At 30.4% G+C, this 72,089-nt stretch overlaps 4 protein-coding genes across 4 annotated transcripts; 2 read left to right on the forward strand and 2 right to left on the reverse strand.

The window, feature by feature from the left end:
• Nucleotides 1–1,347: 1,347 nt before the first annotated feature.
• NEUTE1DRAFT_35094 (uncharacterized protein) lies at nt 1,348–1,524 on the forward strand (the record flags this gene model as incomplete). The annotated part of the gene is made up of 1 exon (XM_009848785.1): nt 1,348–1,524. One exon carries the CDS (start codon nt 1,348–1,350, stop codon nt 1,522–1,524), a length of 177 nt encoding a protein of 58 aa, XP_009847087.1.
• A 2,629-nt stretch (nt 1,525–4,153) lies between these two features.
• On the reverse strand, nt 4,154–9,006 carry NEUTE1DRAFT_36522 (uncharacterized protein; the record flags this gene model as incomplete). The annotated part of the gene is made up of 2 exons (XM_009848855.1): nt 4,154–4,233; nt 8,907–9,006. Coding segments are annotated over 2 exons (180 nt in total), but the record flags the coding sequence as incomplete, so codon positions are not given.
• A 15,595-nt stretch (nt 9,007–24,601) lies between these two features.
• On the forward strand, nt 24,602–26,101 carry NEUTE1DRAFT_107957 (uncharacterized protein; the record flags this gene model as incomplete). The annotated part of the gene is made up of 8 exons (XM_009850227.1): nt 24,602–24,627; nt 24,687–24,852; nt 24,963–25,046; nt 25,213; nt 25,336–25,410; nt 25,731–25,736; nt 26,021–26,031; nt 26,096–26,101. The coding sequence occupies 8 exons, from the start codon at nt 24,602–24,604 to the stop codon at nt 26,099–26,101; spliced, it is 375 nt and encodes a 124-aa protein (XP_009848529.1).
• A 23,175-nt stretch (nt 26,102–49,276) lies between these two features.
• NEUTE1DRAFT_107958 (uncharacterized protein) lies at nt 49,277–52,997 on the reverse strand (the record flags this gene model as incomplete). Its single annotated transcript, XM_009850228.1, has 19 exons — nt 49,277–49,281; nt 49,313–49,343; nt 49,408–49,425; nt 49,508–49,515; nt 49,619–49,671; nt 49,702–49,715; nt 49,883–49,894; nt 49,960–50,009; nt 50,339–50,347; nt 50,494–50,506; nt 50,715–50,719; nt 50,888–50,967; nt 51,411–51,428; nt 51,800–51,834; nt 51,950–52,077; nt 52,171–52,178; nt 52,753–52,775; nt 52,926–52,927; nt 52,979–52,997. 19 exons carry the CDS (start codon nt 52,995–52,997, stop codon nt 49,277–49,279), a joined length of 531 nt encoding a protein of 176 aa, XP_009848530.1.
• Between the last annotated feature and the right edge of the window lie 19,092 nt (nt 52,998–72,089).

The raw sequence follows: 72,089 nt of genomic DNA on the forward strand, positions 1-72,089 counted from the left end.
AGAGTCTAGTGGATTATAAATATTCTAGACCTTTTTAATAAAGCGTTCTACTAATTCTTTTACTATTAGGCCGATAGGAAGAATATAGTACCTTATTTTAGTAAGGCGGTCGATAATAATAGTAATATATTTAAATTCCTATCTATAGTATATATAAGGGGTTAGTAGTGTAATGTAATCCATCGAAATATCTTTCTATAGTGAAAATAGTATTGCTAGCGGTTTTAAGAAATTATGGGGGGCGTATTGCGATGGTTTGGATTTGGTGTATATTAGGCAAGCTTTGTAATAGGATTTCATAGTAGTATATATCCCTAGCTAAACAAGGATTATGATAATAATAAATAGGTCTTTTCGTAGCTTGGATGTCCGGCCGACGGCGAATTGTAGATTCGGCGGAGGAATAGAAGGTAAAGTTTTATATTAGTAGGGTCGACGAAGATAGTACTATGGAAGTATATTCGTCTTTAGATTGTTCGGTATTTAGTAAAGGGAATTTTCTTTATATAATTTGTAACTTCTTTGGACTATATTTAACAATTAGGGACCAATAGGTAGGCAATAACGTTTTGGAGGATAATCGATTTTATATAGCCTTTAGCTATTAAATTGACCATTAATTTTGTGTTTAGAATTTTTTATGTGAAAATATATTCGGTATTGATATGGATTTCCTTACTTTTGTCCTTTAGAATGAAAATTCCGTTAAAGAAGATGTTATAGTCGAGTCAAATTTCATTCCTAGTTAGTAGCCGCTCGTCGGCCTTATTTTTAGATAAGTTTTTTAGTTTCCTACTTAGTACGTCGGGGTGTACCTATAACAATCTAGGGCGATATTTAATAGTAAAGACAAAACGAGAGAGAAATTGAAACTATTGTATATATTGGGGGTTGAATTATTCATTTATTATGAAGGTCTTTAAATTTTTGTAGTTAGTAAGGACTTTAAAAGGTTTTTGAGTTCCTTCTAATTCGGGGCGCTATTCTTCGAAGGCTTTGATATTAGTTAATAATGAGTAAACCTCGGCGCACCCTCCCCAAAACCTACGCCCACCCAAAAACCCCATTTGCAACTGTTATGGAAATTATCGTATTTTAGCCGTGTTTTTGCTCGTTTTAGATGTCTGCTACCTTGGTCAGATTTGCCAATAGGGTCACAACTATATAAAACCCCAAGTGATTCTGTAACCCCCAGTCACCCTAATGCTATTTGCATACAATTAAAATCGATTGATTTGAACGAGATTATATACGTTGAGGGTGATGTATTGAGGTGGTGTGGTATGCAACGTGCAATTAGCTGGCGGTCTGAATGGGGTGTAAATGGTTGTGTGAAAAAGCGCGAAAATGACCAAATTGGAGGGAATGTTGTGTGCATTCAAAAGACGAAATTTCGCTGGCAAAAACGGTATTTACAATGTCAGGTGTCATCAGCTGCACGGTCCCACATTTCCTGGCTTTTGGGTGCGCGTAGGTTATAGGGTGGGTGCGCCGAGGTTTACTCTTAATAATTCTTTATTATAAATATTATAATTGTATTCAGCCGAAGAATACCTCTGGCTGAAATAAGTAACCGGGTATAAAATTCCTTTCTCGTTGTACTAAGATAGAATACTACTATAAGTCTAATTAGAGATATTTATTTCGACGACGGTCTATTTAAATTAGTTATAGATTCGAAGTATTAGGTTGCTATTGAAAGCCTTTTTAAAAATTTTAAACGATCTTTGGTAGTAGTCGGTCTATTTATTACTCAGCCGATCTTTTTATTAATTCGTACAATGGATTAGCAATAATTGAGAAATGTTTAATAAATTGTCAGTAGAAGTTAGCGAAGTTTAGGAAACGTTACAGTGCTTTTTTTAGTTTTTGGAGCTTCCTGGGTTTTGATAGCGGATACTTTGTTGGAATCTATTTCGAGCCCTCCCGGGGTAATAATTAGATGAAGATATTTTGTTTTTATAATATGAATTCGTATTTATTGATACTAATTTATAGCCCTACTCAAATCATTTATTATAGGACCTCCTTAATATGGCTTTTATAATTTTCTTTGTTATTTAAATAGATTAGAATATTATTAAAATATATTATTATATATACGTTAAGGATATTGTATAGAACGTTATTAATATGATTCTAGAAGGTTCTTAGGGTGCTTTAGAGGCCGAATAGGTAGATGATAGATTCGTAGAGACCGAAACGGGTAATAAAAGTAGTAAACTATCTATATCCTTCCTTTATACGGATCCTATTGAATATAGCGATTACGTTAAGCTTAGTAAAAATCTTTATACGGTAAATAGATTTGAAGGTCTCTTTAATTGATAGTAGTAGGTAATACGTTTTTAGTGTTATATTATTTATATTATAGCAATTAATATAAATATAAACGCTACTACCGGGCTTTTTTATTTAAAGGATAGAGGATACAGCTATAGATTGCAATAGGCGGATGAAATTCTTCCTTAAATTTTTACTAATCTACTATTTAATAATAATAGTTTCGATTGGGGATATATAGTATGGTCGCGCGTTGGGGGGGGTTCTTCCCGGCTGGAGTTTGATTTTGTAGTCGTATAAATGGTTGGGCGGAATTTCTTTAATTAACGACGGGAGGAAAGTTGCTACCTCGTTGATATATTGTTATCCCTCCGACTTCTTTAAGATAGCAATAATCTCGTCCTTTATTTTTAATTAGATCGTCGGGCTTATCAAGGAATTTCTTTATATCTTTACTAGCAATTTTGGTTAGGTATATACGCTAGATTATTTCTTTATAAAGTAGGGCGTTTTTATTGAGGTTTCCGGTGAGGTAAATTGTTTTGGCGAGAATTATAGTATTCTAAAATTCACTCAATATGTAAGCGCTAGTTAAGTTGTTAATAAATTTATAGAGGAGTGGGGGGAGATTTTTCTTATACTATTGACTATTACCCTTTAAAATATTGGCGATTATCTCCTCGGTTAAGTTTATATCTTGGATTTCTGTTACGGTAATTAACCTTTCAATTTCGGTATAGCTTGTAGTATACGGTTATAATTGTTAGGATTTATAGACCAAATCAAAAATTACTACGTTAAATATTCTAATATTATTGGATTTAATAGAAAAGGTATCATTGAAGTTACGGTAATAGTGGGTTTAGGGGTGTTTTATATTTGTAGAAATGCGTTATCTATTGAAGCGGATATGAGGGCTGTAGGATACTAGGTTCTTAGTTTTAATAAGAAGTGCGATTATACTTAAAATATTAATTTTAGACCCGGCCCTATTAGTTATTAGTATTTTAATGGGGGCGGAAATAGGTCGGTAACCGGTCTTAAGAATTCTTACTACGGGAATTAGTAGTACCGGTACTATTTGAATAAAATTAGTAATTCTATTATTTAATATTAATGTTAGTTATATTAGGGTTGTTTTAGTAGGACTAGCAGTTTTATTACGTAGTACCGGTACTAGTAGCATTGAAATTACTTTAGTAGGGGGAGTAATTCAATTTTATGGGGCGGGTTAAGGAATTGGAGTAGCCCTGCTACGGATAGCCGCAATTAAAACCCGGTTGATAAGGGTTCTTAGGGCTATTAATTAGTTTTTAGAAAAGTCGGTAGGTAGGTAGCGGCCTTTATGGACGGGGTTAGTAAAATATATTCTATATTAGTCGTAATTAATTTCGGATTTGTAGTATTGTATCTACGGGAATTTTAGAATAATCGAATATTTCTTCGAGATATTATAGACTAGGAAGGTAATTATTTTTTTATAATGCTCGATATAGAGTTTGGCTATTACTCCTTCGGAAACAATACTTTTAATTACTCTGTTGGCGAAGATAAACTTCTTTGCGTAGCGGAGGCGAAAATAGGGAAAGTTATATTTAATAGTGAAAGAGCGATTGATAAAAGTAAATATGGAGTAGCCGGTATTAATAAGGGAAATATAATAATTTTTATGCGATTTAATTATAATATAAAATAATAAGAATATTAAATTTAGGGAAGTAGAACTATTTAACGATTGCATTCTAACCTCCTCTAAACCCTTTAATTTCGGGGAGTTTAAAATTTGTTTCTACAATAATAATTGAAAAGGCTTTTATGCGCAATTGGGTACAAAAGTTAAGTATTTTCCGGCTTATTGTAGTATTCTCTATTAGCGGTAGTGGTAGTAGCGGAGGTTATAGCGGGAGTAGTAGAAGTAGTAGTAAATATAGCTTCGGTATTGCGGACTTCCTCTTTATTGCGGTAGCCTTTACCCCGGCCTTTACTCTTATTCTTTTTGCTTTTATTATATTAGGGGCTTTAGGCACTATAATTAATAGAGGTATAATAATTACGAATAATATAGTTATTGTTGCCATAATAATAGTATTTATTATTATAGGTGCGTTGGCTAAGGACCTTTTTATGGATAAAGATAGTAAGGTTAATAGTATTAAGGTCTATTTTATTACTACTTTGGTTAAATAGGATATTGTTACTATTATAGGAGTTGGAGGCGCTGTTCGTATTAGTATTGGTGTTGCTAGAGTTTTTACCGGCGGCGGGGGCGCTGTTGCTAAGAAGACGAATATTTTTTATAGTAGTAGTCGGTATCCTCTAAATTACCGGCGATAGTACGGTAGATTGCGAACTACTTCTTAAAGTCGTTGGCCTTGGGAAGGTTGTAATACACAAGGGCATTACGGAGGCGCTTATTACTCTTATTGTATAAGTAGTAGACCTTTATAGAATTATTGAGGCTGGAGAGGTTTATAAACTTAGTAAACTCCAACTCAAACCCCGCAAAAGATATATTCTTTATAAAGAACACTTCGAAGCGATAGCCGGCATCTATCTTTAGATTAATGTTCTGGAAGCGAATAATTAAATATTTTATAAATCCAGTACCGGTTTTCTAATATTATCAATCTATTTTTCTTCCGTTTTGAATAATATTTAAATTATCTTAAATACCGCATAAGATCTTAGGACAGTAGTAGTATAGTAGTACGAATGATTTTGATATCCTTATTAATATAAGGGAGGGGGTTATACTTCTATTATGATAGAATATAGAAATACTATACTTGAAAGATATTTATATCTACAAGTAGCGTTAACGTTCTTCTTACCAGTAAGAATCGGCGGGTTTTCTACAATCTACCTTAAAGATAATATTTTACTAGTACTAATACTAATTATTTTAGTATAGTTATTGAGTAGGGACTGAATATTGGTACTATAAGACTTAAAGGCGGTATAATTTACGTTGAGGTTATTATATTTCTTCTAGAGGTTATTAAATTCGGCCTTTATGTTAAAATAATTCAAGTTCTTTTAATCGAAGTTATTTTAGGCTTTAGTAGCTACCTTACGGATAATTTTTAATTCGTTCTTATTACGTTTAAGGTCAATAGCAATATCCTTGTATTGAGCGAGGTTGTTATAGGAAAGGCGATTGAGTGGGGCGATGATCGAGTGGAAGGCGGGGTTTTAAGTAAGAATATTAAACATATTGAGGTGGGCGCGAGGGATAGCCTTCTCCTCTTTATTATTATTAATACTAATAAGGAGATTATTAATTACTAGGGAGGGAAGTAGTTCAATAATTGTAATTTAATAAACAGTAACGTTGGTAGTATTAACAACTTTATTGAATACTTCGGAAATATTATTTAAATTAAACGGGATACTCCTAGGAGGGGTACTAAGATTAAAAGAATCGTTAGTACACCTAGCGGGAGAGAAGGACGCGTAGTTGCTACTCTCGGCGCAAAATATAAAAAAGGTAATTGTGCAAGGCGGCTTCTTATTACTTAAATAAAAAGTGCCTACCCTTATTCACTAAATAAAGGGAGTAAGATTATAATTATTATAACTACGATTGTCGATGTTTGGGGTATTAGATTCGGCGATTCGACGGGTAAGGCGATTCCTATATATATACTAACTAAAAATTAGTTGCGTAATAAAAAGAGAATAGGTTTACGTGGTAAATATAATAGTTAAAAGGTGTAATTAACTATTATAGGCAAAAGGTAGAAAGTAGATGTGAATATGCGTAATTGTACGAAGGAGAAAGGAAGAGAAGTGTATAGCCGAGTGCCCGGAAGGCTGGCTTTATGAGGGCGGTTATTAGCGGGTCTATAGATCCGCGGTAGGTAGCGCTCTAACCAATTAGCTGCCGGTAATAATAATAGCGGGTAGTAATAATAGTATACAGTAGTCTTAGAAGCTGCTATACGCTGGCACCAGGCACAAGGCACACAGGTTAACCTTGTGATAAGTTTATATAAACTACTTTAATAGGGATGCGTTAGATAATTCAAGCCCGCCGGTCGACTTGCCGTTAAAAATATTAAAGAAGCCTCGAAAATTATTTTATAAATATAGTACTATTCTTAATAACCCAATAGTAGAAAGACCCTTCTTAATTAGATGTACTTTATAGAAGGTTCCCAAACGGCTACCGTATAATAGACAGATTATACTATTAGTATATACTACACTACTTCGAATTTATTTTGAGCTTGAAATCTACAGGCGGGAAATCTTCGAATAATATTAGAATAGAGTTAATAATCCAGGGATTAATGCCTTGAACTACCCGGTACTTATATTTATTAGTAGATTCAATATTTATTATAATATACGCCGTTTAATTATAGGCACATACTAATCGCCGGCACGTCTATCGTATAACGGCGGTAAACGAGTTAAAAATACCAATATTTTCCCTATAGTTCTTAGGCCCTATATAGCCAATTTCGATACCGTAATTAATACTATCGGATATCTAATACTATTGGAAAAGGGTATAATAATAGAAATCTACAGCAAGCCAATAATCGTATTAGTATTTACCATATATTATACTAGGGATATACCTTAATAAAATAAGAATTTAGGTACTACTGGCCCTATTAGTCTAAAATTCTATCGCTTTTGTTTTATTGGACTAAACTACGTAATTAATAAATAGGAGGTCGTAAATAAATATAGTTTATATATAAACCGATTCTATTACTAATATTTGTAAATAAAATACGAGATTAAAGTTAATATTCGCAAAAAAGGGGATAAAAAGGCGTACTGTATTCAATGGGGAGTTAGCGAAAATCGCCCGGCATTATTCGACTTAACGCTATCCTTCGATATTATTATAATTAGAGTACCCAATCTAGTATATTCCGAATTCAAGGGTAAATTCAATTATATATATCGAGGCTATCTACTATATAATTAGGCTAACTTATTTTATCTACTTAGGTATAGTTACTTATATCTACGAAATGTTTATTAGTGCTTTTTTAATACTAAGAGCCGTACTGGAATATAGTCGAATCTTGCAAGTATAGTTATTTCCCCTAGGTTGGCTAGTACTACTATTACTAATTTTATACTTTAAAAGTTATAAATTGATTTACCACGGTCGATAATCTATTATAACACCTATACTTTTTAAAGCTTAGTTTAAAAAGGACTATATTAACCCATATGTATAGGATGCCTAGAAGGATATACTAGTATAGTATAGTAATTACGAAAATCTATCTAACAAATTATTAGTTAGTTTAGTGCCTAGAGCGCTAGTAACTATAGCCATTAGTAATTCGGTGTTAAAAAATATTAGAAATACTACTTCAATATATAATAATATAAATTAATATATTATTCATAGTCAGTAATTGTATAGGATGATGTATTATATTGTAGTAGAGGGTATAATTAAAAGTTCTTTGACAAATACGTTTAAAAACAGGGTTCGAGTAATAGACTTACTTTTTTAAGTATTATTTAAACGGTTATTTATATTAGTTGGGTATGCCTCTCAATCTTAATGGTCGGCGCTAGATATTATTACGATCGATAATATAGTTAATGATTTGGAAATGTAAGACGATATTACTCTAATCGCCGAAGTAGCTACCGAAGCTACCGAACTCCCTAGGCGTGTATAGGAATATATAAAGAAGGTATTCCGACCTAATATATATTTAAGTATCTATCATATAGATATCTTCGAAGAGTATGGTCCACTAGGGTTATTAAATGTATTGACGGAGGAGAAATACCATAAGTAAGTACACTAACAATTACCTCTAAAACCGATGTATACTTTTTGGTACGAAATCTCGGCCCGGCGCGGGCCGCCGCCCCATATAATTAATATCGTAAACTTCCCTTGGGTATATAAAAGGCGGGCTAGCGACGGTAGACTATAAAGTTATTAAATTGAACTAATAACCTTAATAGACGGTTGAAAAAGATAGTAGAGACTATTAATAGCCGAAATATTGAAAAATAGATCCTACAATATAAGTGCATTATCTGTATTATCTATTTCGTACTCCTGAACGCCTACACCCTATCTAATCCTAACCTAGCAAAATAAATAAATACTATTACCTGCCAAACGCCCAATGTATTTTAAAAATTACTATATTAAGAAAATCAAATTCACTTTAGTCTTATAAAAGAAAATAAAATACTCGATATTAATTTATTTATAAATGATACTTATTTGTAACCCTTAATTATTAGCAAATTTAAAGAAATGGCTATGCAACGAACCCGCTATCTAATTTCTACTATTAATACGGCTATTAGTTTACCTCATATACTACTAATAATAATAAAATCAATATTAAATGTATTTCGTCGAGCGCTTTCCGAGGTTCATAGTCTAGATTACGCAATGCTATATATTGTAGTCTTTCTTCCTAATATTATTAATTATAGTGAGAAGGTGCTTTTTTAGACGAATAAATCCGACCTATACCTGTATAAACCCCTTATATTATTGGCCTTAATTCTTCGGGTCTACCTACGCTCTTACTACCCCTTTTTTATTCCGCCCCTTTTCTGCCTATTATTATATGGGAAAACCTCCCGAGACGCACCAAAATCCTACATGTACGCACCCCCACCCAGAAAAATGGGGCGGTTCAGCTGATGACATCTGATATTGAAATTCCTGTTTTTACCCGCAAAATTTCGTCTTTCAAATGCACGCGAAATCCCCTATAATATAGTAATTTCTTGCGCTCTTTTTCACACGGCCATTTGTATAATGATTTGCACCAACACTCTACACTACACGCAATTACACTAACTACACCCAGTATACTACAATTATAATACTATACTCTTCATACCCTTAATACTCTTAATGTACGTAAAATCGTCGTATTCAATTAATTTCTAACCTAACCGATTACTCTAAATGCCCTCTATCAAGCGCCCTTGTTGTATATCGGACTCCTCAATCGATATTTTTACTTCTAGTACTTCTATCGATCCTAATATAATATAGATTATACTAACAAACAATCCCCTCTTTTTAATAAAGGTAGACGATTAAGTTATTTATAGAGCTAGGCTCCTTCTACCGTCGCTATCGCTTTGGTATTGTAAGCTAGCGTACCTAGGAATTCAAAAAGTTAGGGTACGAGTAAAACGGTTCGGTTATTAAAATTATATATTATTACAATTATACCGACCCCCGCGTTCCCTCCGTATAGAATCCCAATTTAAAGCGACGCTCTATATTACGAAAGATTGCCCGCCACTATCAGTTTAGGGTAATACTTTAAATTAAGAAGAGTACAGGCTAGGAATAGATTGCCCGAGCAATAGATTTAACGCACAAAGGCTACGCTCCGTTACGTATACTAGAAGGCTATATTATTTTTTGTCAAAATGTATTCAATCATGAAGTTAATCCTAAAACTAACGCTTTCCTAGGTAACCTTCTCCTATCATACGACTTTATAATTAGGATTATCCTTATTACTATAAAAGAAAAGCATCTTAAGATACCCTAGACTTTTAAGGACCTTAATAATATACGTTAGGTCGTACGTCGTTAGTTAAGGGGAGCGTATAATAATACCCAGTTATTTTTTAAATAGTTATACGATGATTACAATAGCAAAATTCTTATATACAAATACAAACACTTTAAGGAAGGGGATAATAATATACTATACTATACCTTTTAAGTTACTAACCGTTAACGTCGGATATAAAGAATGTTCTTTATACTATTTTAATCAATATAATATATAAGACCAACTACTACTATTTCCCCCTTATATAGGGTATAATTCTTACGCTTAAAAGGACTTCTATCCTAATTTTATAAGTACTATTCAATAACGAGAGGGAGGAGGGGTATACCTTCTTAGCCTAGTATATTAAAGAAGCGGCCAACGAGTTCGAAATCCCTTATCCTATAATAGTTGTTACTAATAGTAACGTCCAATTTACTAACGCTATCAATTAGACCTTCCCTACTATATAGTAATAGCGTTGTATATAGTATATTAACTATAATATTATTGATTACCTTAAGGAAGACTAGGTATACTTGCTCCTGCCGTCGAATTCAAGCCTAGAAGTATAAGACTAATGTAATAAAGAGGATTTTGAGGAATTGAAACGCTTCAACGCCCGTGTTTTTATAATAATTAATGCTAAGGTAGGCCTCGATCCCTTACTAATTAAGGTTGCGTATAGAAGGGTAGTACTATTCTTTATATAATAGTATATAATTTATTCCTCTAATACAATAGAGTTTGAGTATGCTTAGTTTATTTTATAATACTAATTTACTAATCAGGAGGATATTGTCGTATAGATTAGGGAATTACTATTACTCTACAAAAAGGAGTAGGTAGGTTATTATATCAGGAATTTCTTTAATTAGGGATAGTGGACTATATTATTAAACGAGGTTAATAATAGGTTATTTAAGAGCTATAGTCCTTCAGCTCGCGGCGGTTTGATTAAAGTATATAAAATTTATTTCTAGTATATTAACTACTGTTACAAAATATATGGGGACCTAATAACCAAATCTGATTCTCGTATACGTATAAAGTAGAGTAACTATAAGTAGATGGGTAAATACCCATATAGATTATTTGTATAGGCACTTAATCTTTTAAATCGTTAATATTAAAAATTTATTACTATATTACCCTCCAAGCAATTAAAGCTCCCTAGCACCCCTCTTAAACTTTGTTCAAATAGCTTCAAATCCTAGTACGGGCTCCCTTATACCTATAAAATAGAAGTATTACTAAAAGAGGGTAAAACCGCTCTAGTTATTAAAGACGGCTACTACCTATTCTAGTACTTATATTAATAATGTATAAATTACTTTTATTAATCTACTCTCCGAATATATCCTATACTAATTCCCTTATTAGGATATAATAAATAATAATAATATTCTTTTGCCCTAACTATATAACTATAGCGCTTTATTAGTATAAGGTCCTTCTCCAGTTCTCTAGAGGGGAAAACTATACGGCGTTAAGCGCTACCGGATAAAAACCCCCAATTTTATTTCGGTCGTAACTTGCCCACACCACTCCTACTTTACTTATAACTATAATAATTCTTACCTATTACTACAGTAAATTAATTTCGTTTCTTCCTTCGCTGCGTTATTCTGATACTAGAATAATAAGAATAATAAAGATATAATTAAGGACGTCGCCTTCTTTCACCGCTTTTCCATTTTAATTTTTATTACCCCTTCCTCCGCTTTCCTCCTACTTCTCCGTCCTATTTTTCCGTCTATATCCCTACCCCTCCGCTTTATTACTCCTATTTATATTTATTTCTATCCTATTATTTTATTTCCTAACCTTCGGTTCTACCTTTACTTATAGTAGTATAAAGGCCTTCTTTTCTATTTATATAATCCTCCTTATAATGTCCCATCCTAATTCCCTCCTACCTTTTTCCCTCCCTATAATAATATTATTCAAAATAGCTTCCTTTAATTATAATTGTCCTAACCCGATCGATTTTACTTCCGACCCTAAAGTCTCCTCCCCGGAAGTATTTCCGGGCTCTATAGTTTTTTTTAATTTTATAGCCCCGGTTTATTTATAGCCTATAATATTTTTCTATATCCTTCGTAGTAATCCGGATCTCTAAATCCCCTAAAATTAGTATATTTATCCTTTCTCTTATTCCTAATCCTTATATAAACCCGTATAGTAGTATTTATAAAATCCCCTACTTCTATTATACTTTAAATTCCATTATAGTTATGAAATCTAATTGAAAACCTATTAGTCCTAATATTTTTCGTAAGATTATTACTAATAAGACTTACTTCATTTCGGCTTCCTATAAACTCTATATCCTTCTCTTTCTTACCCTTCTTTTTCAATTAATGTTCTATTTTTAATTACTAACTTCTAAATTACAACTTTTATTTATACTATTAGTAAATGAGTTAACCTCCCCGCACGCACCAAAAACCTTGAGGTACGCACCTCCACTCAAAAACTGGGGCGGTTCAGCTGATGACACTTGACATTGAAATTTCCGTTTTTACCCATTAAATTTCGGATTTCTGATACACGTCAACATTCCCCTAAGTTGGTCGTTTCTTTCCCGCTCTTTCAACACGGCGGCCAATTAAACTACCCAATTGCCAGTTGTACTACCCAGTTGCACTACCGAGTAGATTGGTGCTTTTAAATTAGCGCTATCAAATTTGCTTACCTATCTACTGTAGACCAAGGTCTCCAGTGCATAACCTGGGTTGACCCACCTCGAGACATTTCAAATCGCGAATATCACGGCCAAAAGAACATATTTTTCATGTCAGCTGCTAGGTCCCACAAAGTGCGTACCTCAAGGTTTTTAGTGCGTGCGGGGAGGTTAACTCTAGTAAATATATATTAAATATTCCTATTAGTCTTTATAACGTTCGTCATGTTATTTAATCCGTAATTATTATTATAATATCAAATAGCCCAGCTAAATATCGTTGGAAATTAAAAGCCTTCGTTCGTACTATTTAATTATTTATTAAATATATATACGGTCGTTTGGTGTAAGACAATCTCCTGAATAATATTATTAACTTTCCTTATATTTTATATTATAATATTATTATTTTTTAATTAAAAGGGATATTATATATTGTATAGCAAGGATATTTTTTATAATTATACTCCCTCTAGCCTTAATATTAGTAGTATAATAAATCCAGTTTATATTATTTTTAATCTTAATAGTAGTATAATTACTCCTACGAATATTATATTCAATTTTTATAGTAGTAGTATAATTACTCCTATTCGTACAATCTCTAATCTTAGTAGTAGTAGTACTACCCCTAGTAGCCCTATAACTATTAATACCCTTAGCCGCCCTATTATAAATGATAATTAGATTTAGTAGCGATATAACGTTATTATAAATTAAATTCGTATAATAGAGCTTTTTGAAGAGCCTTTTAGGCGTAATTAGGCGTTAAATAGAGGGTGCTTCGGTTTTTACTATAGCTATAGTATAAATAGTATTCATAGTTAGTATAATCGTTTCCTCTCCGTCCCTTTATTCTTTTATTCTAATATTATTAATAATTTATTCCTTTCTTAAGAGTACTTTGCGAATTCTTTATACTACTCCTCCTCTAATTTAATTGCTAAATAGTATTTTTTTAATTTACTTAATTTTAACGCCTATAATAAAATCCTCTTATTTTTAACTCCGTCGTTTAAGTAATTCTAAAGTTCTTCTTTCGTTAATAGCTAGTTTTTAATATTTGATTAAAAAAGCCTTCTGTATTAAGGTAGTTTAAAATAATATAAATAAAGATCTCTTTCTTTAATTTATAAGTATAGATAGGCGTTTAGACGCTTAATACTTTTCTCTAAAAGAGAAAAGCCCGGAATCTTATAACCTCTGTTCTAATTTAAACTAGGACAGAACTCTTCGCTTTAATTAGAAAGTATAATTCATTATTATTTTCCTCCGATATTCGAATTCTCCTCTTTTTCTTTTCTTTCTTCGTATTAACTATATATTGTTAAATAGCTTTGCTACTAAATTTAAGGGTAAAGTTAATAATAATAAATTTATACTATTAATTTAATTTAATTATTATTACTGCTAATTAGTAAGTATAGTACAATACTTATTCTCTATTTATTATATCCCTTAACCATTCTTCCCTATTAATAGCCGTAGGTTCTAGGATTTATAATAGTAGTAATAGGGACCCTAATTCCGGAGGGGGGGGGCAAACTATAATCGTTAATAGCTTTTCTATTAGTATTTATACTTTAATTTACCTAATTTCAATTATACTACTCTTTAATTTATTAGCGGGTAACCGACCTCTAGCTTATTATATCCGAATATAATTAATTACTTAAATTATTATTGCCTAAACGAATCTTATTTAGTTTATATAAGCGAGCCTTTCTTCGAAGGTTTGGACTCTTTTATTTAAATAGAAGTCGAGCGATAAATAAAAGGTTTCTATCTTTAAATTCCGTATTAATATAATCTTATACGCCCTAGCGATAATATTTAAATATTTAGTTTAGTATTTCGCTAGCCCGGTTACAATCCCTTATAATTTCCTATAGATTTCAGTTAATTAGTAGAATACTAAGGCTCCGTATATGATAATACTATAAATATACGTACTATATATTTCCCTTGCCTAAATCAAGGAGTAACCCTATATTTCTATTATTAACCTTATAAATATATTTGTTTAAATTTTTATTTTTTACTTTACCGCTTCTACGTAAGCCTAATAATTAAATTTATAGTCTAATTAGACCTTTAGGAATTCTATCAATTCTATCGGTCAAAATACTACGTCCCCGAATTAGAGAATTTCCGTCCTTAGTACCCTTATCTGTATAAAATATATTAATTCTATTTTATTCGCTTCAAATTCTATAGCTCTTATTCTAACCTATTCTAAATATATTTACTATACTATTTATAAGGTGTAGTAATCTTCTTCGGTAGTATAGGCTATTACAATAATATTAGTATCGTTTATAAAATTAAATATAATTATATTTAGGATTATTATTAATTTTCAGTACAATAAGGTTGTCACAGGCATTGCTGCTATGTTCCTGTATATAGAAGGGTGCTGCACTGCAGTGGTGTAGCCAGCCGTACAGCTGTCTAAATACAGTACAGCAGTCACGTGCACACGTACTGTGGTCCGTGTACCCGGATCTATAGCGTACCCTATATAGTTCTCGTACGCGTATAGAATTCTCTTCCTATTCCTCGTATAACAATTAAAGTCTTAGCTTAGTGCTTATTCGCGCCCTGTAATACTTTATTGTACTTAATTATCGCATTCAACGCGTAATAAATAATTTCAGAAAGATTAAAGGTAGTAAGAAACTACCGCAATAAACTAATCTTCGTAAAATTATACCCAACCAACTAATATAATCGCTAATAATTAATTAAAGATATATCCGACACTGGTCGATACGAAGCGAGAATTTCATTCAAGTACTACGAATAGTATTTATATTACAAGCGCAATCGTTGTAGTAAAGCGACATCTTCTTATTTTTTTCGCTGGTTAGAATTATAATTAAATATTTAATTTCAGTAATTAGACCTCATAAAATTAAATTAACTTATACGAAGTATTCCTAATACTATTAAAAGACTTCGATTAATTCTAATATATTTGCAAAAAGGAAGTAACTAGCTTCTTAATCCCTAAGGACTTCGCTAAGAAGGCTCAAGACTCTAAAAAAATTATAAAATTATTTTATTACTTCAACGCCAAGCTTAAGGATCTCAATAATAAAATCAACGCTATTACCAAAGTAAAGGACAAATTAATAGTGGCTTTTAAGAAGGAGGTAAAGGGATTTAAAACCCGTATTACTATACTCGAGAACCTTAAAGCTTAGTAGGCTATTTAAATTAACTGATAATAGTAAAAATACAATAATATTATTAAAAAGTATATAGTCCTATAGAAGAATATCTTTTCCTTATAATTGGATAACGACTCCTTACATACTATCGTTAGCCAAAAGGAGCGCAACGTTACTACAACGGAATAGCAATATACTAATCTACTAACTGCATTCTAATCTTAGAATGATACCTTTAAGGAATTAAACGCTAACCTCAAAGAAGCCTTCGCCCAAAATAATTGGGCAAGAATCCTACGTGAAGAATTAGAGTATATTAAAAAGAAACTTAAGAACGCTCAAATTAGTATATAATTCGGTATCGACCTGAATACTACTACCGAAGCACCCCCTAAAAAGAACCCTACCTACTTTATTCGGGTAGACGAAGAAGCCGAAGCGGATATTTATAGTAATAATAGAAGATCTAATAGTAACAATATTAATTATACTAATAATAGTAGTATAGGAGGAATAATTACTAATAGTATTGGCGCTAGTAGGTTTAGCATTAACGGTATAGGAGGAGCCAGCGAATTTACCGGCTAGAAGCCCGGAATAAGCGGAGGATTTAGTAGAAGATTCGGTAGAGGATTCGGCGGACCCGGAAGTCCTAGAAAATTCGGCCCCGGCGGTCCTAAAAGTCTAAATAGAAGTAAAAATATAAGCGGTTACTTTATAAGCCCTAAAGGATATTACTACTTTATTCCTACTCTAATTACTAATACTTACGTTTATTATTACAATTTAATTAAAAACCCCAAATAATTTACGGGCGAAAAGAAGGACGTCTTTAAGCGCTACAATTAATTTATTACCTAATTTACAACTATCCGTACTTACTAGGAGGTCGACGGCTACAATTTTATAGACGAAAAGACTAAGCTCCTACACGCAATAAGTTACTTAGGTAGTAAGGCTAGAATTATTATTACGGAGAATATAAGGAAGATTTTAAATAACCCTTACTACTCAGCTATTTAGGATTGGCCTACCGGATAGGGATTTCTAAATTATCTAGCTTCTTATCTCTAATAAAGCGATATCGTCGCCGTTTCTAAAAAAGCTATAGCCTAATTGAAGTAAGGTATAGGCGCTAATAGTAAATTCGCTAACTTTACCGACTTCGAAGTATAGTTTACTATACTAACGGATAAATACAATTATAATACGGCTATAAAGGTTCGTATACTGAAGGATAAAGTTAATAAAGACCTCTATACTATAATATTCTACTAATATAATACCCCCGGCCGTAATAATTAGGAGGGGTAGGCGAAGCTATATCGTAGCTTGTCTAAATTGCTTAATAATACTACTTTCTATAATAATAATAGCTAGACTAACGGTAGCGGTAATAACGGTAGTAATAGTAGTAACAATAAATAGAGGGACCCCGAGGCTATAGAAATCGACCGTGTTAAAATAAACGAAATCGACCCGGAAGTTATTTAAGCCCGCTTTATAATTAAATAATATATCAAATATAGTAAAACCGGCTACTAAGCTCGCAAATGCTGTAGCTAGATCAATTACGGCGGTAGACTTAAGGTTACTAGTAATACTAATTCTAATACTAATAGAGGCAACGGAACCTAGGGTAGAAGCTCTAATAGGTAGAATGTTAGAACTATAGTAGACTTAATAGCTCCCCCGAAGGATACGGCCGATACGGCAATTCCCGAGACTAACGCTACCTAGTAGTAGGGAAATAGCGAACCCTCGGATTAAAGCGTATTCGAGGGCCCAAAGGGGACTAAGGGGTTAGGAGAGAGGATATTACGAATAATACTATTGCGAATATAAGTATTCAATGGGTTCTTACTTATTAGAAAGGCGAGCCTTTATCTATAGAAAGTTTGAATATTTATAAATAGAATATTACCCTCTTATCCACCTACCTTTAATATCCCTAATACAACGGTAAAATTAATTGTATATTATTAATTAACTTTAATAATATAAGGAAGGCTTTTATTAATAGAACTTTCGTAAATAAAGTATATTTTGAGATATATTAATCTAATAAAGCTAAACCTCTATATTTAGTAAACGGCGGGTTTAGAGAATAAATTAAATACTATATAGAAATGATAATGCGGATTGGTTACTATAAAGAAACGGTTAAACTCTTTGTAGTAGATTTGGTATAAGAATACCCTATTATTCTTAGGTGGCTATAATTATAATTCTATAACCTAGACGTTAATTAAGTAACTAATAAAGTTATAAAGAATAAAGGATATATAAGGAGCTGTATCGATACTATAGAAATTATTAAGACGATAGCGACACCAGTACCTCCAACTCTAGAGCCGGTACCGGACTCACCCCTGGATGAGGAAAAAAGAGTAGCTAAAGCATTTGAAAAAGGTTATGCGCATTCCCTTTGCAAAATACTACCTCGTCAACGATAGAGCTATATTCAAGGACTATATTATCGTACTACCTAATAACGAAAAGACCCAATTGGACTTAATTTATAGGACTTATACTTCTATACTAGGAGAGTACCCGGGCTGGGATAAAATTCTCAATATAATAAACCGTATATATTAGTAGCTTGGTTTAACTAAAGTAATTAATACGTACTATAAAGGGTATTTTTTATATTGAAAACTAAACTATTATAGATAGCGCCGGTAGGGTTCTTAAAGCTACTACCGCTTCCTAACGCCCTATAGTAGGATATTTTAATAAATTATATAGCCCTACTATCTAAATCGATGAGGAATAGTAAGGGACTAGTATATTAGTACATCACCGTAGTAATTAACCGACTAACAAAAATAAAATACTTTATCCCCTATAAAGGCTTATTAATAAAAGAATTAATAGGAAAATTCATCGATTATATCTATATATTATACAGCCTACCGGACACTATAATCTCAAATAAAAGTATACAATTTATATCTATATTCTAAAAATAATTATCCAATAGGTTAAGCATTAAACTAAAACTATCCACCCTATACTATAAAGAGACTAATAGCTAAATAAAGAGAATTAATACTAAAATAGAATAATATTTCTAAACCTTCGTTAATTAGGCCTAGGATAATTAAATAAATTAACTTATACTAACCGAATTCTAAGGTAATAATTTCTAATCCGCAACTACGGGAATATTACTATTCTTCGCTAATTACGGATTTTACCCTCGGATAGGGATAGAACCTATAAAACCGCTACTACCCAATATAACCCCAGAATAATAATAGTAAATATTCAAGGCAAATATAATCGTAGAATATTTTAGAATACTTTAGGATAAATTAATCGTTTTATTAAAGGAAGCTTAAGATCAATACAAAATAGCAACTAATATAAGGAGGACGGATACTTTAAAGTATAAACTAAGCAGTATAGTAATACTCAATATAGAAAATTACGCTACGGGCCGACTAATAGCAAAATTATCGCTAAGGTTCAAGGGCCCCTTTAGAGTAATAAAAGCGGATTCCCACTCCCTCGAATTATCTTTATTAACTAATATAAAGGTTATCTATATTATTAATATTTTAAGGGTAAAGCCTTATAAGGAAGGCTTACTAAGTCAATTAGAATTAATTACAAATATTAGAATAGATAAAGGAATAATAGTAATTCGAACCGACAATTTTATAGAAGAAAGGCGATAGGAATTCGAATCTCTTCTAAATTATTAGAAGGTTAGGACTAATTAATATTACTAAGTAAAGTAAATTTATTACCCACCTAACTAATAACTAGCCGTAAATTTAAAAAATTATAGTAAATCAATATAGGAATTTTATAATAACCGCCCAAAATTAGGCCTCCCCCACCCGATTTTTAGAAAAGGATTTAAGGTATAGTAGAAGTCTAAGAATCTCGCTAACCCCGATTAACCCCAACTAAAATTAGGGTTACTATTATTAGTACTAGAGTAATCCCTAGATAAGTAAATTAAGTAAAGTTTACAATTAAATATAAGGTAAGCGGAGAGTTAAATAAAAAAAAGGAGTTTAATTCGACTTATTCCGTATACCCTAATCGAATACCTCCTAATATACTCTTTTATAAAATAACTATTAATAATACCGAGAAATAGTACGTTTTATAGCGGTCATACGTCTCTTATTCCCCCGGACGGCCTATACTCATACTAAATACCTATAACGGACAAAATTAAAAGATAAGGAGGATCTAAGAAATATTAATAATATATATTTAAGTATTTATACGAAAAATAGTTACTAATAGGGAATTAAATGTACGAACTTTCGAATTTATACTAATAGCGGCTATAAACGTTTTATATAAACTACTATACTATAGGCGTCCTTATAATACCCCCGGGGTGGGGGGGGGGTTAATAATAGTAAAGGTGGTTAAAATTCTCTATATATATTAATTAAATTAATTTACAATATACAAATAGGTTATTAAGGATAATAATAGCTCTTTCGACGGAAGGGTTAAATTTAGTAATATTTTAATTAGTACTCTACCTTTAAGCGGGAATTGAATCCGGGAGAGTATTAAGTAACTTCCCGTTTTAGTAAGACTTTTTACCGGCACTTAATCAGACGTAGCCGTAGGAAAATTAGGAGAGGCCCACTTTAGTAGTAATAATAATAGATTTTTGAGTAGGAACTTCGTTTTGAAAAGGGGGTAGTATTATAGGCATTACTACTATATTCCTATATATAAAAGGGTACTATACTACAATAGTATAACTAGCCGTACAATTGTCTAAGTATAATACAGTAGTTACGTACATACGTACTATAGTCCGTATACCCGGATCTACAGCATGCCCTATATAGTTCTCGTACGCGCACAGGATTCTCTTCCTGTTCCTCGCACAACAATCAAAGTCTTAGCTTAGTACTTGCTCGCGCCCCGTGACAAAGGTAATAAAGAGAATAAAAAGGATAGGTAAAAGGGGGGAGCCTTAAAGTACGCCTACTATAATAGTATAAGGGCGAAATATTTTGATGTTAAAAAAGAGAACACTTTTCCTATTAGTAACGAAGTTCGTTACTTACTTAACAATTTATATTGGAAATTATATTTCCTATAAAGTATATAAAAGCTACTCATAGTTAATTCTATTAAATGCACCCTTTAAATCGAAGAGTATAAAGGATATTACAGCCCCGAATTTCTAAACCGTATAGACCGTATTAATAATTACCCGGACTATAAATTTTATCGAACGGCCTATTCGGTTACCTATTTAACCCACCGGTAAAAAATTGAATTCTTTAATTATCTATATAAATTTCTGAATTATAAGGGCTTCGAAGATTTTTTTAACGTTATTAAACAATAATATAAGTCTCTATATACCCGCTAATTTTTATTAGGTAGTACTTTTCCTAGGCTTTTTAAGGATAATTATTCTTATATTCTTAAATTATTAAAGAAAGTATCCGAATTGGAGGCAAGGGGTTACTAAATATATTATTATTTATTAGAATAATTATCCGTACAATTTTAAAAATCTATTTTAATATTAATTAATACTTAGGGCCTTATTAAACGCTATTTAGAAAAGGATATTTTGAATATCCTCCTTAATAATTAGTTCGGCAATAATTATCGGATTAATGCTATTTACTAATTTAATCCAATCCAATAAATATTTTATTAGAATATCTACCTTTAGAAAGAAGTAATCAGTAAGGATTTCGGCCTTACTATTATAATCTTCGATTTTTATTACCCCTTTACTAATTCGGAGGGCTAATAATTTAAGTAGGTTTATTAAATAATAATTTTAACATTAAACCTATTTTTCTAAAGGCTAGAATTAACTCGGGTTCTTTAAGATTTTAATAACGCCTTCGTACTATATAGTCCGCTATACTTTCGAAATAATCTTTTTCTTTTTTATTATTATTTTAACGAACTTCCTCTATTTCGATTGTATTTAGTATTTAAATTATATTTAATACTTCTACTATATTTCCTTTATAGCTATTTTATATCTTAATATTTATCAATTCGTTTTTCTCCTCCAACCTTTCTTCCAATATAGGATAAATTCTTTTATAATACTAGTAAATTCTTTATTCAATTTATAAAAATTTTATTCGAATTTTCCTATAATATCGATCCTTTCCGGGACCGAAATCCGTCTTTCCGCCGCTTCCTTCACTTTTACTATATTTATAAAATTCTAATTATAACTTCCTTCCTCTTTTACCCTCCTATTTTTCCTTTTTATTTAAAGTTAAATTTCCTAAAAGTAATAGTCTAAACCGATTTATTCGTACTACTTCGCACCCTAATACTCAGCTTTGACCCTAAATAATAATTATATATATTCAACTATTCTATTTCTCTTTCCTTATATTATATTATTAAACCTTCTTAATTTATTATAGGGGGTAAATAGACCGAGCCTCCAATATTATACCTATATAAAGAAGCGTATGGTCCTTAAAATAATCATATTCTCTAAATTCTAATTGGGATAGTAGAAGTTAAAGTCCTTAATAGTAATAATTTAATTTCTTACTAGGGGCCCGGCCTTAAAGAATTTAAAGAGTAGGAATCTTTACTAATATTTCAATATTTTTTATATTAGAATAGGTAAATAAATAGAATAAATAATCGGAGGATCCCTTAAATTTTTAAATTTTATTATAGTCTAATCCCCTTTAGCTTAAAAATCGAGGTCCTTTACATTCTATTTCTTATCTATATATGTTATAGCCCTTCCGTTCTTCAAATAATTAATTTCGAAATACCTCCCGCCCTTAGGACAATAAATATCCCTATATAAATTTCTACCCGGCTCCTAAATCGTTATAATATCATAAGTTCCCTATTATTCAAATAGAAATATCCCTCTTTTATACGACTTCCCTATATTCTAATAAAGTATTTTTAATTAGATTATTAATTATTTTAAAATAGGCTTCCTATAAATTCCTTAATAGAGGATATAAGTATTACTTCCTTTAAAGGAATTATACTTATATAAATACTATTACTACTATATATCTAACTCTATATATTCCAGGAGTATAGGTAATATATATGTATAAAGTTCTATTAGGCTAAGGGTTTCAATTGGAGGGTCAGGCCAATAATTTTTTTTAGCCGCCCTCTCTTTATACTTCCTCTAATTTATTTCTCTAAAATAGTAATAATACGGGAGCTAGAAGGAGCGTCCGGTAAATTACCCTTATTCATAATCTCTATTACTAGCTCTAATACCTTTCTAGCCGGGTTTTTACGAAGGGGGGCGAACGTTCGTAGCCTTTCAGCGTATATAATAAACGCTTTTATAATAACCTTCTAAAAAAGGGGGCAATCCTTATAATTATAAATAAATATCCCTTCTTTTTATACAATCTATAATAAACGAGTAACTTATCTTTATATAATAGGCAATTTACTTTACTAAAGTAATTTCTTTCGTATTTAACTTTACTATATTGGATATAAATATTTTCTTAGCAATAGAATTTTATTATATATTCAATTCCCTAATATATAAAGTACTATTAAACGTTGCTCGAAATTTCGGACGGTTTATAAAAATATATATACTACCGTCCTAAAGGAAGAAATCATCCTAAAGGAAGCTCGCCGCCTTTGAAATAGTAAATTTTATTAGGAATAAATTTCTATTTTCTCCGTCTCTTCTTTTCTAAGGCCGAACTCTTATAATAATTACTTTATTATTCGTATTCCTCGCTATATTTATTAATACCTGCGATATAGTATAATTATTAGTACTATTATAAATTATACCCTGGACTAATATATTTATAATATTTATAATAATAAAAGCCTCCTTACTAAACACTTTTATACCTTATACCTAATTTTACTAATATTAATTGTATATAGATATATTAAAAATAATTATTCAATTTCAAAATATTAGTATTTTAATTGCCGCTTTAATTATTAAGTTTAATTTCTTCTGGCCTAGGGTCGTTATTACGGCCGTCTTCGTATCTTCGTTCGAATTATCTATAAATTTAGTAATAATAATTACTCCCTTAATAGTAAACTACCGTTCGAAATTAGAAGGGATAAACTTTTTAATAGTAGTAGTAAATAATTATTAGAGGGTAGTATTGATTCTACTTGGGATAATTTTCGCTATAATATCGGCCTATTATTTCAATACCTCCTAAATACCTTTTTTTTATCTCCTTCAAAATATCCTTCTTCAAATTATTAAAATCCTTCTTAGTAATAAATTAGTCGGTCCTAACCTTATTAATTTTAAATTGTATAGACCTGTTATTTCTAATATAAGCCTATATAAATTCGAAAAATAATTTTCGAACCCAACGTCAGTTCTTAATTAAAATAATATTATAATTTTCAAATTTATTCGCTCTAATAATAAATTTCTTCAATATTTTATTATCTTCCTCTAATTTATCCAAAGTCTTTGTAATAAATATAATTTCGGGGCCCTTATATATAGAAATTTCTATAAGCGGGTTATAAATACTATTTTCGAACCTATAAATACCACTATTTATAACTATCGGTAACGATAATATAACGCTGCTACTACATTTATTGTAGGATATTGTGAGGGAGGTAAATGACCCTCCTAAGTCGATTGCTGTTATTAGTTTTCGTTTTGGAGCACTCCTCGACCAGAAATCGGCGTTTCCGGTTTCGGCGTCGTTTTTCGAATACAATAAATAGATATTTTAGATTTAAGCCAATTTCGAGAGTAGTTCCTAAAGGCCGCCTATATAAATAGGGGGGTCTATTTAGTAGCGAACCTATATTCGTTATACTACTACCAGAAAGTAAGGCTACCTTACGCCTAATTATATCAAAGGGTAAATTAAAGAATAGTATATAAGCTTCCGTACGCTATTACTATTCCTAGTACGAAAAGGGCGCTAGTATTAAAGGAATAGATATTAGTAATGCCCGCGTTCGTGTTTAGAGTAAGGTATGTAAATATATCGAGGTAGTAAACGATAATAGGGATAAGGATAACGAATTAGGTAGATATTGGGAGGCGAGGGTAAGAGAGGAGAGGGTAAAGGAGGAGAGGGTAAGGGAGGAGGCTATCGAGTTATTATCCACCTCCTCTATATTCTCTAAGCTCTCTAAGTTCTCTAAACTCTCTAAACTCCCCGAGTTACTCCTAAATATAAGTTCTGAATTATTAAATGTAAGTATTTAGAGTAGAGTAGAGAATAATACAACCCCTTAATACTACGAGAGCATTACCGGATTGGCGTTGTTAGATTTGCTAGTAAGACTGTATAGGGCATTTAGTAGTTTGACCCAGCTCATAATATGAGAAATCACGATTTTTACACTCAAAACGGTATATTTTACATGACAGCCGCCACCTGGGTTGAGGTGCGTACCTCAAGGATTTTGGTACGTCTCGGGAAGTTTTCCCTATTATATATAGAAGATGCTAGGCTAGAATACGGCAGATATATTATATACCCGTCGGTATAATATGCTATTATATTCCGCTTATATTATAGTACGTAATACTATATTATTATTACAACGATAGTGTAAGAATCCAAACTATATACAGCCCCGAAGAAACTCTACAACAAATTCTATAATAATATCCGAACCTCAATTCAAGGGGCTATAGTATAATAATTTTACTAACTTTATATATATTCTATAGGGCCTATAAGCGCTACATGTCATGGGGCTAGCGGCCAGGATCAAAAACTCGGCTTTGCTAAGTCTGCTAAGGCGGGTCGGCCGTATCGATAAGGATGCGAGCCTCCTGATTGGTCGGATCCACATGTTTGCCTGGCCCGTGCGCCCGACCATAAAACCTTCTTTCAACTGCACCCTTTTGGTGCAGTCTTCCCTTTTGCTCTCTTCGTCAAATATAGCATTTCAACCACACACGACTACTCGCTGTACAATACTCTAGCAGACCCGTTACACTACACCTTTAGCGTTAGCAATTATATCTACTATAAGAATGGGGACTTAGGCCGTATCGATTATATTTTTATATACGAGATGACTTATAAGTATAAACGCTATATCTTTCTTATACAAATAAAGGTAGTTGTAAGCAATATTATTATATCGTTCGACCATAAAATGATTAAGGATACTAGCAAGCCCATTATCATTGGCCTTCCAACTATTCGAATTAATTGTATATATATCGTCGATATTTCGAAGCTTAAGGACTGCTATAAGCCCTGCTACTAATTGAAATAAGCCTTGATAAATTGGGATATTATTTTAATATATTTGTAATTTAGTAGCAATTATTAATCCTATTCCGAGTTATTTACCTAACTACTATAATCATTTGTAATTGAATATAATATACGCATCCTATATAGTACAAGAAAAGGTGCGTACAATTATATAGTATACTACTCTATAGGTTTAATTCCTACTAATATTCCGTTTAATAGGTATAAGATAATATATATTAATATCGTTTTATTTCTTTATTACCTTATTCAATCAAATACCTAGAAGTCTACCCATTATACTAGTCTATACATTATGATATCTAGCCGGTATATTTCTCTTTGCTCGTATATAGAATAGTATATAGACTATTCTTCCGAACTTCTCCTAGCTATTAGAAGTCTAATACTAGGCGGTATTATTTATATTTATTTATCGTATTATATCATATCGCTATCCAGTTAATCTATTACTTAGTATTTATTACGTTTATATTATCGTATTACAGCATTATATATTATTGTACTTTCCTAACCGGCGCTACGCGCCAGGCGCCAGTATAGTACTAGGAATGCCGGGACTGCCGGGTACAAGTATAGGTACCGGAGTATAGTACTAAAACTACTAGGTACAGGTACAAGTGCCGGGGTACAGTACTAGGACTACCGGGTGCAGGTACAAGTACCGGGGTAGGTATAGGCCGTACGCTAGGTAGACGGCAGGCAACTAGTATATTATATTATAATATACAATTAAAATTTTTAATATACATCTAACAGTCGACGGGAAGTAACAATACGCAACTAACTTATATATACAAGTCAATCGCAACTCCCTAACTAAATTTACAGTCGCCCTTCATAGACAAATATAATTAAGTAAGAATTCCCTTTACACCTACCAAATATAACCTAAACATACCGTTCGCAAATAGGAGTCTACGAATTACAATGGGAGAACTATATTTCGCCGCAGCCTAGGAAAATACAAATATAATCATTCGGGAACTATATTACAACATAAAGCAGTCCTAAGGTAAACTAAATAAATTTAACTAGAATCGCTATGTTTATACTATGAATAGGTTATAAAATTAGGGTAAATAATAAACTAATTTAGATAAATTTCAGAAAAGTAGGGTATTAAATCTTTGAAAGCATATCCAGCGAAACGGCTTACAATATAGAGAAATTTGACGCGGTCGGTAAAATAATAATTAACATTAATCTCGAATTCATTTTGAATTGAATCGTACTAAGCCTCGAAAAATATATTATTTTCCTTATCTTAATTATAGAATTTAAGCGGATCAATCTATTTAGTAGAAAGGCGAATATAACGGAGGGGGACAATTATAATTTTATTATTATTATTATTAATAAGTAGGGTTATTATAAAGTAAATAATTAATTTATGGAGGGGGGCTACGCCCGGGTTCTTTTCAATACTAAGGAGGACCGTTTCTTTCATTATAGCAATTATTTAATTTATAAATTAGTAAATACTTTTTAAGATATATAATTTAATAATTATCTCTTTTAAAATTTAAATTTCTTTTTTATCTACTAAATAGTCTTTTAGAGATTAGACTATCTAGGGATAAGTATTTAAACAATTAGAAAAAATTTCTTCTAATTTAAGGATTTAATTATAAACAATATAAAACTAAGTATTTAAGAATAAAGTAATTTATTATAATAATATTCTTTTACCCTAACTATATAACTATAGCGCCTTATTAGTATAGGGTTCTTCTCCAGTTCTCTAGAGGGGAAAACCGTATAGCATTAAGCGCCGCCGAATAAAAACCCCTAACTTTATTTCAATTATAATTCACTTACGCTATTCCTACTTTACTTATAGTTATAACGGTTCTTACCTACTATTATAGTAAATTAATTTCGTTTCTTTCTTTACTATATTACTCTAATATTAGAATAATAAAAATAATAGGGATATAGTTAGGGACGTTACCTTTCTTCGCTACTCCTCTTTTTTTACCTTTACTATTCCTTCCTCCGCTTTCCTCCCGTTTCTCCGTCCTAATTTCCCATCTATATCCCTACCCCTCCGCTTTATTATTCCTATTTATATTTACCCCTACCCCGTCCCTTTACTTTCTAACCCTTAATTCTACCTTTATTTTTAATAGTATAAAGGCCTTCCTTTCCATTTATATAATCCTCCCTACGGCGTCCCTTCTTAACTTCTTCCTACCTTCTTTTCTTCTTATAATAATATCGTCCAAAATAATTTCCTTTAATTACAACCGTCCTAACCCGATCGATTTTATTTCTAACCCTAAGGTCTCCTCCTTAAAAGTATTTCTAAATTCTATAATTTCTCTTAATTATATAGCCCTCATTTATTTAAAGCCTATAATATTTTTTAATATTCTTTATAATAATTTAAATCTCTAAATCCCCTAGAACTAATATATTTATCCCTTCTATTATTTCTAATCCTTATACTAATTTATATAGTATTATTTATTAAATCCCCTACCTTTACTATATTTTAAATTTTATTATAGTCCTAAAATCTAATAAAAGATTTATTAATCCTAACGCTTTTTGTGAAATTATTACCAGTAAGACCTATTTCGTTTCGGCTTTTTATAAGCCTTATATTCTTTTTTTACTCGCGCTTCTTTTTTAATTAACGTTTTATTCCTAATTACCGACCTTTAAATTTTATTTTATATTTATATTACTAGTACATATATATTAAATATTCCTATTAGATTTTATAACGCCCGTAATATTATTTAGTCTATAATTATTATTATCATATTAAGTAGCCTGGTTGAATATTATTAGAAATTGTATATTTTTATTTATATTGTTAATAATATTCTTTTACCCTTACTATAAAACTATAGCGCCTTATTAGTATAGGGTCCTTCTCTAATTCTCTAAAGGGGAAAACCGTACGGCGTTAAGCGCCGCCAAATGAAAACCCTTAGCTTTATTTCGGCTATAGCTTACCTACGCCGCTCTTACTTTGCTTATAATTATAACAATTCTTACTTATTACTATAGTAAATTAATTTCGTCTCTTCCTTTGTTATATTATCCTAATATTAAAATAATAAGAATAATAGGGATATAGTTAAGGACGCCGCCTCCCTTCGCCACTTCTCTATTATAATTTCTACTACCCCTTCCTCCGCCTTCCTTCTATTTTTTTATCCTATCTTCCCGTCTACGTCCCTACCCCTCCGTTTCGTTACTCCTATTTATATTTATTTCCGCCCTATCTATTTATTTTTTAATTTTCGGTTTTACTCTTATTTTTAGTAATATAAGGGCCTTCCCCTCTATTTATATAATCCTCCCTATAGCGCCCCTTCCTAATTTCCTTCTACTTCCCTTCTTTTTTATTATAATATCCTTTAAAATAATTTCCTTTAATTATAACCGTCCTAGCCTAATCGATTTTACTTCCGACCCTAAGGTCTCCTCTCCGGAGGTATTTCCGGGCTCTATAATTTTTCTTAATTTCATAACCCTAATTTATTTAGAATTTACAATATTTTTTCGAATCCTTTATAGTAATCCGGACTTCTAAATCCCTTAGAACGAGTATATTTATCCTTTTTATCGCTCCCCTTCCTTATACTAATTCCTATAATATTATTTATAAAATCCCTTACTTTTATTATACTTTAGATTTCGCTACGGTCCTGAGATTTAATAAACGTTCTACCGGTCCCAACGCTTTTCATAGGATTATTACTAGTAAAACCTACTTCGTTTCGGCTTCCTATAAACTCCGTACACCTCTCCTTCTTACCTTTATTCTTTAATTAATATTTTATTCCTAATTACTAGCCTTTAAACTGTAACCTATACTTATACTATTAATAAATATATATTAAATATCCCTATTAGCCTCTATAATACGTATAATATTAATTAATCTATAACCGTTATTACATTATTAAATAGCCTGGCTAAATATTATTAAAAATTAAACGCTTTTATTCGTACTATTTAACAATTTACTAAGCGTATATATAATTATTTAGCGCAAAATAGTCTCCCGAATAATATTATTAACCTTCCCTACGCTCTATACTAAAACGCTACTAACTTCTAGCGGAAGGGTTACTATATACTATACGCAAAGGATATCCTCTATAGTCGTACTCCCTCCGGCCCTAGTATTAGTAGCGCAATAAATCCAGTTTGCATTTCTTCTAGTTCCAGCAGTAGCGCGATCACTCCCGCGCGCATTATATCCAGTCCTAGTAATAGTGGCGCGGCCACTCCTGCTCGTGCGGTCTCCGGTTCTGGTGGTGGTGGTTTTTATTAATATTATTTAATAGTTTATTAAGTATATATATAATTATTTAGTATAAAATGGTCTTCCGAATAATATTACTAGCCTTCCTTACGCTTTATATTATAATACTACTATTTTTTAATAGAAAGGATACTATACGTTATATGTAAAAGATATCTTCTATAATTATACTCCCTCCAGCCTTAGTATTAGCGGCGCAATAAACCCGGTTCGTATTACTTTTAATTCTAATAGTAGTACAATTATTCCCGTATATATTATATTTTATCTTAATAATAGTAGTATAATTACTCCTATTTATATAGTCTCCGGTTTTAGTAGTAATAATATTATAATATTATTGCGAATTAGATTTATATAATAAAGCTTTTCGAAGAGTTTTTTAAGCGTAATTAGGCGTCAAAAAGATAGTACTTCGACTTTTATTATAATTATAATATAAATAATATTTATAATTAACACAATTATTTCTTCCCCGTCCCTTTATTTTCTTATTTCAATATCGTTAATAATTTATTCCCTTCTTAGGAATACTTCGTAAATTCTTTATACTATTCCTCCTCTAATTCGATTATTAGACGGTACTCCTTTGATTTACCTAACCTTAGCGCTTATAATAGAATCCTCTCGGCTTCAATTCTATTACTTAAATAATCCTAAAACTCTTCTTTTATTAATATCTAATTTTTAATATTTAATTAGAAGAGGCATTCTATATTAAAGTAATTTAAAATAATATAGGCGAAGGTCTTTTTTTTTAATTTAAAGGTATAATCGGACGTTCAAATACTTAGTACCTTTCTCCGGAAGAGAAAGGCCGGAATTTTATAATTTCTATTTTAATTTAGATTAGGAGGGAGTTCTACATTTTAATTAGCGGGTATAATTCGTTATTATTTTCGTCTAACGTTCGAATTCTCCTCTTTTTCTTTTTTTTCTTCGTATTAACTATATATCATTAAATAGTTTCGCTATTAAATTTAGGGGTAAGGTCGGTAATAGTAGATTTGTATTATTAATTTAATTTAATTATTATTACTACTAATTAATAACTATAGTATAATACTTATTCTCTATTTATTATATTCTTTGATTGTTCTTTATAGTTCATAATTATAGGTTTTAAAATTTATAATAGTAGTAATAACGTCCCTAATTCCAGAGGGGACCGGCTGCGATGGTTAAAAATCTTTCTATTAATACTTATACTTTAACTTATTTAATTCTAGCAATACTATTCTCTAATTTATTAGCGGGTAGCCGACTTCTAATTTATTATATCCGAATATAATTAATTATTTAAATTACCGTTCTTCAAATGAATTTTATTACGTCTATACGGGCAAACCTTTCTTTAAAGGTTTAGACTCTTTTATTAAAATAAAAGTCGAATAGTAAATAAAAGGTTTCTATTTCTAAATTTTATACTAGAATAGTTTTATACGCCATAATAATAACTTTTAAGTATTTAATTTGATATTTTGCTAGCCTAATTACGATCCCTCGTAATTTCCTATAAATTTCGGTTAATTAATAGAATATTAAGGCCCTATATATAATAGTACTATAGATATATTTAATATATATTTCCTTATCCGAATAAAAGAACAACCCTACGTTTTTATTATTAATTTTATAAATATATTGATTTAAATCTTCATTTTTTATTTTACTGCTTTTATATATATTTAATAATTAAATTTATAATCTAATTAAACCCTTAGGAATCTTATTAATTCTATTGGTTAAAATATTATATCCCTAAATTAGAGAATTTCCGTCTTTAGTACCTTTATTTATATAAAATATATTAATTCCGTTTTATTCGCTTCGAACTTTATATTTTTCGCTGTAGCCTATTTTAAATATATTTCCTATACTACTTATAAGGTCCGGTAGTTTTCTTTAATAGTATAAATCATTATAATAATATTAGTATTATTTGTAAAGCTAATTATAATTGTATTTAGGATTATTATTAATTTCTAATATAATACGGTAACAAAGAGAATAAAAAGGATAGGTAAGAGGGGGGAGCCCTAAAGTATATTTACTATAATAGTATAGGGCGAAATATTTTATTATCAAAGAAAAGAGCGCTTCTTCTATTAGTAATAAAGTTTATTATTTATTTAATAATCTATATTGGGAATTATTTTGTCATAGAGTATATAGAAGTTACTTATAGTTAATTTTATTAAATACGCCCTTTAAATTGAGGAGCATAAGGGATATTATAGCCCCGAATTTCTAGGCTATATAAATTATATTAGTAACTACCTAAATTATAAACTTTATCAATCGGTTTATTTAGTTATTTATCTAACCCTCCGACAGGAGGTTAAACTCTTTAATTAATTATATAAATCTCTTAGTTATAAGGGCTTTAAAGGTTTTCATTAATATTATTAAATAGTAATATAAATCTCTATACGTATATTAATTTTTTTTAGGTAGCGCCTTTTTGAAACTTTTTAGGGATAATTACTCTTATATTTTTAAATCATTATAGGAAATATTTAAATCGGAGGCTAATAGTTATTAAATATATTATTGCTTATTAGAATATTTATTCGTACAATTTCAAAAATTTATTTGAATACTAATCGACGCCTAGGGTTTTATTAATACTATTTAGGAGAGGACGTTTTAAATATCTTCCATAATAATTAATTTACTAATAATTATCGGATTGACGCTATTTATTAAGTCTATTCAATTTGGTAAATATTCTATTAGAATATTTACCTTTAGGAAGAAACAATCGGTAAAAATTTCGGCCTTACTATTATAATTTTCGATTTTTATTACCCTTTTACAAATTCGGAGGGTTAATAATTTAGGTAGGTTTATTAAATAATAATTTTAAGTCCGGGCTTATTTCTCTAGAAGTTAGAATTAATTCCGGTTCTTTGAAGCTTCGGCGACGCCTTTGTATTATATAGTCTACTATATTTTTAAAATAATCTTCTTCTTTTTTATTATTATTTCAACGAACTCCCTCTAATTAAATAGTATTTAATATTTAAATTATATCTAATACTTCTACTATATTTCCTTTATAACTATTTTATATTCTAATATTTATTAAATTATTCTCCTCTTCCGATTTTTCTTCTAATATAGGACGAATTCCTCCGTAATACTAGTAAATTCTCTATCGAATTTATAAAAACCTTATTCGAGCTCCTCTATTGTATTAATCCTTTCCGGGACTATAATCCGTTTTTCTATTACTTCCTTTACTTTTACTATATTTAAACTCTAATTATAACGACCTTCCTCTTCTACCCTCCTATTTTTTCTTCTTATTTAAATTTAAACTCCCTAAGGGTAATAATTTAAATTAATTTATTCGTACTATTATATTCCCTAATATTCGGCCTTAATCCTAGGTCATAATTATATATAATTAATTATTCTAGTTCTTTCTCCTTATATTATATTACTAAACTTTATTAATTTACTACGGAGGGTAAATAAATTAACCTTCTAACGTTATATTTATATAAAAAGGTATATAGCCTTTAGGCTAATCCTATTCTTTAAATCCTAATTAGGATAATAGAATTTAAAGTCCCCGACGGTAACGATTTAATTTCCTATTAAATAAGGGCTTAGCTTTAAACAATTCGAAGAGTAGGGATCCTTATTAATATTCTAATATTCTTTATATTAGGATAGGTAAATAAATAGAATAGATAATCGTAGGATCCCTTAGGTTTTTAAATATTATTATAGTCCAATCCTTTCCAATCTCGATGTCGAAATCCTTTAGGTTCTATTTTTTATTTATATATATTACCGCCCTTCCGTTTTCTAAATAACTAACTCTAAAATACTTCCCGCCCCTAGGATAATAAATATCCCTATTTAAATTTCTACCCGGCTCCTAAATCGCTATAATATTATAAGTCTCCTTTTATTCAAATAGAAGCTTCCCTCTTTTATATAATATCCTTATATTTTGATAGAATATTTTTAATTAAATTATTAATCACCCTAAAATAGGCTTCTTATAAATCCTTTAACGGAAAATCAGGGTATTACTTCTCTTAAGGCAATTATAACTGTATAAATACTATTACTATTATATATTTAATTCCCTATATTCTAAGAGTATAAGTAATATATATTTATTAGGCCTTATTAGGTTAAAAGTTTCGGTCGGGGGGTCGGGCCGACGATTTTTCTCGGCCGCCCTCTCTTTATACTTCTTCTAATTTATTTCTCTAGGGTAATAATAATATAAAAACTAGGAGGGGTATTTAGTAGGTTACCTTCCTTTATAATCTCTATTACCGGCTCTAATACCTTTCCGGCCGGGTTCTTACGAGGGGGGGTAAATATCCGTAGCCTTTCAGCGTACGCAATAAACGCCTTTATAATAATTTTCCGGAGAAGGGGGTACTCTTTATAATTATAAATAAAGTATCCCTTCTTCTTATATAATTTATAATAGACGAATAATTTATTTTTATTTGATAAATAATTCACTTCATTAAAACTATCTCTTTTATATTTAATTTTACTATATTAGGTATGAATATCTTCCTAGCGTTAGAATTTTACTATATATCCAATGCTTTAATATTTAAAATATTATTGGACGTTATTCGAAGTCTAAAATAGTTTATAAGGGTATACGCCGCTATCCTAGAGGAAGAAATTATCTTAAAGGAAGTTCGCTGCTTTTAAAATAGTAATTTTTACTAGGAATAAACCTTTATTCTCTCCCTCCCTTCTTTTCTAAGGCTGAATTTTTATGGTAGTTACTTCCCTATTCTTATCCTTTGCTGTATTTATTAATACCTCTAATATAATATAAATATTAATACTATTTTAGAATACCCTCTGGACTAATATATTTATAGTATTTATAATAACGAAGGCCTCCTTACTAAAGACCTTCGTAGCTTATATTTAGTTTTACTAGTATTAATTGCGTATAGATTTATTAAAGATAATTATATAATCTTTAGATATTAGTATTTTAATAACTATTCTAACTATTAAATTTAGTTTCTTCCAGCTCAGTCGCTATAGCCGTCTTTATATCTTCGTTTAAATAATTTATAAACTTAGCGGTAATAATTACTCCTTAAATAAATTACCGTTCGAAATTAGAGAGAATAAACTTTCTAATAATGATAATAAATAATTATTAATGGGTAGTACTAATCTTACTTAGAATAACTTTTGCTATAATATCGGTCTATCGTTTTAGTACCTCCTAAGTACCTTTCTTAATCTCCTTTAAAATATCCTTCTTTAAATTATTAAAACCCTTTTTAATAATAAATTAGTCAGTTCTAACTTTATTAACTTTAGGTTATATAGATTTACTTTTTCTCATACGAATTTACGCGAATTCGAAAAATAATTTTTAAACCTAATATCGGTCCTCGGTTGTAACGATATTGTAGTCTATAGATTTATTCGCTCTAATAATAAACTTCTTCAATATTTTATTATTTTTCTCTATTTTATCCGAGGTCTTTGCAATAAATATAGTTTCGGGATTATTATATATAGAAATTTCTACGAGCGGGTTGTAGGTGCTGTTTTCGAACCTATGAATATTATTATTTATAGCTATTAGTAACGACGATATAATACTGTCGTTGTATTCGTTGTAGGATATTGTAAGGGACGTAAACGACCCTCCTAAATCGATTACTGTTATTAATTTTCGTTTTGGAGTACTCTTCGACCAGAAATTGGCGTTTCTGGTTTCGGCGTCGTTTAGTAATTTATTATAGTTCCGATACTTATTCCTTTAAAATTATAATAATAATAATATTCTTTAACCCTAATTATATAATTATAGCGCCTTATTAATATAGGGCCCTTCTCCAATTCTCTAGAAGGGAAAATTATATAGCGTTAAACGCCGCCGAATGAAAACCCCTAATTTTATTTTAATTGTAATTTACCTATACCGCTCCTACTTTATTTATAATTATAAAAATTCTTACATACTACTGTAACTAACTAATTTTATCTCTTCCTTCGCTATATTATTCTAATACTAAAATAATAAAAGTAATAGGAATATAATTAGGGACGTCGCTTTCCTTCACCGCTTCTTTATTTCAACCTTTATTACCCCTTCCTCTACTTTCCTCCTACTTTTCTATCCTATTTTCCTATCTATATCCCTATTCCTCCGCCTTATCCCCTATTTATATTTACTTCTACCCTATCTCTTTACTTCCTACCCTTTAATTCTACCTATATTTATAATAATATAAAAGCCTTTTCCTCTAATTATATAATCCTTCCTACAGCGCCCCTTCCTAACTTTCTCCTATTTTCCTTTTTCCCTATTATAACATTCTTTAAAATAATTTCCTCTAATTATAACCGTCCTAACCCAATCAACTTCACCTCCAATCCTAAAGTCTCCTCCCCAATAGCATTTCCAGGCTTTATAACTTCTCCTAATTTTATAGCCCCAATTTACTTAAAACCCGTAATATTTTCTTATATCCTTCGTAAGAATCCGGATCTCCAAATCCCCTAAAACTAATATACTTATCCTTTCTAATATTCTTAATCCTTATACTAATTCGTATAATATTATTTATAAAATCCCTTACTTCTATTATACTTTGAATTTTACTACAATCTTAAAATCTAATTAGAAACCTACCGGTCCCAACGTTTTTTGTAAAATTATTACTAATAAAACCTACCTTATTTCAACTTCCTATAAATTCTATATCCTTCTCTTTCTCGCCCTTCTTTTCTAATTAGCATTTTATTCCTAATTACCAACCTCCAAACTACAACCTATATTTATACTATTAGCAAATATATATTAAACATTCCTAGTAATCTTTATAACATCCGCAATACTATTTAATCTATAATTATTACCGTAAATTAAATAACCTAACCAAATATTATTAAAAATTAAATACCTTCGTTTATAATATTTAATAATTTACTAAGTATATATATAATCGTTTGGTATAAAATAATTTCCTAAATAATATTACTAGCCTTCTCCGTACTCTATACTATAATACTACTATGTTCCAATAGATAGAATATTATATATTATATATAAAGAATATCCTCTATAATCGTACTCCCTCCGGCCCTAATATTAATAGTACAATAAACCCAATTTATATTACTTTTAATTCTAATAGTAGTATAATTACTCCTATACGTATTATATCCAGTCTTAATAATAGTAGTACAACTACTCCTACTTATACAATCTCCGGCTCTAATAATAATAATACTACCCTTAATAACCCTACAACTATTAATACTCCCGGCCGCCCCATTATAAATAATACTTGAATTCAATAGTATTATAATATTACTATAAACTAAACTTATATTATAGAATTTCTTAAAGGGAAAGCCTCCTCGCACCCTGTCGAATCCTACACGTACCCTCCCCTACATAATAACAGCTGACATATAATACCGGCCATTTAAGCTAGTAATCTAGGGATTTCTAATGTTTTGAATATAGCGTTGGAAATCCTAGTCTTTAAGATAGCTACATTCTACCTATAACTTCGTTAATTAAATAATTTAGAGTTAATTCACCGATACGTACTAAAAACTTATAGGTACGTACTTTTGGGATTTAATAGTTAATATGTAGATTATTTTGATCTTTAGCGGGTAAGCAGATCCGATAGTACTAATCTAATAATACTAATTTAGTAATACTTTTATAGAATTAAGGGGTTTCCCTATTCTACCCTAGTTTTAATATTTATATTTAATAGTTTAGAGTAGTAGTGTACTAGTACAAAGTATTGGTATAAAGTATCAGTATAAAATATTAGTATAAAGTATTAGTATAATTGGCCGTGTAAAAGATAGGGAGAAGAAATGATTACTAAAGTTAGAGGGGATATTGCGTGTATTGAAAAGACGAAATTTTGCGGGTAAAAACGGGAATTTTATTGTTAGGTGTTATTAATTAAACTGCCCTATGTTTTTGGTGGGGGTACGTATTTATAAGTTTTTGGTACGTATCGGTAAGTTAATTTATAATTTAGTAATACTTTTATAGTATTAAAGCTTTTATATTATAATGTATAGTTTAAATACTCTGAATGTTTAATAATTTAGAGACTTTGTTAGACGAAGGTAATAAAAATATTTCAATAGGCGCTTTACTTTTGACCTTCTCCTTCTACTATACCTCCCGAATTCTTTTTATTTAGTATTTAGTTAACTTTGTATGCTCCTCCTCCTCCTCCTCCTTATTATTAATTACTTTAATACAATTATATACTTCGTGTTAGGATACCAAAGGACCACCGCCTCGGGCACCGGGAACCGGCCGGTATAGGCACGGAAGGAGACTCGGGACCGCTAGGGATAGAATACTATAACGCTATGATACTAACGCTCTCTATCGTCTTACTAGGCTTTTACTTAAAAGTATTAGGACAACCGATACCTCCCTTCGCTTTATTAACCTCTAGTTCGGGAGTATTAGGATATTCGATAAGATAGGGTTACGAAGGGGATATTCCGGCGCTATATCGTGGCGGTACGCTAGTTTGGAGCTCTATAACTACTAGCTACGTCGGAGTAGAGTTTGTACAAATATAAAAATAGTCCGAATAGGCGTCCTTTATTATAGTCTGTAACTATTAATATATTTTTGAATTGACCTTTAATTTGATATCCTTTACGTATAGCCACGACTGTAGTCACCTCAACCTACCTTTCCCTTACATCCTAATAATTAGATAGGGGAAACGAAAGTTTATATATTATTAGCGAAAATGTTAAGACGGATAAACATCCTCCTTATTTATTAAAATACTACCTTCCCTATTTTTATTAAAGATTCTCTCTATTTTATATATATAAGGGAGGCTATATTAGGTATATAAATTATTAATATATAGTTTTAGCGGAGTATTATATGAACTTTTAGCGGTAGGGAGGTACGTATTGAAGTTTTAGTACTATTATTTAATTATATTTAACGCCTAAACAATTAATTCTAATAGGGTTATTTCTATTTATTTATTACCTATTTATTTAACCCGTTTATAAAAAGTAAAGGTACTAAACTTCTCCTTAAAGTATTTATACCGGGTAATTATATAAGTAATATAAGTATTATAGAAAATCAATAAGATTGCTGCATATAAAGAAATTATATAATTTTTAGGAATGATTATTAAATTTATTTGGCAATATAGTATATTAATTATAATTAAGATAATTTTTCGTATAGTACCTGTTATAGCATGGCTGGACGAGAGCCTAGAGCACTGGCCTCTGGGCACTATAATACATCGGATGGAATGAGGCTCATATTCTTATCGATAAGATTTACGGATCGGGAAGGCGGCGACGAATGGCAGATCTGGCTGATATGCCTAGATTAGTAATGCTATCGTTTGTTTATCTCCTTTTCCTTCTTTATACTTAATATTACTTTAATTTGTGGCTTCTAATTTTATTATTTTATTACTCGTAGGATCACGCTTTTATATAATATTAAGTGTCATCCTTTGACCGGGGATGGTATTAAAATATCCTACTGTAAATCAGCGAGCACCGAGCAGCTAATCTATTTAATTGGATTACGGTTAGTTATTATAATCTTTGGATAAGAAGGATTATTAAGTCTTACGATAGACGTTCTACCGCGGTAAACGGAGTGAGTACTTTAATCCCCCCCAGCGCCCGCCCTTCGGATTAAGTTAATTATATAATATCTAACATTGGCGCCCCAAACTTATTACTATTCGTTATATTACTAGTTTTATTAACTTCGTTGTCTCCTTTACTATAAGACGACAGATTGTATTACGAATAAGAAACGGATCTGTTCGATCAAATTTAGAATAATAAGGGGTTTAGCCCTATTATTAAATTATTTAACCTATTTATATAATTAAGCGGTTGTACTGATACTTCGAGCCCGGATCCTTTTAATATAGATTCTAACTCCTACCCGGACGCGGCGTTTACTCCGGGACCTAATGCCTTTTACAATCCTTAGGGTCCCTAGACTCTTATAAAGTCTACTTCTTACCGGGCCCCTAAAATAGAAGACGATTTATTCGAATATACTTTAAGTAAGGTTCACGAATTAATATCCCCTTAGAATATATTCCGTAAGGTTTAAAAGAAATTAAAGGGAAAGGGTAAAATTGTACCGGACTTAGTAAAAAAGGGATTTAGTACTAGTAAACCGTCGAAAATCCCTCGGTTTGTAAAGGCTTTTTACAATTTAAGCGCCAATTAAAGCTTTCGGCTAACGGTCCTAGACCCGGACCGTTTATACTATATATTTAATACGAAGGTCTAATAATATACTTAGAACCCCTACCCAACAATCTTAATAAAAGAAGAGATAGAAATTACCCTTATAAATGCCGGGGCCTTAATTAAGGATTGTAATATATAAACTACTATATTAGATTTAAGGAATTATTATTTATAAGGCCTATACCCCTATACTAAATTCCCTCGCTTTATACTTAATTGTAAAGAGTTAGTAGAGGAAGTTAGGATCCAGACCGATGCAATCGACGAGGTATAGAAGGACGAAAAGAACGAAAATATTGTTCTTTTCTAACCAATTGCGCGTTCGGCCGAGACAAACCCCAACTTCGGTATATATAAATTTAATATCGTATATTAGTTTTTCAATAAAAAACTATTCTATTAGGCTTATAAATTCGAACCTTTAATTATTTAGGAAAAGTTTTATATAAAGGTAATACTAAACAAAATAGCTAACAATTTGTTATACAATTTCCTAACCCTTTTCGAATAGGCTTATTAGGATATAGTTTATTTAGATTCCTAAGTACTTTACTTTTCAAATTAAACCTATTAATTTAATTAAGAGAACAAATATCTTAGCCGAGAATCCTTTAAATTGGGTATAGTGTTAACGGATACTAGGCGCTAATTTAAATAATTAAAAGAGAAACGACCCGTTAGCAATATTAATAAAATTCCCCCGCAATTTAAAACCTAGTTCAAAATACTAGAGAAGTAAAATTGGCTCCTTACTTAAACGATCCGTTGGTTTACTATATTGCCCCTACTATTAGGAACCGGCGACGAAGGGTAAATCATAATTTAGAAACGTAATATCGAGAAGCAGAGTGTAAAGTTTAAAGTTAAAACGGTTAGGTACATAAAAAGAAGTAGCGGTAGCTACCCGGAAGCTAAAATATATTCTATCTCCTACTATTTTAAAATAATCGAACTAATATATATCTATACCTATAACGACCCGCCTAACGGCGGTAATAATCCGTTGGATAATAATAATCCGTTAAACGGAGGAGGGGACTCCGATAGCCAACTACTAATATAACTCCTACCTATACTGTTAATTCGGAGTACTAATAAATTCTCTCTAATTAATCCAGTTATACCTATGCCGAAAAGAGAAAAGAGGTCTATAAAAGTACCTAATATAAATAAGTTTAATAATAATCCTTAGGCTAATAAGGTATCTTTCGACGTTTAGATCTTGTAAATGAGAAATAAATTGAGAGTAAATGCGGATTATTTCTAAAATAAAAAAGCTAAGATTAGCGAAGTATTATTGAGATTGGGAGGTTCCGTAGCTAAGGGTATTCTTCCTTACCTTAATAGAACTTACCCCGAGGCTATATAGACTGTAAATAAACTATTAGATTATTTATAGAGTAATTACTATAATTATAACGCTTAGGAAAAGGCTATATAGGATTTTAAGAAGTTGAGGATAAAACCTTCCAATAGGTTCTAGGTTTTTAAGGTAGTATTCGTACGCCTAGCCGGTTAATACTATATTCTTTACGAACATTAGAAAAGTAATATAAAGTATAAAGTCCCTAAAGAATTATGTATATTAGCCGAAACTATATATCTAAAAAATAATACTACTTTCGAAAATTACTTTCGACTATTATAAGAATTAGATCCTAGCATTAAGTAAGAGGATTGGAGGAAACTAGCCAAAGCTCCTCCTCCCTTTAAGAAATTTCGAAAATATATTCCTATTAATATACTTAAATATTAACGACCTACTTTCGAAGAGATAAAGAAGTTAACGGCGGAGAACCGGTATTTTAATTACTATAAAGTAGATTACTACTTAGATACGTATTTAGAAAAAGTTAAAATTAGAAGTAAGATAAATATATTAGAAACTGGATTTAATATAATAGCGGACTATACTTAAAGCGGTAATTACAGATAGGAAGACGCTACTACTACGCCCAAGGGTTCGGGATTAAGGACGAATTTTAAAGTAGAAAAGTTAAGTAGTAACCGCGGGAGCGGGGAAAATACTTCGGGATTAGACTTGGATTTAGAAAATTAAACGCCTAAGGAGAAAATTCTACTCTAGCGGAGGTTTCTATTAGTAGTATAAATAAGAGGGAATAATAAATTAGTAATAAATATCCAAATTTCAATTTAAAGGGCTATTTAGGAAGCGGCCACTCCTTCCTAGTATTTTATATTATAGTTTATAATAGATTATCTACTATTATACAACGTACACTGGTAGAAATAGGAGCTGATATTTATATTATTATAAATTATTTATTTGTAAGTAAATTAAAGAAAAGATTATATTTAGAAAAATATAACGACTTTAATCCGAGGTATATAACCCCTTATAAAAAGGTAAAGCTAGATTCAATTAAATTAGTTATGCGGGGATACCTTTAGATTAATAGGGTGACTTTCCTAAACCGATAGATTATTATCCTTCCTAATTTAAAAATGAATATAATTTTAGGAAGGATGTAATTAGCTAAAAATAACGTTTTAATAAATTGTAGAAGAAATGAATTAGTATATTACTTATATACTATATTGGTATATAATGTTAAAGATATTAAAGTCGGAGACTTAGGTATTAAAATCGAGGACCCGTCCTTCTAAAGAAACGTAGAGCGAAGGGAACGATTAATAGAGGCTAAGGATAAAACAAGGAAAAACAGTAACTAATGCTTAAAGCTCATTAATAATTGTATTATCGAATTGAAAGAGGTAGTAAGGTTTACAGTATTAAGCAATATAGAGAAGGCAATTCTAAACCCCTTAATAGAACCTATAGAAGAGGAGCGTTTAGATTAGAAGCTAATAGACCTAATTCAAATATAACCAATTCGATCGTTATCCTACAATAGACGAAAAAGGGCCCTAGCAAGGATAGAAAAGAGCTTATATAACGAAGATTAATAAGAAACCCCCCGTCTAAAGAAAAATAAGAGAAAGGATAAAATATAATAAGATCCCTTTCCTTTAAAGGACGCTCAAAGGTTATATTGGTTAACGAAGAAATAGAATTGGATAAAAGAACGCCCTATAGATTTAACTATTATTTGCGCTAATATATTTAACTTCTATATAAAAAAGAAGAAGGCCCCGGTTTATTTAATAAATCTATACGAAATTGAGGGTCTAATAAATATTAAGAAACGAGAGCTTAGAAATACCGGAGGCTTTAAGGAAGATAAAGAAGAGGATACATAGTTTATTCTTAAAAAAGTTCTATTTTATTACTATAACTATTTAAATGTTTTTAGTAAAGCTAAATCTAATATACTCCTTAGTTTTAAACTGGGTATTAATTATTGAATTAATTTTAAAGAGGGCTATCGGCCTAAAGAGTTAGGGGTTAACTCTTTTGACCGAATAATATTAGTAGAATTTAAAAAATATAAAAAGTATATCTCCGAAAACTTTGAAAAAGGATTTATAAAAGCTAGTTTAGTACTTTAGGTAGCCCTAGTACTATTTATACCAAAGGGAAATAGCGGATTACACTTCTATATAAATTATTAAAAGTTCAACGCTATCTCAAAGAAGGATCGATACCTATTGCATTTAATTAATAAGACGTTAGCGAGAATTAATTAAGCTAAAATTTTTATAAATAGCAATATTCGATAAACCTTCTATCGAATTAGGATATTTCCTAAGTATAAAGATTTAATAACCTTTAGAACTAGCTTTAGGGTATATAAATATAAGGTATTACCCTTTAGTCTATATAGAGGACTATCTTCGTTCTAACGATTTATTAATAACATATTAATAAGATACTAAGATTTTTATAACGTATATATTAATAATATCCTAATTTTTTCAAATATAGTATCCGAGTATGGAAAGTACGTACGGGAAGTATTATTGAGACTACAGAAGGCGGGTCTCTAAGCGGATATTAAGAAATGCGAATCCGAAGTAACGAAAACTAAATTTCTAGGGTTTCTTATTAGTACAAAAGGGATTTTAATCGATTTAGAGAAGGTCGAAGCGGTTAAGGAATAGAAGACGTTTAGATATTTAAAAGGAGTATAAGCCTTTCAAGGTTTTGTAACTTCTATTGAAAATTCGTTAAAGATTTCGGCTGTATTATACAACTACTAAACTTATTAACGAGAAAAAATAGAATATTTATTTGGGATAAAGAGTACTAACGAGTATTCGAGGAATTAAAAAGACGTTTATTCGAAGCGTCCGTTTTAGTCTATTTTTCATTCGAAACGGAAATATAACTAGAAATAAACGTGTTTAATAGAGTATATAGGGGTATACTTTCGTAATAGTAGGAGGAAGACTATAAATAATACCCGGTAGCCTTTTATATAAAGATTATAGCCCTTACCGAATTTTAATTACCCTATATATAATTAGGAGCTATTAATTATTATAAAAGCTATTAAAATCTAGAAACTAAAATTAAAAAGGAGAAAGTTCGAAATATTTACTAATTACCAAACTCTAGAATATTTCTATACCAAACGTCTTTTAAATTCTAAATAGGTTAATTAATTTAGAAAACTCTCGGAATACTAATTTAGGATAATATACCGGCCGGGAAAGGATAATTAGGCAGCCGACGCTTTATTAAGAAAGACGGAAATATTAAAAATAATAGTATAGAAGCGAAATAATTAACGGATAATAAAAATATTAAAACTAAAAGGTAGATACCTAATATTTACTAGTAATAAGAAGGATACCGACGCTTCGGAATTAAATACAATTTTTATTACGGAGATAGAAGAACTCGGAAAAGAGGGCCAATTCGAAGAGGAGTAGGAGATAAATACTATAATATTACCCGAGGGATTCGAAATAGTAGATCAATTTCTGAAGTCCAATAGGGAAGTAACGTTATTATCAGTATATAGGGCTAAAGCGATAGCCGAAGAAAACGAATATTTTCGATTCAATAATAGACTTCTAACTTATTACAGCGAATAAGTAATTCCCGAAGATAATAATTTATATACGGCCGTACTAAAGGTATTTCACAAGAGCCTTTTAACGGCCTACCCGGAATGTAATAAAACTAGAAAATTGGTTACCCGCTAGTATTAATAGCCGGGGATATTAAAAAATATAAATCGATTCGTAAATAATTATTGGACCTATAGGTTATTAAAAGTACTACGCGATAAAATTCCGGGTCTATTAGACCCTCTACCCTTCAATAAAGATTATAAAGCGTAGTACTCCTTAGTAATCGATTTTAAATTTATACCGAAAGATAAGCGGGAGTATAATGATATATTGGTACTGATAGACCGCTTCTTAAAATTAGTATAGTATATACTATAAAAAAATATAGTAATAGGCGCGGAAGTAATGAAATTGTATTATAAGGGACCGTATTGTATTTTTGGATTATTAAAGTAAGTAATTAGCGATAGAAGCCCTTAATTTATATTAGAATTTACCTAAGAATTACCGCGCCTCTTCGGTATCAAGTAGAAACTAAGTAGTACGGGGTATTTATAAACGGCCGGTTAAATAGAAATTATAAACTAATATATTAATTAAAAACTCCAACCGTACGTATCCTATAATTAAAATAATTAGTCGGACTTCCTCCTAACGTTGGATATAATATAGGGCTATCTACCCTACGAGAATTTAGATAGATTATTACTATACGAGGCCGTATTCGAATATATTATAAGTCTACTATTTGATTGGTAGGAAGTAGCAAAGTAAGAAGGTATGGACGAATAAAACGCTTCGCTGAAGGAGCGCTTATTACGCGGAAAAGCGGTAAAAATAGCAAAGATACTAAAAAAAGCGAATATATTAGTAAGAGCTACAATATAAAGGGCGTAAGAACGATAAACTACCTAAACTAATCGATACTACCGATAGCTAGACTTCGGTAAGGGGAATAGGGTCTTTATTATTAGAAAGAATTAGTTTATAAACCGCCCGAGCGATAAGTTACATTTCCCCCTAACGTATATTCCTTATACTATTTAGTATATAGTCGGGTATTCGTACGAATATGATATACCGAAATTATAGAAAGGATTACGCGTATACTATACGGACAAATTATATAAAGACCCCGCCAACCCGCTATCAGAATAGGCTAATAGTAACCCGGTAGGGGAATTACGACCGTCGGAAGAAGATAGCGGAGAAGTAGAGGAATAGAAGGTAGAGAGGATCCTATCATTGAAGGTCAATAGAGGAAAATTTTAATACTAAGTACAATAGAAGGGGTAAGATCCTAACCCTAAATAGTAGGATGCGGAAGGATTTAAAAATATAATAGTAAGATTAAAAGAATATTACGACGGGAATCCAGATAAACTAGGACTACTGAAGAGGTTAGGGGTTTGGGTAAAAGTAGTAGAGAATAGCCAGGTTGCTAAGAAATATAAAGATAATAATTTACCGGCGGACAGTTCGAAGAAAGGGAAAATATATAAGATGAGGACTTAATAAGGTAATAGGGGAGGATAAAATACTAATAGGCTACGGAATAGTATATAGCGTAGTAGCGTATTGTAATAGCCTACGATATTATATTATATTAGCTTAGTGTATTTATCCTCTACCTAGGATGTAGTCCGTTGGAATCCGACGGAGGGATGTTTTTTTCAATATTTTACGTATTTTATACCGCAATAACTAGATTGAAGAATAAGGTCGCAATACTTAGTATAGAATTATTTAACTAGGGGAGGAATTTTATTGTAATACAATAGATTGGACCACCCATTGCGATGGGCTTACAAGATGGTAGCTTTTATATACTCGTCAAGTCTATAAAATCGACCATCTGACTAGCGGGCGGGCTACTAGCTAGGGATAGCGATTCGTATATAAATAGCGACTCGTACCGGAAACTGGGGGTACCTCCCTACACCGCTATTTTACTAGTAAATAAAAGTAGATCTAATTAATAGTATATTTTTTTAGTTGTATGCAGCCCAATTCCCCGCACTGCCCAATACTCTGAATATGTACTACCTATTTGCACTCATTTGCACCCAAACCGATTATTATATCTATATTTACGTACAATCGGTCTTAATTATACTCAACCCCCCTTATTCAATCCCTCTAACTCCCTACTATATTACTTCCCTCTATCTTACTATTGGACTACTTTCCCGCCGCTATATCCTCTATCTATTGCGCTATACTTCGTCGACCTTATAAACCCGCCGGCGGCTCCTTATACCGTATATTAACGCCTATAAACTTAACTTCTAATATTAAAGATATTATTAACAATACTTAGAAAACGTTACCAATAGAAGGGAGAGTCTAAGCCGCTATAAAGGTATTCCGAAATAATAAATTTAAGACTATAGCAAATATAGCGAAAGTATTTCGAACTCTATACAAATGAATTATTAGCCGCTATAAGGGATTATATTCTATAGCCGGGAACGGGGGTCCTAATAAACTATTAACTAGAGAGGAGGATTTGGCATTACAAATTTAGGTTAACGTATAGATATCCGTTAATTAGTATTATCATTACTTAAATACTTTAAGAATTAAGCTAATTAATCAAGTATTGAGATTATACTAGTACGGCTAGTATCTATAGTAACTATTATTATCAAATTCAATTATAATAATAGTAGTAGAAAACCTATACCTAGAGCTATAATTTATTAGGCACAATAACATTTATAATGAGAAGACTTCTATAGTATACGTACGAAATCTGTAGCATAGGTACGTAAGGCTTCATAGACCAAGGTAAATATAGAAGAGGTCTTTTATTTCTTCTATAATACTATTACTAAATACAACGTTAAACTAAACAATATATAGAATAAGGACGAATCTAGTTTTAGGGTCGGTATAATAAATAAGGCCTATTATATATAAATTTGTAGTAAAATAACCGAAGTACAATCTATTAACCCTAAGTAAAGGATTCTTATTACTATCTTTAAAACTATTTCTATATCTAGCCGGACTATCCCTCCCTTCGTTTTACTTCCCGGCGTTAATATTATATACAAATATATTAATAACTCCCTTAACTACGGGACAATCATTACTACCTCTCTACGAAGTTATATAGATAATTAGTATATATTTAATTAATTTAAATACTAGGAGGAGTACTCTCGTCCCCTCAATAAAGAGGAGAGGCGAGTCTTGATATTAGATAACTACAATAGTTACTATACTATTAAATTCTATAAGCAATATAGGAGGAATAATACTATACTCTTTTTCTTACGCCCCCATTCAATATACTTCCTTTAACCTTTCAATATTAGGATCTTTTAAATCTATAAACACTTTCATCAAATTGATATACGTGAAAAGCTCGCCTTTAATAATATTAACTATAATAAGCTAGACTTTCTTAATAATTAAAAAATAGTACGTAAGAAGGTAAGAAAAACTAAGAACGTCTATTCTATTTAAGAGCGTACTAATTTGAATCCTTTAAACCCTAATCTTATACTTTCAAACCTTTACAATCCATTAACCTCGTCAACAAATAACAGATATATCAAATAAAAACGAAAGTATATTACTCGTCTTATTAAGTAGGGGCTTATTAATCTTAGGATAAAAATAGAGAAAATATAACGTCGTATACTAGGAGAACTATTAAATAAGGCTATTATACTAAGCAATCCCCCTATTATAAATATTATTACTATAGTAAGCAAGCTTCCTACTATATTAAAGCCTTCTATACCAAAATAAAAGGATCGCCCTTAAATAGACTAGAGTAGTATAATTACACTAGCGCTCAACCTTCCTTCTATTGAAGAGTATAATAATTATATCAATCAACGAATTTTATTTATAATTAAGGGTAATTACGCTATATTATTAATAGTTTTATACGTACTTACTAAGCGAAATAAAGCTAGCAATACCTTTAATCTAGTAATTGTAAGAGAGGTTAAATTTAAGCGTAAACGCAAAGAGGAAGCGATTAAAAAAATACTACGTAACTCTCATAATACTAATTACTTATTAAAGCACAACAATACTATTATTATTAGAAACGGCCGTTTATACGCTACAATAGATAAATACTGATATACTATACTTACTAAGAAAGAAAATAAGCGTATTTATAATCGCGAACTTCAATAAGAAGAAAGTACATTAAGGGTATAGATTAATAGTTTTATTACAATACAAAAAGTACTTACTTGCGGAACCCCCAGAGCCGGATACCATCAGCTTACCGTCAGCCGACCGTAAGCTACACCCATTACTGTACAGTCCAGCTTACCGTACATAAACCGTCTATAGATCTGTACAGTAAGTTGATCTCCTACGGTAAATTGATATTGTACCTTCCCAGATACTAAATGAGTATAGAGACTCACATATAGAAAAATTAAGAAGGGAAGTCGCGAATGAGGTATATGAGCTGTATTTATCTACGAATCTACCTACTGCCTGCCGCCTACCCTACCGCCTACCTACGCACGGTCAAGTACCTAGCCTAGCGCCCGACCCTAATACTTATACCTACGCCTACACCTACACCTCCCGGCCCAATACCCGCGCTACCGGGCGGGCGGCGCCACACGCCGGCTTAGGCAGTAATATATTTAAGTAGTACAATAAATTAAATTTATAATACAGTTAAATTATACAATACAATACGATACTCTAATTTTAATAGAGGGATTTGTACATTAACTTAAAGCAATACAATTAAACAATACAATAAACGAAATACAATAACGAAATATAATAACCTAGTTTAGAAATCTCTAAATTCAGCGCTTGTACATTAATTTGAGTAATCCAATTAAATAATACAATAAACAAGATACAATACCCTAGTCTAGAACTCTATAATTAATATATCTATTCAAGGGTTAGTATATATATAGATAGACTTCCAACATATAAATTACTATTAGTCACTATATACCATTTACTTATATTACAATTAGACAATACGAAGGAATTTAATTATTAGCAGAAAGGGCACTATATATTGAATAAGTAATACATATTGATCGTTTCTATTACTAAATACTATAAAGTATTAATATCAATTAATATCTACCACCACCTCTAAACTATAATTGTAAAGTAATTAAGTATACTATAATATCTAACCTAATAAATAGACTATAAATCTTCTTAATATTAGTATACCGAATATAAAATAACGAAGATAATGGCCTACTATAACTACATTTATATAATATCCTAATCCATTAAGACCCAGCGAGGTTAATAGCCGCCGTATTATTCGTAAACTTTCGAAATATCTATAATATATACCCTATCTATAAGCATCGTAAGCAAACTAATTATTAGAGGCTAGCCTATATCTCCGACAAGCGGCAATTCAAATACTAGATTAATATAAGTAGTAGGTTTTATTCTAGTCAATACAAGGAAGATACGGCGTTTATTATACTACTTTTACTCGTATATAAAGATATAGTCGATACGGCCGATATTATCGTCGCCGGCGCCGGGGCGGCGGTATCTAACGTAGTTACCGATACCGAAAGTATAATATCGAAGGGTACTATATGAATACAAGCTAGATATTAGCCTTTATTAGCCATTTTTCCCGATTTCGGTTTATAATAAGCATTTAAGCGTATTCCTAAGGATAATTTTAGTAATATTAGTAATTGGGCGTATTTATAAAGTATATATATCTATACCAATTTATCAACATATACCGACTTTATACCGACTTTATACCAGCCGTATATGTGCGTTACATTGAGTATAGTATTTAAACTCCTATATTAATATCCTAATGTAAATACTATTAATAATTATTCCAATATCTAACAGCTAGCGCTCGGGGAGCTCGGTATTTCGGTATAGAGGTATAAGTAGGGGAATAGGTATAGGCCTATAGGATAGGAGATCTATTAGGGTAATACGTAATAGAGGAATAATACGTACTTATTTATAAATAATACCCTATTACTATACTATATACTACCCGCCACAAACCTTAGAATACTAGGGATACTATGATTAAATTATATACTCTAGATAAGGTACGATAGAATAGATTAGATATTAAAGTAGCGCACAATGATAGATAAAACTTAGCGATAGGGTAGTAAATTCGCCATATATCCTTTAATTTGCCAATAATAGTAGGCCGAATATATATATCGTTAGTAGAATTTAAAATATCAAATTCCGCTTCCTTACAGATTAGCTTAATTATTTTTATACTAAGCTGTTTCTCGTCTTTATAAATTAAACTATCGAATAGATTGGGGGCTTCCCTAATAATATAGTTAATTTAAACTATCAATTTAGTATCGTTGGAAAACGAATTGAGTAGTACAAATCGGATAGTGTAAATAATACGCTCTTATTCAAGGATCTACCATTCAACATCTCGGCTGTTAATCGTCTCTATTATCTTTTTGAATCGTTTATTATTCAATTCAATTATATTTAGTTATATAATTAATTTAACATCCGCCATCATCTTAGCACTAATAATATATATCAAATTCGTAGCTTATATTACGTACTAATACCCTAGTGCCTGTGCCTATGCCTGTGCCTGTGCCTGTGCCTGTGCCTGTGCCTGTGCCTGTGCCTGTGCCTGTGCCTGTGCCTGTGCCTGTGCCTGTGCCTGTGCCTGTGCCTGTGCCTATGCCTGTGCCTAACGGGCGCTAAGACTTTAATTTAGGGGTAACTATAGGTATATATTATAGGATTTGAATTTCAGAATTATAGGATTTGAACTTACTTATAATACTTTTCTTCAATTAATATATTAAGAAGACTAGGGGGGCCGTAGTATCCTTAAAGATTAGTATAATATACGCCTCAATATATATTAGGATGTGGCGCTTTTTTAATATATTTCCGGGCATATTTAAGAAGGGTAGTTACTTCTATAATAACCGTAGCTACTACACCCCCTTCTTTGTCTTTAACCATAATATTATTAGTATCTTCATTATTAAGGCCGCTCGCTACTACTATACTCGTAGTACCCGATATTAATAATCACCGAAATAATAATTAGGAAGGTAATTAATTTAGCCGGGTATAGGATCTAAATATATTTATCGACCTCGGATTATTGGCGGTAGCCTCTATTATAGTATAGTACAATTTTGTATACCAATTTCTAGCAGCTAGAATATAATAGTCTATTTTACTATATTCGGAAATGGTATTCTTAATATTCATTAATATACAATTACTCTAAGTTATAGCGGCTAATACTCTAGTAAAACCAAGGAGTAATCGAATATCTGTTGTATTATCCTCGTTATCTCCATAGTCTGGTTATATAACGGATTTCCAGGCTTCCTATACATACGGTTCGATATACTCTTTACGAAGCTATGCTACAAATAGTAGTAGTATTATAATAGACTAATTAGTATAATCGGTTGAAATATAATTTAAAAGGTAGGAAATAGGTAAAGGCAACAAAGACCAACCGGAAGGAAATAGCTAATACTATATAGTACAGCTATATTCGGTTCGTACCTCTAATATTAGGAAGATATTTAAAAGTATTTTATAGGTTTCAACTATAATACCCTTATATTCGAAATACATTAGGTTAAGGGGGCGGGTTAAAATAATATCCAAAGCTAGTATTAGGTCGAATAATATAGGGCGACTTAGACTAATACCCCATTAAATTCAATATATAACCTAATAGCCTTTAATAATTATATTAATATCGACTTTGTATCGTATTTATATATACTAATAATAATGCTAATTGATTTCGAACCGGAAACCTTCCAAAATATTTTACTTATTAATAATATAATCGGGGCTAATATAGTAAAAACAATAGAATCTATAGCCAGCCATGCTAACTACACCCGTATTCTAGTTTTATTAAAGCATATCACCCGTATAGCAAAATATAAATACCAATACTAATATTAGCTGTCCCTACACCTACATTATAACTATACCTTAGTCTAGGGGTATTAAATAACCTAGAACTTTTACAACGTCGTTAAAATTCGAATTATAAGGACCTAAAACAATAGGGAATATATTAACATTCCGAACTCGAATATTGTAGAGTAGCCCAGCAGGCGACTAATATACCCCTATCATAAATTAGTAAATATTATGATAAATACTGAATCCATTAATAAATATTAATATAGGACAACTAAGAATATTAAGGCTACTATAAACTCTATCCCATTAGTCCTCGAAAGTCTCGCAGCCGAATCCTTTAATTTCTAACTATACCCGAAATAATAATATAAAAGCAAAGGGAAATATCTTAAATTTAGTAGTCTTAGCAAATTCTAGTAAATTAATTTCAATTTAGAATCCATCGGGGTCATCTTAACTAATTTAATCTAGGACACAACGAACAAAGAAATACTTATCTTCCCATTCAATATCTAACTCTATCGTATACTTTTCAAAGCGCCTTTTTTCCCTCTTTCCCATCTATACCAATAGACTAAGATCATCCAAAATATTACTATTAAAGTAATTAATAATAACGGGTACAAACTAGTTAGTCTATTTCTAAACAATCTAATACTCTTAATCGAACCGTATAACTAATTCAAACTATTCAAAGTGCATTTCCTAACCGATTTGGAAGTGAGTACTAAGACTAGGAAATTCTTCGTCCAATAAAAGGAGGTTAATATCTAAACACTCGTTAACAATTATAGTAATTTGACCAGCATACTCCTTGATATCCAATGTGAAATTCTTCCTTATAATTTTAATATAGCCAATATAAATACGGTAGTTAAGATTATTCTCTAATAGGCGATAATAGTATTTACCACTCTCTCTACAGTAATAAAAGTAGATAAAATCCGAAGAAAATATAGCTTTGCTATTATCTTCCGAATTACTAATAAAATAATCATACTCGCCAAAGGTTATTCGAATTAACAATAACCAGTATAATATATAGTATAATTCTATTAGATTATCCATAAAGTATACTATACCTATATATAGTATTGTTAAAGCAGTATCCGAATTAAGGAAGGCCTGGAAGAGGGAGTATAAGTCTATAAAATACAGGGGTCCTAAAACTATAGAAGGATTAGAATTAGCTCTACCCCCTTATTCAAATTATTCCTATTATTCCTATTATTCAGATTATTCCTATTATTCCTATTGTTCCTATTGTTCCTATTACTATTATTGCTTTTTCCAACTCGCCAATTCTATTTTTATCCTTAAAGTCTATAATAGGACCTTAGCCATACGCATATGTAGTAATAGTAACCGTCGTATTGTACAATTTTTCAATATCTCCAACTATTTTAGTAGGCGCTAAATATCGATTATAGGTGTACCGTTTTAGCTACACAAAATGCCTAGAATTTCTACCCATACTTTATTCTATTTCTATAAGCGCCTATTAATGATAGTATATAAGCTAACAATTAAGTAATAATCTAATAAATATTCGTATCGATTGTAATAATAATAGATTAATTCCAATATATTAAAAATCAGGCTACGGGTTATAGTACCTTATGGAATATCTACTCCCGGTTCTTAATCGACTTATTCGGCTACCTATTCATCCACAAAATCCTTTTCAAATATACTAGTCTCTAGTTTTTATATTTCTCAATCAAATTCCCATTCGTAATAAATGAAGTTAAATTGTGATTATTCTTCGTCAAACCTAGTAGGAAGAACGTCGTTTACGTTTATAAGATTTTCGAATCTACGCCGAATATTGACAATATCTATACTATCGAAAAGATCTTAATCAATAATACCTACAAGAAATTATTAATTCGTAATTAACTAAGATACCTAAGGATTAAAACCAATTTACCTTTATTATTACCCTCGTCGTTACCCTCGTTGTTACCCTCATCACTAATATCCTCCCAATTATTAATATTATTATTATTATTATTATTATTATTATTATTATTATTATTATTATTATTATTATTATTATTATTATTATTATTATTATTATTACTATTATATACCGCGCCCGTATAAGGTATAACCGTATTATTATCGGAATCGATTAGTAGAGCGAAATTTAGTAATTTTAATCTTAAACGCTGAAATTAATTACTAATAGGTTAATATAAGTAGATCCGGAGAAATAGCACACGTTTACTATAACTAACCCTAAATAGTAGCGGTCTATTAACAACACAATCTACCTATAAAGGGGGATTATTGCTTTTATTTATTTTAGTCCGCTAATAAAGTATTACAAACTAACGGTCTTAAAATAATAATAAGCGCGAGTCTAATAGTTAAAGAAAAATTAGATATAAGTAATAGCAATGCAATAATATAAAAATAAGCGGGAGGCAAATAAACAATAATTAAGTTAGTTACAAAAAGGATAGCTATATATAGGATAATACTAGTAACTACGTTATATCGTACGAAGAGTAAACTATATATTCTAGTTATTAATTTAAAATAATTAATTATAATAGTTAATTAGAATTAGTACTAAAGTACTCATATATTTTAATAAAATATTTACCAATGAATAATTAATTATAAGGCTAATACTATTATAAGGTCTATATTCCCCTACTGAAATTGCTAATTTATTAAGTATAAGGAGACCCGCACTACGAATAAACACCTACCCCTACAATTAGCCGCCCCTAGACCGGGACCTACTTATACTACCCTCTATTTATACGTATATAAATATAAGAAAACGAATTAATACTATAAACTTCATTACTATATTTACTTAACTTCTATTATTAATATTACCCTACTATTTTATCTAATCTTTTAAAATAATTCACTAGTAGAGAAGCCACTAAAAGTATCTCGTTATACCACACGCGCACGATATGCCTATAAATACCATCGTTATTAACAATACCACGCCAAATTTAATTTTATGAAACTATTCACCCGGTAAAAGACCTACCATCCATCCTAATTATAGATCAGAAAGTAGCAAATAAATAAATAATTACCCCGCTTATAAAATTTTAAAGGTAATAAAACTATTATAATTATATTCATTTACTATTATTACTATTTTATCCTAATAATCGAAAAGTACTATATAGTCCAGATTTTACTTAATAATTAAATAAACACTCAACTCTCAACTAATTAAACTTCTTCTTCTTCTTAAACTTTTTCCTCTTTTTAAACTTTCTCCTTCTTTAACTAATTAGTTAAACCCCCGCCCCTCTTATTAATCGACTCCAAACCGCTTCATTTAATAAAACTTCCATCGACAATTAATCTACAATTATAATCACCAAATCCACTTCCTACTTTATAAGCTATTCTAAATTAAATATTATTACTATAAATATTATTCGATCTAACTACCTATACAACTATAATTAATATTACTATTTAAATAGAGGGCTCTATAAAGAGGAAGCGGAAACCCGCCTCTACAACCAAACTGACTATTAATTTCGAAGGTTATTAAAATAATACCCGTAATAATTTTTATAAAAATAAATATCTCAACTATAAGCAAAATATAGAACAGCCCACCAATAGTACACCTATATCGCCTACCAATATAAACTATACCCAGCCTACGCAAACGCCTAATTATACGCAAATACCTAAATATACCTAGCAACGCTTAAATATTACCGGTACCCATAAACAAGCTCTCAAAGCACAAGCACAACTAATAAATCAATATTTTATATATAAAGAGTTTTTAATAAATATTATTTACTAACTATTTAATAGGGCCAACGCAATATTAATTCCCCGGCTAGACTAAGCCCTCGAACTATAGTTAAAAGAAAATTGAAATAGGCCGGGGTCCATACCGAATCAACCACTATAAACTTAATTAATCCTTTAACCAAAGATTCCTAAGCGGCAGCCCATTACCTAACACCCCATTAACCCAGTCCTATCCCCAATATAATATTATGTAGCTATTATAAATAGTATTATAAGTATAATATTAATAATATTCAACTTAGAACACTATACCTCGGCTAAACTTTTTACAAGATCCATTAAACTTCTATCCAACAGTAGCAATATACTAAATAATAATAACCTTTAGAAATATTAAACTTAATTACTAAGCCGTCAACTATTTCCCCCCCAATATCCCTAATAATAACCTCCTCCTAATTATAGTTGTAACTAATTTCTCCCTCCTCCTAATTAAGGCTAAATTCCCCCTCCACCTCTTAATTATAGTTCTAGTCAAGGCCAATTCCCCCCCTAATATCCCTAATATTAACCTCCTAATTGTAATCGTAACTAATTTCCTTCTTGGTAGCTATTTTCCCCTTATAGCTAGTAAGATTAATAGGGCTAGCAGGTCCAACAAAGTTAATAGAATCAACCAACCCTGTAGTAATAAAGTGAAAAGAAAATCGTACCTTAGAAACGGAAATAACCTTCGTTGTTATTTTATTACAAAATCGAAATCAATTATATAATAATTAGAATATAACTACCGGACGTAATTTTAATATATAACGTCTTATATCTATCGAAAAAATTGATAAGTAAATTCATTAACGGGAGGTACAAGCTCGCCAAGCCCAGCAATATCGCTAAACCGAACAACATCGTTAAAATACTAAGCGTACTCATTTAGCCAACGAAGCCGAACAATATCACCAAGCCGAATAATGCCGCCAAACTAAACAATACTATTAAAGCGAAGAAGAGAAAAATTGACTAGACTATAAAAATTATTTTAATAAATTAATCGAAGAGGCTAAAGATAAGGCGAGACAAAAGAGGTAGCGCGAAGAGGCTGAGCGAAAAAAGGCTACCTCTACGTAGAATAAGGGCAAACAATTTAAATGGGAAAAGGCTAAATTAATTAATTTTAGAAATAATAAATCTCACGAATTCTCGGATTTAAATAAGGAATAAAAAGCAAGAGAACGCCTAACTAAAAAGCTACGTATACTATAAAATACCAAGAAGAAAAGAACGCTACTCCTACTATTAATTTTTAATAAACTTATACCCAAACTGAGTATTTAAAAGCCGCCTACTACAACCACTACAAGCCAAGATACCGGGCATTCAGCAATAGGCATTAAAGGGATATTTCCAACCCCTATAAGCGATAAAAATAATAAAAATAACCTTAGCGATATTAGTCCTTCTAATACTCCTTCTAATACTCCTTCTAGTACTCCTTCTAGTACTCCTTTTAATAGTCCTTCTAGTACTCCTTTTAATAGTCCTTCTAATAATCTATCTTCTAATCCTTTTTCTAGTACTGGTATTTCAAGTGCTGGCATTTCTAGTACATTTAGTACCTTCAATGACAAAAGGCTTAGTCCTTTTAGTTAAAATTTCAATAATTTTAATAACCAAAAGTTTAGTAGTTTAAATACTCCTAGTCCTAGTCTATTTAACTATAGTAACCGACAGCTAAAAATACCCGTCCGAAGTAGCTATAGCCGTAGTAATAGTTCAAATACTAAGAATCGCCGAAGGTATAACGGTACTAATCGGTTGGAAACTATATATCCAAAGCATTTCCATAAGCCGACCTAGGCTAATCTTTAGAGTCTTTAAAAGATTAACGTACCTTCCTACTTATAATACAACCCTATTACCAATAACTACTATTATAATCTAGACTCTAATTACTTATTAATCCCTTTATATACTAATATTCCTCGAGGCATCACCGTACCGAAGAATAATCCAACTGTAATTAACGAAATTAATAAGGAAGTCCGATAGTTATTATTCTTATTCTACTACAACTAATTCGCCGGCTCTATTATCAAACGGGCTTAAAATTTCCAAATCGACCCTCGAAAAAGTAGGTTCAAGAACCTTCGCTAATATACTTTAAAAACTTATCAGACCTTAAAATCCTACTACCTTATTATTACTATACAATCCTTTTTTGATAATATTATTTCGGACAACCCGTATATTCTCAATTATAATTTAAATACCCCGAATTTATAGTATAAGGCTGCCCTCAAACAATTTATCTTATGTTGGACTAATAAGCATACTTTTAATTAAATTTATTTTTATATTACTTAGTATATCAATTATAAAATTATATTCGGTAGAAATAAGGAAGAATTGCTTACTTAATTTCACATTAAGACTGAACTTTAGGATATAAGAGTAGTATAATTTAAAATTATTAAATTTAAGTGGACTATAAATGAAAATAGTTAACCCGGTAAGGTCTAAGTTACCGATAAAAACCTTCGTCGGGCAATACGTAAAAAATACAAGAGTCTGCCATTTTCAATAAGGTATAAAGGCGTTGAACGGGACTAATTTATTAATATACCTCTAGAGTTTATACCCAAAGTTATCCAGCTAGCAAAAGCGCCTAACCTAGACTACTTCGAAGATACCCTCGTTAATAATAAACTACTTCCTCCACGAAAGACTAACAACTACCCTATAATTAGCAAATAGCGCCTTATACCCGCAAAGGAGTATAATATATTTAGTCCAAACCATCCCGACAATAAAGGCCCTAATAATAGAAGCTATAACGATAGAGGTAATAATTATAAATATTTTAAGGATAGGACTGGCTATAGTTACAAGGGTAGCTACATTAATTACTATAGCTATAACCAAAATAGATATAGCTATAGTACTGAACCCCAAGGTAGGTATAACTCTAGCGGTGGATATAGTAGTAGCTACGATACTAGTAATACAGGACATAGTGGTCAGTATAGTAGTCAATATGGCGGTTAGTATAGTGGTCCCCAATATAGTAATCCCTAGTATAGTAGTTTTTAATATAGCGGTTAATAAGGTTCATATAGTTAATATAGTAGTCCTAAATATAGTAGCTCTCAATATAGCGGTCAATATAGTTAATATAGTTGATATAGTAATATTAAAAGTAATTATTAATAAGACTATTAAAGTATAGACAGGGGTAATTAAAGTTAAGATTACACCTGTAAATATACGCCTACTCGGCCTGAATTCGAGCGCTAACGCTAGGTTAGTAGCTATAGCCGTCGTAATATCCTTAGCGAAGCTGCGCTACCCCCCAACCCACGAAATAAACGTCGTAAATAATTATTATTACCTAATAACCTTCTTCCTCCCTATAGTCCTCCCAATCCTCCTAATAATTATAGTAGTTATAATAATTATAGTAGTTCTCCTCCCACTAATCATCCTAGTAACTATAGTAGTTGTAGTAACTATAGTCCTCCTAATAATTATAGTAGCTAACCATTTTCAAAGGTCGTCGGCATTACTCCGCCTATTCCCCAGCGTACTTATATACCCCTTACTACAATAGAATCTAAGAGTATACTTATTATTTCGATACTCGAATCGGAAATATTAGACGTTAGTATAAAGCCCTCACACTTTTAAATCGTTTGGTAATTGGCTTTTATCCATTTAGCATTGTCAGAATTAGTTATTTATTTACTTATTTCCGATTAATTTTAGCGACGTATTTAGTATTACAGTTTTGAGCAACGCAATATCTACTAGCAATATAGTATTTAGCGACGCTTTTAAATATATATTTGATATTATAATATTTAGTATCGTATTAATTAGTATTATAATAATTAGCGACGTAGTATCTATTAATAATATTTAGTATCGTATTAATTAGTATTATAATAATTAGCGACGTAGTATCTATTATTATTATAATAATTAATAACGCTTTCAAGTATATATATAGATATATACTTAATAACTATATAAATAGATAGACCTATATTATTCTTTATTATACTATTTTATTCCTTATTTTAATAATATTAATAATATTATTAATAGCCTATACGTACTAACTTAGCAATATTCAATTGGTAAGACCCTCCTGTCGCGATTGCCTTGTTTGATATTTGCGACCGTGAAACCCACCCGTACATACTGACTTTGACCAATTGAAACGGCAAGAGCCCATGACTGTAACTGCCTTTTGAGCCTTTTTAACGACTTGGCGTAGCATAGCGCCCTACGGTAAAATGTCAAGCAACGGTAACTTGTCAACCAACGGTAAGATACAACTTACCGTCAGCGGACAGTAATCTAATGGTAATAAACCTCGATACAGGTATTCCACGGTAAGGGCATTGTAAATGACCCCCTATATACCCCTAGCTAAGTATACCTAATTAATAAGAAATTATAGTTAAAGGTTCTTAGGACCTCTAGAAAGACAATTCAAAAGTATATTAAACCATACAATACCCGTCTCTCTAATAAAGACTAATTAATCAATAAATACCGTAAAGAGAGAGTTAACCACTAGTACTACTTCCAAACCGAAAAGTAAAGAGCTATAGATAAAGAAATTAAACGGTTAGAGAGTAAATATACTATAAATAATATAATTTTGCCTCTCTATTAGCAACCTCCTAATAATCCCCCCAAACTATATACTCTATAAATATTTGATAAAGCAAGAAAAAAGGTTATAAATAATACTATTATATTATAATTAATTAGTAAGGGTATTATACTATTGGAGAATAAACTAATTAATCTTAAAGCGGTTGAAGTTGAAGATAATAAGCCGGTAGATATATAGAAGGATCCAGATTGGTAGCATCCCAATAATAGATAATAGGCGCAAATAAATTAAAAAGACGAGGAGTATAAGGAGTATAAGGATAAAATTATTCAAAACAACGACGATAATAACGAGGAGGAGTAGTATAGGGATTCTAATTACAAAGAAATTAAATATAATTTTTGGTATAAATAATCCATATTATCAGATTCATATATATATAAAATAGCGATAATTTTACGTGTTAGTATATATACTAGTCAAATCAGCGATATTTAATGCGGTTAAAAAATATTATTGGCTCCGGATAGGTGACTTCCGTATGCTAGTTAAAATGCGTGTGGAGTAAGTACCCCGCTCGGTACGAGTCGCTGTTCATATACGAATCGCTATCCCTGACTAGTAGCCCGCCCGCTAGTCAGATGGTCGATTTGGTAGACCTGACGAGTAATCGGTAGGAATTGCCTTTCATTTTATCTTTCTTTATTCCTTTTCTTTCGGCTTTGGGGCTGAGCCTTTCTTCCAAGGGGGGGATAATGTTATAGTTGCTGGACGAGAGCCTAGAGTACTAGCCTCTGGGCACTATAATACATCGGATAGAATGAGGCTTATGTTCTTATCGATAAGACTAACAGATCGGGAAGGCGGCGACGAATAGCAGATCTGGCTTATATACCTAGATCAGTAATGCTATCGTTTGTTTATTTCCCTTTCCTTCTTTACACTTAATATTACTTTGATTTGTGGCTCCTAATCTTGTTGTCTTATCACTCGTAGGATTAGGCTTTCACAGTACCCTACCTACTCAATTTTATAAGATATTAAATTTAATTGAATTTATTTAATAATAGTTCCCTAAAACCCTTTAAATTAATAATAAAGGAGGAACGAAGCAATTTTAGAGTCCGGTATAATATTAATATAAATTATATATTATTATATATAAAATAATTCTAATTTAGTATTAATTACCTTTTACGGCAATGAGCCTAAATTAGTCCAAATTCTCTTTACCGTCTTAACCTTCTAATATAAATAGTATAGTCGGTTGAAATCTTCTTTCTTTTATTGAATAATAACTTTATTATATAATTATCATATTACTACTCTACTATTAAAAAACTATAACGATAGTATACTAATACTATTACTATTAAACTCCTTTCTATTAAACCCCTCGTTATCCTCCTCCTTTCGTAGTATAATAGCCTCTTCCTCTCCCCTATTATCCTTATTGCCAGGAGGTACACGTACCTAATCCCTTTTAAAATAATTTATAATATTATTATTAATACACTATATACAATATTATTTTTAAGTATTTGGGAAGATGCAATTAATTACTATAATTAATTAAGTATTTCTATTAATAATAATAACTTTCAACAGCAGGATACCCAATTCCTTAATTACTTTATCAATTTTATTAATTAATTATGTAAATCCTTTATCGTTTATATTATTAATAATTATTTAAAAGATTAGTATTACAGTTTTTTTAGGAGTAAGTACTACCCTCTGTACTCAGGGGGGTATAATAATAGTTGGTTTTATATATTATATTAAATAAAAGAGTATAAGGGTATTATACTTATAATCTCTTTTAAGTATATATTAATTATAGAGCGTACGATAATATAATTTTATTTTCCTTATCCTCCTTATCCCTATAGTAATTACAGTTGGTACGTTTTAAAGTAATTAATTAATTACTATTAAGTTTTATAACGAAAGTTTAGGTATTTATATATTTATTTTTATTATTAGAGCGGAACGTCTATTATATATTATTAAAAATTTTAAATATAAAATAGAACCTAGAATAGTATTAGTGAAATAGTAATATAAATAGACCGGATTATTAAGTCCCGTTAGTTAAATAAATTTATAATAGTATCCTATACATTTATATTACTACCCCGCATTTAAAATATTAAATATATAGAGAGATTTCGAAAGGGAGGTTACCTTCGATATATACAATCTATCGCCTTAATAATTTACTTATAATTATTATTTTTAAAAATCAATATTATAATCCGGAAGGGGTAATTGCGTACAATCATTCGTAATATAATACACTATTTTTTGCAAGGATTATTATTAGGGTATTCTTATAATTTAGTATAATCATAATATAGTACTACCTTCTACTGTTTACTATATAATTCTAAGTCGTATAGTTTATTATATATACAATTACGTTAGGTAGTAATATTAAAGTAGTAGCAATAAGATAATCTAATAATTTCGAAATAAACGGTATTAAGTATTAGTTAGGAAGGGAGAATAAATATAGCATTATTAGTAGGTACTTCCTATTCAATATTAGGGTCGAAGGAAGTATTATTAGTGTAACGGGGACAGCACGGTTAATACGGGTGCTAGTCGTATAGCTTAATTAAGGTTCTATAAAGGAGGAAAAGTCTATTTGAGATGCAGATCCACCGGCGCTAAGAGGTTTTTATTAGGGCTGCGCGCTCTACGCTACTATAATTAATAATAATTTTAGTCTTAGAGATTAGAGTTTATAACCCGGGCGCTAGCCCTATAATATTACCCCCCTCCTCCCCCCCCTACTCTTTACCCCTCTCCTACCTACCTTTATAGTCGGTCCCCAATACGTTTATAACTTCTATTCTAATCGTAAGCTTATCTCCTATACCGCCAATTAATATATTCGTACTTTCTATCCAATATAGTAATTATAATACTAGACGGTAATTAACGGTAGATAGTAATAGGTAGTAGGTAATAGTCCTAACGTTTGTACTCTTTAAATTTATATATATAATCCCCCTCCTCCTTACTTCTTAAACTTTTCCCTCTTCTTTTCTTTTCTCTAGTAACGGCTTAATCCCTTAAGGTAAATAATAATATTCCCTTCTCTATTTAATATTAGCCTATTTCCTCCGACCTTCCTAACGCTCTTAAATACCCTACTATATACTATCCTCCCCCGCTAATTCGGCCTCGCCCCTAAATTTTAGCCTTTAGACCCCTTATACTATTAAAAATAATCTACTAGCCCCCGCCTCCGTCCGCCCTAATACTTCGCCCCCCGGCCCCCCCCCCTTAAAATTCCTCCCTACTAGCGCCGGCCCCCGTAATTCCCCCCTTATAGACCCCGGTACGCCCCTCCCCCCCAGCCGCTACCCCTAGCCCCCGACGCCCAATAGTTATTATTATTACAACTCCCTTAAATTTGCGCCTAGTAAAAAAATACGAGGTTGAAATAAATTTTTTTTTATTTCCGCTCGCCTAAAGTCTGCCCTCCAATATTAATTTATTATTGACCCTTTTACTATAGTCGGAGTATAAAGAATCTACTATACCTTATATTATTTACTTAAATATAGAGCGGGCTTATTTTATAATATTTAATTATATTTTATATATTAGCTATTATAATAATAATAAATAGTATAACCGGGTATTATTTATAACTTTACGTACGACTACTATCTAAAGGGCGGCGATTAGTACTATAATTAAAATAATAGTAAAGGAGAACTTTGATTAATTTATTAATATCTAGAGGAATACTATTGATTTGTATAAGAAGGGATTTATTGACCGGTATATTACTCCTACCCTTTTCTTCCTATCTCTCTACCTACTCTAGAACTTTAGCGCTAACCCCTTCTTTTTTCATTTTATTAACTACGAATATTTATATTATACCGAAGCGGTATCCCCCTTCCCCCCCTCCCTTCTATTAGTAGCGCCCCCTCTCTGTAAATTATAAGCGATTTAGGATTAAATATTAGTTTTAGAAGTAAAAATAAATATAATAAAAGTAGGAGATAATTATAAAAGAAAGATTTAGAAGAAGTAGAAAAATTTAGAATTAATATTGCTCCCTTTCTCCTTTTTTATAACTAATACTATTATTTCTTATATTTAATAATAAAATACTCGGCCGGACCGTCGTTAGTAATAATTAAGCTATATTTAGCTTTAAAATAGTTTGATATCATAGTATTAATTATTATTCATAGAAGTTCCTATATTTATTCTATTTATCCTACCCACTTTACTAACGCTTCTCTACGCTTTTTTTTTATTTAATAATATAAGATTTTCTTTACGAAATATTCTTTCTCGCTATTAATTATAATAGCTAAAGGTTAGGGGTTAATAGCAATTTACTCTAATAGGGGATTATTTCGAATATATTGTAAGAAATCTATATGGAATTTATTAAGAAGTTCTAATAATAAAATTGGTAAATTCTATAATATATAAATTAAGAATTTTTAAAATTGTATATTTAGTATAGACTTAATTTAATTTCTTTTTAGGGCGCTCGGTTTTAAAATTCTTAAAGTTTAACTATACTTTATTCCCCATTTTAAAAACTTTAGCTAATTACTTTTTATAGTTTATAAAGCGCTCCTAATCCTATACTAAGACGGTTATTATTGCTTAGTAAAGATCTATAATTTACTATAACTATATAACAAAACCTTTAACTCTCTTTTATAAGTCAGTAAGTTCGGCTTTTACTAATTAAGTTATAACGGCTATAAAAGATTATAAATAGTAACTGTAAGTAGTAAAAAATAGAAATATCTTAATTATAGTACTAATTCTACTATTAATTATTAATTATACAGCGGAGTATGAATAGTCCTAATTATTCTATATATAATTTATAAAGATTTTTAAGAATATTTATACCTTTTAATTTATACGGTCTAGCCTACTATTAATTTAATAAGAGAAAGCTATATTTAATTACTACTCTACTTTAAAAAAAGTCGTAAAAATATTTTTAAAGATTATTAGTCTAATTGGAGCCTCTATTATTAAGAATAGACCGGGGTTAACCGTAATAGTATATAAACTATTATAAGAAAGCTTTAGCGACCGCTTTTATTTTTATAGTAGCTATAGGCTCTAAAATTACTATTTTACTAAACTAGTCTTTAATAACTAGGAGGTTTACGCAGCCCCCTAAGGATAGGAAATTAGTAATAAAATCTATCTAAATATTTCTAAAAAACTAATCCGGGATCGGTAGCGGCCTAAATAGTCCTCTCTTTTATTTTCTCTAATATTCAACCCTCCTATAAACATTATAATTCCTTATAAACTAATAAATATAGATACCTATTAATAACTAATAAAAGTTTCTATTAATAGCGTATATTATTCCTACTCTCCTACGGTAGCCGAGGGTAATTAAATTATATATTTCTTCAATAATATATATATATAGAATATTCTTTTTTAAATCCTTTAAAAATATATAAAGGGCAGTTATTTTTATAGTAATTAGGGTTCTAGGGATTTAAATACAGTTTTAATAATATAACCTCCCTAAATCATTAATTAAATATTCTCCTAATTGTACTTTTAATCCTTAAGTTATTATAGGAAGGCTTCGGTCGCCGTTAGTAATTATTTAGAGGATATTCTAATAAATTATATCCTATTAGGCTATCTTCTTATAAAGCTATTATAAATTTAAATTCTTAAATACCTTTATACTCTCCCCTATAATTATTAAGGAGGCTACTATATGGACATAATTCTTAAAAACCTTTTAAGGAATTAACTATATTTCCTTTGCCTCCGTATCCTCTTTATTAAGCCGGTCCTAATCCTATTAAAATGGGGTATTAAGTATTATAATAAATTTACCCGAGCGGTACTAAATTTTGAAGTTGAATTATAAGAGGAGTTTAATTTAATATACTTAGCGTTTAAAGAATTTCTACCTCTCTATAAAATATTCGAAATTCTAATAGTTAGTAACGATAATAAACTTCTTATAATTTTTAAATTCTGTTAACTATTCTTTTAAATACTATACAATCGCTAATATTTCCTTATTATGAATAAGGTAATTATATTCTATAGGGGTAAACTTCTAAAAATAATATACAACTACCGTCTTTTTACTATCCGTCTCCTATATAAGAATACTACCGAACTTATAACCGCTATAATTAGCCTCTAAGAATATAAATAAATTAGGATCCTACTATATAAGGATAGAGGTTTCTATAAAAAGCGTTTTTAACCGCTAGAATATTAGAATTATATTTAATAGTCTATTCGAAGGGGACCCCCTTCCTTATAAGCGTAATTAATAATTCTACTATAGAAGAGAAATTTTTAATAGATATATAATAATAATTAGCAAAGTTAAGGAAATTCCTTATTCCTTTCTATGATATTAAGGCTTCCTAATCTATAATTATTTTAATCTTTTCGGGGTCCGCTTAAATACCTACGCTTATAATAATAATAAAGCCGAAGGATTTTATACTTTTAATAGTAAATTTATATTTCTTAGGGTTTAAATAGAATTTAATTATAATTAACCATTCTATTACCTTACAAACCTTCGTTAAATAGTTTCTATTCGATTTAAATAAGAAGATTAGTATATTATTTATATAGGTTGAATTAAAATTATAAAAGTAATTAATATAAATACTATTAATATACTATTAAAAGGTTACTAGAATTCCTAATAATTTAAATAATATTATAAACTATTAAAAAAGGCTATATTGCGTACGGAAAACTATTTTCCCTTCCTCTCCCTCGGTTATACGAATTCTGTAGAATATTTATACTATATTTATTTTAGTAAATTACTTTACTTTAATTATAATACGGAAGGTCTCTTTTATTAAGGGTAAAGGGTAATAATCGGCTTTTATAATAGCGTTTAGAGCCTAATATTTGTAATAGAATTATAAATTGCCGCTTTACTTCCGAACGAAGAGGACGGGTATTATATCTAGGGAGTTACTAATATAAATAAACCCCTTATTAAGGAAATTTCTAAGCATCTTCTTTAATATTAGGAACTCCTTTTAAAATATATTACAAAGTAGGCTATAGGGGAGTAGTATTTCCCTACCGTTTTCGTTCTTCTTAATTTCTATTTTATAATTAATATTAAAGTAATATAGATTAACCTTATTTACTTCCAACTATTTCTATACGCAGAGTAAATCGTATATATTAATAGGAATCCTCGCTTTGAATTCTCTATTAATTATATTAATTTTAGGTTTAAGAGCCTTCTTAATATTTTATAGACTAATAGTAAATATTATTAATTCCGCAATTTCTTTACTACTCTTTTTCTTAATCCCATTTAATATAGTTACGAAGGTTGTAATTAAATAGTAAATAGTTTCTCTAATTTCTATAGCGCGAGGAGAAGATTCCTTAAATATATATTTTAAATATAGAATCTAGTACCCAGCTGCCCCGTACTAAAGTTTATATTCATATAGTACCGAATAGGCTTTTATAACTATTAACTATAACTTTCCTAAAATTATAAGGAATTTTGGTTTAGACATTATATAAATATAAACAACTAACTCGTAACTATAAATATCTACCTTAAAATAAATAATTCCTTTAATTTCCATACCTTCTATTTCGGCGGAGGCGCCTCTAATTTATCTCCTAGGAATTAGAATTATTAGAATCTTTAACGACTCTTTTACTAATAATAGTATAATATTAACAACCTTTATTAACAATGGTATAGAATCGATTTTTATTATTAATAACGATAGGGATTTTAATAATATTTATTTCTATAAGACTGGAGAAATTCAAGGCTCCAGCCTCCTTATTTAATATTTCTATCTACTCCTATATCCGGCTTCGTATAAGAACTACTCCTTTTTTAATTCTTTAGAGGACGAATTATTTATATCCTCCAATAATAATTCAATTTGAGACTTAACTTTAGTAATTCTTATACCAACGCTATTAGAACGCTAGGCTAACTTATATATACAATTACTAACTATATACCTACTAACTCTATAATATAAATAAAGCCCGGCTGAACGCTGCTTATTATATTCCTTTTAGGAAACCTATTTAGTATACTTAGCATCCTTATTATAATTTTCACTTTTAATTTTAATAATACCTATTATTATATACGTATTACTATTAGTGTTCTTCGAAGGTAGGTCGGTAACCTATTTTCATTGAAAGAAAGACTTTTAATAGCGGTTAATAGCTCCCTTATTACTCCTATTAATTTTACGGAAGGTTCTATTCGCTTCGAACTATTAAATAATATTTTGTGAATCTTCTATATATTTATTATAAATTTTAAGTATCCGGACCGAAATTAATTAATTATATAGAATATTGGATATAAAGGTATCCAATTAGGCGAATTAGGATTTATTTTCCTATACGAAGCCCCCTACTTTCATTAAATTCTTTTTAAAAACCGGGAAGAAATTAGCAAAATTCTAATTCTTATATTAGTAAATAGTTCGTAGGCGAATTAATACAAACTACTTTTTATTTTCGCTACCGAAGATTAATTTTAAATAATTAAATTAATTAATAGGCCGGTAGAAATTGTTTATATAGCTACAATACTAAAAAGCTTCTACCTTAATTATTTTATTATTAAGGAATATATTAAATAGTATTAACTATCCTAATCTATTATTTGAAATCGCTCTAATTACTCTCTTTTCTTTATATATAAAACGTAGCCGTATAAGGAATAGAGGGAAGGTTAAAGTAGATCCATCCTACTTTAACTTTTAAATATTCTTATATTTAATATTAAGGGCGGTAATAGGAGCGGCTTCTTAAGTAGTATTAATTATAACGCTAAGGGTTATAATAATTATAGGAATAGTTACTTAAATAGGCGTTTAAGGGTTGCTCTATACTCCTTAAAGAATAGGCGATATACTAACTATAGCTTTAATAGCGTTAGCGAATACTAAATTTGTAAATATATTTCTAATAAAATTATTCTTCTCTATTTATTAGGCTTCTATTAATTATATAGCTTCTTCTTCTACGTTCGATATAGCGTACTACTACCATCATTATTATAGTAGTAATATATCTTAATCTATTAATTCAATTAATTAAATAGAACCTAATATAATAGGGATAGTACGGTTAATACGGGTATTAATTGTATAGTTTGATTAAGGTTTTATAAAGGAGAAAAAGTCTATTTAAAATGCGGATCTACCGGCGCTGAAAGGTTTTTATTAGGGCTGCGCGCTCTACGCTACTGTAGCTAATAATAACTCTAGTCTTAGAGACTAAAGTCTATAACCCGGGCGCTAGCCCTATGACAATTAGCAAAGGTAATTAATATAATATTTAAATTATAATAATAATAGCAATAAAATTATATTAGAGAGAGGGGTTGCACTAATAGGGGGGCTTTAAATAATATTTAGCCCGCTTATTAATAATTAAAAGCAATTAAAATTAATTAACTTAAATAAAATTATATTTTTAAGAGGATTATTAATATATTAAGGGAGTATACTACGTACGTTAGGGTGTAGTACGTTACGGTGTTACAGTCTATATATGTTGTGTGTAAATAGCTGTGTGAAAAAGAGTGAAAAAAAATAATTAAATTAGAGGGGATATTGCGTGTATTTAAAAGGTTCGATTTCGCGGGCAAAAACGAGAATTTTAATGTTAGGTGTCATACAGCTGTAGTCCCACTTTTCTTTGTAGGGGAGGGTACGTGTAGGTAACGGGAGGGTGCGAGGAGGCTTTTCCTTTTTAAAGAACTTTTTGAATACAATTAAATATTAAATAAATAGTTCTTCAATTTTTACTATAATTATAATATAAATAGTACCCATAGTTAGTACAATCGTCTCCTCCCCGTCCCTATATTCTTTTATTCTAATATTATTAATAATCCATTCCCTTCTTAAGAATACTTTATAAATTTCTTATACTACTCCTCCTTTAATTCAATTACTAACTAATACTCTTTTAATCTACCTAACCTTAATACCTATAATAGGATCCTCTCAACTTTAATTCTATTATCCAAGTAATCTTAAAACTCTTTTTTCGTTAATAACTAATTCTTAATATCTAATTAAAAAAGGCCTTCGATATTAAAGTAATGTAGAATAATATAAGCAAAGGTCTCTTTTTCTAATCTATGGGCGTAGATAGGTATTTAAATACCTAGTACCTTCCTTCGGAAAAGAAAAGCCTAATATCCTATAACTTCTATTTTAACCTAAATTAAAAAGAAATTCTTCGCTTTAATTAGTAATTATAATTCGTCATTATCTTCTTCCATTATTTGATTTCTCCTTCGTCTTTTTTCCTTCTTCGTACTAACTATATATTATAAAATAATTTTACCGCTAAATTCAAAAGTAAAGTCGGTAATAGTAAAT

The sequence above is a fragment of the Neurospora tetrasperma genome, assembly GCF_000213175.1.
Source record: "Neurospora tetrasperma FGSC 2508 unplaced genomic scaffold NEUTE1scaffold_1, whole genome shotgun sequence".
Lineage (NCBI taxonomy): Eukaryota > Fungi > Ascomycota > Sordariomycetes > Sordariales > Sordariaceae > Neurospora > Neurospora tetrasperma.